Source organism: Bos indicus, chromosome 7 (assembly GCF_029378745.1).
Source record: "Bos indicus isolate NIAB-ARS_2022 breed Sahiwal x Tharparkar chromosome 7, NIAB-ARS_B.indTharparkar_mat_pri_1.0, whole genome shotgun sequence".
NCBI classification, from domain to species: Eukaryota; Metazoa; Chordata; class Mammalia; order Artiodactyla; family Bovidae; genus Bos; species Bos indicus.
The window spans coordinates 62194613-62264911 of NC_091766.1; the positions used below are offsets into that span (position 1 = coordinate 62194613).

The 70299-nt window shown below is 42.9% G+C and overlaps 2 protein-coding genes across 2 annotated transcripts; one reads left to right on the plus strand and one right to left on the minus strand.

The window, feature by feature from the left end:
* Positions 1-8845: 8845 nt before the first annotated feature.
* Positions 8846-22593, plus strand: GM2A (ganglioside GM2 activator). Its single transcript, XM_019965270.2, has 4 exons — positions 8846-9075; positions 14513-14665; positions 20499-20681; positions 21010-22593. Exons 1-4 carry the CDS (start codon positions 8986-8988, stop codon positions 21163-21165), a joined length of 582 nt encoding a protein of 193 aa, XP_019820829.2. The 5' UTR covers positions 8846-8985; the 3' UTR covers positions 21166-22593.
* A 10806-nt stretch (positions 22594-33399) lies between these two features.
* Positions 33400-57153, minus strand: SLC36A3 (solute carrier family 36 member 3). The gene is made up of 10 exons (XM_019965269.2): positions 56648-57153; positions 54609-54699; positions 51391-51479; positions 48761-48856; positions 44270-44354; positions 43133-43351; positions 41115-41213; positions 40614-40780; positions 36310-36479; positions 33400-35076 (listed from the first exon to the last, which is right to left on the minus strand). The coding sequence occupies exons 1-10, from the start codon at positions 56785-56787 to the stop codon at positions 34808-34810; spliced, it is 1425 nt and encodes a 474-aa protein (XP_019820828.1). The 5' UTR covers positions 56788-57153; the 3' UTR covers positions 33400-34807.
* Between the last annotated feature and the right edge of the window lie 13146 nt (positions 57154-70299).

Sequence of the window (70299 nt, forward strand, 5' to 3'; positions counted from 1 at the left end):
CAAGATTTAAAACCAGTTCAGCTCAGTTCAGTCGCTCAGTCGTGTCTGACTCTTTGAGACCCCGTGGACTGCAGCACGCCAGGTCTCCCTGTCCATCACCAACTCCAGGAGTTTACTCAAACTCATGTCCATTGAGTCGGTGATGCCATCCAACCGTCTTATCCTCTGTCGTCCCCTTCTCCTCCCACCTTCAATCTTTCCCAGCATCAGGTGGCCAAAGTATTGCAGTTTTGGCTTCAGCATCAGTCCTTCCAATGAATATTCAGAACTGATTTCCTTCAGGATAGACTGGTTGGATCTCCTTGCAGTCCAAGGGACTCTCAAGAGTCTTCTCCAACACCACAGTTCAAAAGCATCAATTCTTCAGTGCTCAGTTTCTTTATAGTCTGACTCTCACATCCATACATGACTACTGGAAAAACCACAGCTTTGACTAGATGGACCTTTGTTGGCAAAGTAATGTCTCTTCTTTTTAATATGCTTTCTAGGTTGGTCATAACTTTTCTTCCAAGGAGCAAGAATCTTTTAATTTCATGGCTGTAGTCAACCATCCGCAGTGAATTTGGAGCCCAAGAAAATAAAGTCTGACACTGTTTTCACTGTTTTCCCATCTATTTGCCATGAAGTGATGGGACCGGATGCCATGATCTTAGTTTTCTGAATGTTGAGCTTTAAGCCAACTTTTTACTCTCCTCTTTCACTTTCATCAAGAGGCTCTTGAGTTCTTCTTCACTTTCTGCCATAAGGGTGCTGTCATCTGCATATCTGAGGTTATTGATATTTCTCCCACCAATCTTGAGTCCAGCTTGTGCTTCATCCAGTCCAGCATTTCTCATGATATATTCTGCATATAAGTTAAACAAGCAGGATGACAATATACAGCCTGACATATTCCTTTCCTGATGTGGAACCAGTCAGTTGTTCCATGTCCAGTTCTAACTGGTTTCAAACCAGAGGTCCAGGCTAAATTTGGGGTTGAAACTCACAGAGACTGAAACCATTAGGGTGTCATTTCAGGGGCTCCAAAGAGCTCCAAGAGCTCCTTTATGTCCTAGAGCAGAAAAGAGGCCCATCGAGAGGCGCAATGATAAATAAGAAGTGACTCATTAGAATAGGACCGCTGGGAGGCTTTCAAGTGCGTGGTTGTGGGGGTGCCATGCCCCAAAAGCTTATTGGGCTACAGTTTTATAATCAAAGGAAAGGTGGGGAGGGGAGAAGAATTTTGTTTTTCTTGAGTAGATATCACATTTCCATCATCAGATCCTCCTCCAGATTGGGCGGGAGAGTTTTTTTGTCCCTACATGTCAAGCTAGGTCCACAAATTATTGTTATTTTATCTGTGCAGAGAGCATGTCCTAGGGATCATTAACTTGCTGAGTTCACCAGGAGGTATATGGGTCTCATGTCACCACTGATTTGTTGTTTGGGGGCATGTATCATGCATCTACTGTATGGCTTTGTTGCTAAGCAAGCCTGCTTGGTTTTGTGGTTAAGCAAATCTGCTTTCTTGAGTAATCATTAACTTCCAGGGGTCTCCCATATTTTTTCTACTTAAAATCCCCTAGTGCAAATAACTATTTAATCACCTACTTTGTCCCTTCACTCTGTCCCTGTCATAACCGGGTGGTAACAAAAGTGAGTCACATGGCCTGTAGGGGCTGTGGGGACTGCAGAACCCCATCAAGGACAACTCCGTTTCAGTGGACTATTACCCTGTGGGAATGCACAGGAGTGTTTTCAAATTCTGAGTCTTTCAGGAAAGCTGGAAATACATAATTTAATGAGAAACCACTGGCTTTTATTATACACTGGCAACCAAGTATACACATTACTATACCTAAAATAGGTAAATAACAAGGTCCTACTGTGTATATAGCACAGGGAACTCTATTCAGTATCTTGTAATAAATGATAAAAGAAAAGAATGGAAAATAATACAAACATGTATATGTATACACACATATGTGTGAGTGTGCATCTGAATCACTTTGCTACACACCAGAAACTAATACAACTGTTGTAGCCACGCGTTCCGGGAAACAAACTCACTCAAAAGGACAATGCAGAGAGTGGAGTGCACACTGGTAGGCCCAAGGCAGAGTCTCCTCTTAGCCAAGGACCCTGACCAGTTTTTGTGAAAACTTTATATACCCTAAGTGTACTTGCTCAAATCCACCTCCCCAAATTCCTTGAAACTAGTCTGGACAAGGTAAAAGAGAGATACGATCAAAGTTAACCCATGATTCATGTGTCTCAAGACCAGATAAGCAGTGGATATTTATCAATAGGCCTGTGGTCATATCCCGATAAACATAATGGAATTTACCACTTTGTTCTGTTACAGAGATAATTAGCATATTCTTTTAGGCAATGGAGAGTCCAAGTACAAGTCCTGAGGCTATTTTGTCCTGGGGGTCTGGTTTTCCATTGTTATGCCATTTCTATAGACACCTGGCACAAAGTTCAGAGTCCATTGGGAGAGTGACCATGCGTGTAGCCTAATGTTTGCAGCCTGGCCCAAGATGGAGTCCAGCTCTGTCCGTTTCCTCCTGAAGGAAGCGACCTCATGGACTGTAGCCTACCAGGCTCCTCCATCCATGGGATTTTCCAGGCAAGAGTAGTGGAGTAGGGTGCCATTGCCTTCTCCAAAACCAACTATACTTCAGTTAAAAAAAAAAAAGCAAAAATTCTAAGAAACACAACATAGACAAATGATGCTTGAGGCTTGTGTTGCTGTCTGTGACCTCTTCACACTACTATGAATTTGAGGAGGTAAGCATTCCTCACTCGGAGAACGCAATGGCAACCCACTCCAGTACTTTTGCCTGGAGAATCCCATGGGTGGAGGAGCCTGGTGGGCTGCAGTCCATGGGATCTCGAAGAGTCGGACACGACTGAGTGACTTCATTTTCACTTTTCACTTTCATGCATTGGAGAAGGAAATGGCAACCCACTCCAGTGTTCTTGCCTGGAGAATCCCAGGGACGGGGGAGCCTGGTGGGCTGCCGTCTATGGGGTCGCACAGAGTCGGACATGACTGCCTCGACTTAGCAGCAGCAGCAGCAGCATTCCTCGCTAAATCTGAAAATGAGCAGGACCCTCCTAGATATAAAAACCTTTCCATGTTTACCATTTCTTGTCTATAGCGAAACGTTGTTAGTGTTCTAGACCTTCCCTGAGTTCCAAAGGGCAGATTTAATCAGTTACTAATCAGGAAAGAGAGGGAATGCAACAACAAAGGAAAAACAAAGAAAAACAACAGTTCAATAAGGAAACAGAGTCCTAGCTCCGCAGGGTATGTGCACAGCAAGGTCATACATACCTTTATCAACTATAAATTGGTACTGGCCATCTACCTCAACAAGAATTAAATCATATGCCTCTGACCTTCAACACACTCTGAAAGGAGTTTAGAATGGAGATCAGGAATGAGGTGGGGTGGTGAGGGGAGGGAGAGACTGGGAGGACAGGTCGTCAGAGAGTTAAATATTTTCAGAAGCTGATTTTATGAGCCCAGTTCTTTGTTGCTGTTCAGTCACTAAGTCGTGTCTGACTCTTTGTGACCCCAATGGACTGCAGTATGCCAGGCCTCTCTGCCCCTCACTATCTCCTGGAGTGTGCCCAAATTCAAGTCCATTGAATCGGTGATGCCATCCAATCATCACATCCTCTGTCGCCCTCTTCTTCTGCCTTCAATCTTTCCCAGCATCAGAGTCTTTTCTAATGAGTCAGCTCTTTGCATCAGGTAGTCAAAGTACTGGAGCTTCAGCTTCAACATCAGTCCTTCCAATGAATATTCAGGGTTGATTTCCTTTAGTTTAACTGGTTTGATCTCCTTGCTATCCAAGGAACTCTCAAGAGTCTTCTACAGCAGCACAGTTACAAAGCATCAATTCTTCGGCTCTCTGCTTTCTTTATGGTCCAACTCTCACATCCATACATGACTACTGGAAAGACAATAATAGCTTTGACTAGACAGACCTTTGCTTTTTAATACACTGTCTAGGTTTGTCATAGCTTTCTTTCCAAGAAGCAAATGTCTTCTAATTTCATGGCTGCAGTCACCATCTGCCGTGATTTTAGAGCCCAAGAGGAGAAAATCTGTCACTGCTTCCACTTTTTCCCCTTCTATTAGCCATGACATGATGGGACCAAATGCCACAGTCTTTGTTTTTTTCAACACTGAGTTTTAAGCCAGCTTTTTCACACTCCTCTTCTTGTATCTCCTCACATCTAGAAAAGCACTAAAATCCTTCACGGCGACGACTGTTCCTTATGACTAGCAAAAAAAGCTTCAGGAGACTAGCAGAAATCTTCTGGAAAGATATGCGCATGACTGCATGTATTCCCTCTTCACCAAAATCTCATATATACTGACCTTCCCTGCTGCTTCTTTGGAGCAGTTTCTCAGAGCTGTCCTAGGTTCTGTAGCATGGGCTGCAGTCCTCATTTTGCCCCCAGTAAAGCTTCACTTGAAACGCTCACACTGTGCACATTTTCTTTTAAGTAAACACCTTGGAGTCGTTCTTCAGGAAGCAAGTTTTGCTTTGTTTCCAGTCACTGTCTCTAGCCTTCCACAATTGCATCCAAAGCCCTTCAGGTGGAGATGTCAGTTACTCTAATCCCCAAGGAATGTGCCTGTTTGTTCATTGAGAGGTTCTCCTAGGTGGCCAGGAGATTTGGCCTTTAATGGCCCAAGACCCCATTGACACCTAACAAACTGTGGAAAATTCTTAAAGAGATGGAAATACCAGACCATCTTACCTGCCTCCTGAGAAATCTGTATGCAGGTCAAGAAGCAACAGTTAGAACAGGAAATGAAATAACAGACTCGTTCCAAATTGGGAAAGGAGTAAGTCAAAGCTGTATATCATCACCCACTTATTTAACTTATATGTGGAGTACATCATGTGAAATGCTGAGCTGGATGAAGCACAAGCTGGAATCAAGATTGCCGGGAGAAATATCAATACCTTCAGATATGCAGGTGACACAACCCTTATGGCAGAAATCGAAGAGGAACTAAAGAGTCTCTTGAACAAAGTGAAAGAGAAGAGTGAAAAAGCTGGCTTAAAACTCAACATTCAAAAAGTTAAGATCATGGCATCTGGTCCCATCACTTCATGGCAAATAGATGGGGAAGCAATGGAAACAGTGACAGACTTTATTTCCTTGGGCTTCAAAATCACTGCAGATGGTGACTGCCGCCATGAAATTAAAAGACATTTGCACCGTGGAAGAAAAGCTATGACCAAACTAGACAGCATATTAAAAAGCAGAGACATTACTTTGCCAAAAGAGGTCTGTCTAGTCAAAGCTATGGTTTTTCCAGTAATCATGTGTGGATGTAGGAGTTGGTCTATAAAGAAAGCTAAGCGCCAAAGATTTGATGCTTTTGAACTGTGGTGGTGGAGAAGACTCTTGAGAGTCCCTTGAATTGCAAGGAGATCAAACCAGTTAATCCTAAAGGAAATCAGTCCTGAATATTCATTGGAAGGACTGATGCTGAAGCTGAAACTCCAGTACTTTGGCCACCCGATGTGAAGAACTGACTCATTGGAAAAGACCCTGATGCTGGGAAAGATTGAAGGTGGGAGAAGAAGGAGATGACAGAGGATGAGATGGTTGGATGGCATCCTGACTCGATGGACATGAGTTTGAGCAAGCTCCGGGAGTTGGTGATGAACAGGGAGGTCTGGCGTGCTGCAGTCCATGGGGTCGCAAAGAGTCAGACATGACTGACTGACTGAACAGAACTGATTGACATCTTGCGTGAAGGAGTGTGCCTGAGGCTGAGGGAATGGAGTCTTTAGGAGCTGGAAGGAAATGGTGTAGGGCTGCACTCTGCAGTCCTGCAATCTTTGCCATCACCTAGCTCTGATACTGAAGAAGGAACCCCGAAGGAGTCAGAGACACAGACATCAACTATTGGACAGGGAATCTTACAAATCAGAGGCAAAGGACCTGGAACGATCCCCCACAGAGTACCAATGGCAGAAGGCATGACACAGCTGCAATCTCCACTACACAGGGGAGGAGGAGGTTACTAGTTGCAGTGGGCATGACATCAAAAGGGCTCCTTGGATGCCAGGGGGACTTGTAACTCACTTCTCCCACAGCTCTTTTGGTACACAGTCCTTGCAGGCAGTCACTGTTTCCCATGAATGATTGAACATGCTGGAGTTGTTCTGGTTAGAGGGCTAAAAACATTATTATCTTGATCACACAGGCTTCCTAGGTGGCTCATTGGTAAAGAATCCGCCTGCCAATGCAGGAGAGGAAGGAGACATGGGTTTGAATCCACTCCAGTATCCTTGCCTGGAAAATCCCATGGACAGAGAAGCCTGGTGGGCTTCAGTCCATGGGGTTGCAAAGAGTCGGACACAACTGAGCATGAACATGCATACCAGCTGATCATGCAGGTAACTGTTGATTAAACTTTCACCTTATATACATATATATATATATATATAAGGGAATATTACTTAGCTATTAAAAAACAACCATTTGAGGCAACATAAATGAACCTAGAGATTGTCATACTGAGTGAAGTAAGTCAGACAGAAAAAGAGAAATATCTCATGATATCCATTATATGCAAAATCTAAAAAAAAAATGATACAAATGAACATATTTACCAAACAGAAACAGACTCATGACTTAGAGAAAGAACTTATTGTTACAGGGACTGGTGTGGATAGTTTGGAACTTACATGTACACATTGCTATATTTAAAATGGATAATCAACAAGGACCTACTGTACAGTACAGGGGAACTCTGCTTAATACTCTGTTATAATCTAAATGGGAAAAAAATTTGAAAAGGAGCGGATACAATATATGTAAAACTGAATTACTCTGCTTTACTCCTGAAGCTATCATAATATTGCTAATCAACTTTACTCCAAAATAAAATTTAAAACTTTTAAAATGAAATAATTTTCACTTTAGGAAGGGGAGATAATCATGCAGATAATATAAGGGTGAGGCAGGGCCAGATCGGGCAGGGGATATACAGAAGCAAGAGAGGAGCCATCGTATGGGGCCTGACCATACAAGTGGATAATAGGGTAGTGGGGCCTTGACAGGTGCAAAGAGGAAGCAGGAACGCTGCTGGAAGAGAGTTGTACAGCCCCCTTGTGGCTTCCCAGTGAGGCTCCAGGTCATCCACCACCTACACGTCCACCAAGGAGCACAGTCCCAAGGACACGTCTTATACCTCTTTGAGAACAGCTTCAGGAGAAGTGTGTTCTAGTTTTGTTCCTGCTATGTGACATTGGGAGCTTCCCCAGTGGCCCAGTGGTTAAGAATCTGCCTGCAATGCAGGAATTGCAGGAGACTCGGGTTTGATCCTTGGGTTGGGAAGATCCCCTGAAGGAGGCATGGCATGGCATGACATACCATACCTTGGCATGGCAACACACTCCAGTATTCTTGCCTGGAAAATCCCAGGGACAGAGGAGCCTGGCGGGCTACATACAGTCCACAGGGTCGCAAAAAGTCGGACGCAACTGAAGTGGCTTAGAATACATGCATGTGACATTAGACAAGGCCTCTCACTCAGGGGGCCTGAAATTGCACTTATGTATAATGAAGAGGTTGTGCTAGATGAGAGAGGGAAGGGGTTATCAGAATGGGAGGAAGATGTGCAATCACAAAAACATATTAAAAGATTAGGTGAAATCTGGAGCTTAGTTAATACATCAATGCGAGTTCTTAGTTTTTATAAAAAATACCCTTATATCTTAATGTTAACAATAGGGAAAACTAGGAGAGAGTTTTGTGGTTATTTTGGCAACTTTTCTGTAACATAAATTAATTCCAAAATAAAATATTTCTTTTAAAAGATGATTGCTGCTGCTGCTGCTAAGTCACTTCAGTCATGTCCGACTCTGTGTGACCCCACAGACAGCAGCCCACCAGGCTCCCCCATCCCTGGGATTCTCCAGGCAAGAACACTGGAGTGGGTTGCCATTTCCTTCTCCAAAAGATGATTAGGTTGTTTTAAATTCTATTCATGCGTTCATTTATTCAATAAAGATTGATTGCCTATTATGTGTCAGGCACTGGGTACACATTACTGGTGACCATAAGCCACGGTTTTACCCCCTGTGGGGTTTACAATCTAGTAGTAATTTGGCAGGAATAGTATACCCACTGCTTTTTAAAAATATCGAACCTGAACTACAAAGTGTACTAGCTTAAGGAAATCTTGGCTGATGAGACATATATAAGCAGAATCCTTGCTCTATCAGTTCTTAGTCATGTGAGCTTGGCAAAGCTAACTTACCATATCGTGTATGTTTCTTCAGTGGTAAAATGGAGCAAAAAAATAGAGTCCCTATTTTACAGTGCTTGGCATGCATTAAAGCACTTAATAAATTGTTAGTTATCATTATAATAATTATTAAAAAGACAGTGATTTGTAACGCGGCTATGGGGAAGCGTAGTATAGACAGGGAACAAGACATTTTTGTCAAGAAAGACTTGGATGTGAAAATATGATGGTGCTTCCAGCAGTGAGTGACGGTAACAGCGGTGAGTTCAGAAGCAAAAACCCCGCCCCTCCCTCGCACTCTGGCCCATCCCAGTCAAGTTTCGTCCCTCCCTCGAGTTCCCTCCCCGGTCGCGCACTCATTCCCCGCCCCCGCCCCGCCCCCGCCCCGCCCCCGCCCCTTCCCTTTCTTCTTCAGGCACCGCCTTCATCCTCCGAAGGCGAGGCCTGACGCCCACGCGTGAAGCGAGGGTCTAAACGAGGAACCTCTAGGGGGTGGGGCCGGGAGAGCTCTGTCCAATCCCCGGCCCCGAAATCGCAGATCCGGAGGGGGCGGGGCACAGTGGGAAGTGGCCTCATTCAGCTTTGCATAGCAATGCACAGCTTTGCATAGCAATGCACAGCTTTGCATAACAAACACGGGCAGGTATTTAACAGAGTCGTCGCCTCCACGAAACTGCAGTTAACCAGGCGAGGACCCACCCTTTACGATGAGCCCCCAGTTGCAGGCTCCCTTCCTGGTCTCCCTGGGCTTGCTTCTTGCCGGCCCAGCGCTTCCTGCACGCATTCTCCAGAACCGGGTGAGTGCTCTCTCCTTTAGGAGGCTGCTGCTAGCATCCCTGCCGAGCTCGGGCTGTGCGGCTTAGGGTGGGATAAGGAGGTAGCCTCTCCGGTCTCTAGAATTACTTTTTTGCAGTAGAACTTCCCAAAGTCACTAATCGTGGGACTCTGAGTGGGTTCTTTTCTCTCAGCGCGTTTCATTTGGATTTTGGTTTCCCTATCTGGACAGAAGGCGGGCTGTAAGGCCTTGCTCTGCTCCAAATTGTTTTGGAAGGATTAATCTCACTCTCTCCTGTACTCTCCTGTCCTCTTTCCAAATGTCTGAGTGAAGTTTTGTAGAATTGCAAGACCAGTTCTCTACTCCCAGGCCCAGAGACTTAGCCCCATTTACTTGTCCCCTCTTTTACCCCGTGAGAAGGTCTGGCACCCAACTGCTCCCCTCTGTACTTCTCTGAGGCGCTGCCTGTTCTGGTGGGTGGCTGGTTCTGAGAGGCTCTTCAGGCCAGAAGGTCCAGACTTGCTCCTCTGGCAACAAAGCTGCGGCCCCACTCCTGGGTGTGAGTCATGGAGAGGGTCCAACCTACAAATTTCCCCCTTGTCATCTCAGTCACTGTGCTCCAGATCCTTGGGAAAGGGAAGTTCTGTCATTCTGAGTAGAGAAGCCTAATTCCCTGGCCTCTGCTGCACAGCTAGGGGTCAGACACTTGCAGATCCTTGGGAAAGGGAAGTTCTGTCATTCTGAGTAGAGAAGCCTAATTCCATGGCCTCTGCTGCACAGCTAAGGGTCAGATACTTGATATCTTTGGCAGCAAAGAGAGAGTCCTACCCTAGGTACCCTCCCGCCAACCAGCTTGCAAATGTTTGTCAGAGCCAGGAATAGGGAGGTATAGGGGAAAGAGGAATAGGACTAGGAGACTTGGCTTCTGATCCCTCCTCTGTCTCTAATCCATGGGCGTGGCGTTTGGGCTCCTTAAGCCTTGGTCTCCTCATCTGTAAAATGGGCTTGATAACACCAGCCTGCCTTTATCAGTGGTTGTGGATGAAGGGAAATGCTTCCCTGGATGGAAAAGCTCTTAAATCTTAAACTTAGGAAGTGATAGAAGCCAGTATGCTCAGTCTCACCCTCCCTAAGGGCAAAGAGTCTATTTTGCCAATTGAATGGAGGAGCAAAGAGCTCTTGGCTTTATTGTCCCAGAGAATTCACAGTTAGTCCCTGAGTGTAGGTTGCGAATGTTTCTCTGGGCTCCAGATCTGACTACTATGGGGTGGAATCTAGCTAAGGCTGGAACTTTCCCTGTGTTCCTGCTCTCCTGCATATCTTGGGTGTGGATGCCATCCCAGACCAGAGTGTCTTAGGTTGGCAGTTTTGGAGAGGCCATGAGACATCAGGGAGTTAACCCACCTTACTCAGCCCCAGGGAGAATGGTGCTCATCTGAGATTCCACAGTAATGGGTACTTCTTTCCATACTTATCTTCTATTGTCTGGGTTTTCTCCGGGCTCATGTGATTTGGAACCCTGACCCTGAGACCCTGGGCCACAGGAAGGCTTGAGGTGACAGTGAGCAGTGAGCATGAGGAAACTAGACTGAGTTCCAGTTCCTCTTCTAGCATTAAGTGGGTCTCATGGCCCTAGGCTGTGGTGAGCCTTAGATAACAGGGGAGAATGTCTTGCCCCAGATTGGGCATACAATAGGTGCTTAATAGACACTCTGATACTGTTGATATCATTTACTGTGCACACACTATGTGCTGTGTGTTGAACCATGTGCTTTTTTTCCCTTGATAAGCTTACTTTAGGGGAATAATTATAGACATACAGAAAAGTTGCAAAGAAAGTATAGAATTCCCACATACCCCTCACTTGGTTTACCCTGTTAGCATCTTTTTACCACCATGGGGCTTCCCCAGTGGCTCAGTGGTAAAGAAACCACCTGTCAATGCAGGAGACTCAGGTTTGATCCCTGGGTCAGGAAGGTCCTCTGGAGGAGGGCACGGCAACCCACTCCAGTATTCTTGCCTGGAGAATCCCATGGACAGAGGAGCCCGGCAGGCTACAGTCCATGGGGTCGCAGAGTCGGACACAACTGAAGCGATTTAGCACGCACGTACACATCCATTGGAATTCCCTGGTGGCTCAGACGGTAAAGAGTCTGCCTACAGTGCAGGAGACCTGGGTTCAATCCCTGGGTCGGGAAGATCCCCTGGAGAAGGAAATGGCAACCCACTCCAGTATTTTTGCCTGGAAAACCCTATGGACGGAGAAGCCTGGTAGGCTACAGTCCATGGGGTCGAAAAGAGTCAGACACGACTGCGCGACTTCACTTTCACACAAGCATTACCATGGTACATTTGTCAAGACGAGAAACCAACAGAGGTACGTTCACACTAGCTCAACTTTCAGACTTCCATTTGGATTTTACCAGTTTTCCCACTGATGTCCTCTTCCGGTTCTGGGATCCAGTCTGGGGCACCACGTTGCATGCTGTCCTGTCGCTCCAGCCTCCTCTGGTCTGTGACAGTTTCTCAGTCGTGTGTTTTCACGGCTGTGACAGTGTTGAGGAGTTGGGACCTTGAGAATTTGTATTCTTTCTGTTTACAAATGTCTCACCGTAGTAGCCCTGTGAGAAGATGTAATTATGCCCACTTACTAGATGAAAAAATAGAGCCTCAAGAAGGGTCACCTGACCCCTGTTCTCAGCTAGTGTGGTTTTAATCCAGGTCTGTGACTTGCATCCATATTTCTGCATCCACAGCTGTACCTTTGCCCTCTTCCATATGCTGCTTCTTCCCATATGTTAGCCTGGGCTGGGATGACAGATATCTGGTGCCAGGTCTGTCCTTAGTGGGCACTGCTAAGACATCATACCTCCTTTTCCTGATGAGCCTGGACTTGGCTGCAGAATTTATTATGACAGAAGCCTCTAGTCAGTCATTGAGAAATCAGTTTGTTAAGTCTCTCCAGGGACTGGGCGAAGGAGAAGCAAGACACTTTAGACACTTCAACGTGGAATCAATCCTCACGGTGAGTCAGGCTGCCTTGGCATCTGTGAAAGCGGCTCTAGGAAATGGCCAGTCCGGCTACCCACCCTCCAGGCCAACTCTTAGTCCCAGGCACTCTTTCATTTGATATTGGCCTCCTAATTGGTCTCCCCTTACCAAACAGGACCCTCTGCAATCCATTCTCAACCATAAGCCAGAGCAGGGCACTCTCCTGCAATGGCATTCCATTACATTTATAGGAGATCCAGCCTCCTGATGATGACCTACGAGGTCTTGCATTTATTAAACGACCCTGCTACCACTCTACCCTTAACTAGGCGCCTCGTCCATTCTATCTAGCCCACTGGCCTTGTAGGGCCCAGAGCAGTTGAGTGTCTTCCCAATGCAGGGTGCATGTTCCTTTGCTCATGTTCCCTCTGCCTGAACCTTCTTTCAGTACATACATGGCTGGCTCCTCATCTTGCAGGATTATCTCTTCTCAGGACCCTATTTAAGTAAGTCCTTTGTTACTCTTAACATGACCCTCTGTTTGTTTCATTTATGGTACCCAGAGATCATAGTGGGTAATATTTATTTACATTAGACTGTAAGCTCCTCACTGCAGGGCAGGCACATCTCCAATTGTTTACCTCTATGAATAGCACTTGGCCCCAGGCCTGTGATCATTGCTCCATAAATACCTGTGGATTGAACACTGAAGGAAACATTTGTTGGTACCTAACCCAAGGGGCTGTGGGGAACACAGGGATGAATCAGGCCTTTCTTAGTCATGGTCTGATGCTTCATTCCAAGGAACTGAAGCCCATTCCAAGAAGCTCAGGTAAAGGGAAGTTTATTTCAGGTATACAAGGAATCGCATGGAACTAATGGCAGGAAGCAGGGGCTGGGGTGTCTAATGGCTATCATTTAGGGAGCCAGCTCATGCTTTGTGTCTGGCATTGGGTTATGAGCTTTATGTGTTACATGCTGTCACCCTCGCGGCACTGTCACAGGTCTGAGAGGAAAGCAGAAATGACTCCGCTTAAAAGATGAGGAAACTGCAGCTCCAAAGGGGAAACTGGCCTACAGAATCACATGATATGGTGGTCAAGCTAGGGTTTCAAGCCATGTCTACTGACGAAAGCCTTGATATACCCCATGTCTCACTCTAAAAACATGCTCTTGGCTACTCTGCTGCACTGCCTATTTAGATAGGGGGCAGGGGAAGGGGTGACTCTATCTGTTCTCTTTTCTACAGACCAGCAGAGCCCTTAGTTCTTGACCCTTTGACTTGGTCACGAGTCTGTGTTCTGGTTCCATCTTAAAGTTTATGACCCATGACCGCTCAAAGCCCAAAATCCTCTGAGTGAATTTGCCTCTGTCTCACTTCCCAAATTGGAGGCAGAGAGACTCTGTCAGCCTAGTCTGTGTTAGGTATTGTCTTCTGGTCCACCTACCTGTGGCTGTGTTGATGATGGAGGTTGACTTGGGGATGTGGGGATTGGCAGGTTTTCCTTCTAAGATGGGATGTGCCTGGGGGAATACTGAAAGTCTCTTGTAGATGGCCTTCAGATGGGATGTGCCTGGGGGAATACTGAAAGTCTCTCGTAGATGGCCTTCAGGGGGCTGGGAAAAGTGTGAGTGGGTGGGCAGAGCCTGCAGGGTGTGGGGAGTGTGGTCACAGACAAGGTTCCGTGGGAGTGGGGAGTCAGTGGTCATTTGTAGTTAGACATGATGGTGGAGTCAGGAATCAGGAGACCTCTTGGGAGATGTGGAGGAGGAGGAAGAGGATATGGCTCAGCAGAGGGGAGGGGGATGACTTGGGGTGTGGGACCAGGCAGGGCATGAGCAGTGGGATGAGAGTAAAAATGCACTGGTTAGGGTTGGGAAGTTTGTTCACTGGGGATTGTTCATTAACAAGTGGCCCCCTGGGGATCTTTTCATGTGTGTCCTAGTCCCTTCCTGACTTAACTGTCCCTCCTTGAGGGTGCAGTGTTCCATGCTGTTATGTTCCCCATTGTTTTGTGTTCCTTATTGTTCCTGGTCCTGGACTGGGCCCGAGGTGTGACGTGAATCAGGTTCTGGGCATGGGCTGTAAAGGTGAATCCTCCAAAAACTTCCCTCTGAGAAGATGCCAAGACTAGCAGAGGAGAGGTGGGTGGAACAGGGAGGTGAGGGATCACAGAAGGTGGATATGGCTAGTCACCTATTCTGAAGTTCAGGGTCTGTGATACTGTCCTCTATAGTTCATGGCACACACTTGGGAGACGGTCTTTTAAGTCTTTTAGTTGAGTCCTGCCTACAAAATGGGTAGGACCAGAGTTATCCCAGGTTTACAGATGTGGAGTTGCAGATGAAGCTCAGAGCCAGCAGGCACCTCATCCATAGGCACACGGTCAGTAACCGCTCTGTTAATTCTTCTAACCTTTTGTCAACTCTTTTCTTTCCTTGCTGCTATATGTCCTTGGCTCTCCCAGCTGGGTAGCTTTTCCTGGAATAACTGCGATGCAGGGAAGGACCCCGCGGTGATCAACAGCCTGACTGTGGAACCTGACCCCATTGCCATTCCGGGGAACTTGACCATCACTGCTGAGGCCAAGACCAGTGCTATCCTCAGTGATCCTCTGAAGGTGAGCCCAGGGTCAGGGAGGCACTGGAAGGAAGGTGCTGTGGGCCAAGGGCAGGGCCCTGAGGCATGTACACTCAGGAAACTTAATATTTTTGGAATCCTGGAATCCCAGAGCAGCAAAAACAACATAGATTTGTTTAAATGTCATTTCATAAGTTTGCCTTTGTATTTTTGTTTCAGAGTAACCAGTTCATTCCTGCCTGCTGCCTGTTTTGGGGGTGGATATTTGTTTTCATACAAAACAACAAAGGCTTTCTGTGTATCCATGGCAATTATATATATCATAGTCCTTTCCTCATTGCTACCTTTATACCATATGCTTATACGCCTTCAGCCTGTTCTGGTGCAGATCTATTCTGGCACCAGTTCCACTGGGCTCTTTAAAAAGTTTTCTGATTTGGAATCTGTGTCCCTGAAACTGCCCTTTGACTTGGTTAATCACAGCCCCTACCTCATATGTTTCTGAGCTATTATTGAATTAGTAACATGGAGAGTGCTTTGCACATGGCCTGACACGCATGACCAGCTCAGTACACATTCAGTCAGTTCAGTTTAGTCGTTCAGTCGTGTCTGACTCTGTGCAACTCCATGGACTGCAGCACCTGGACAGCACGTGGACAGGTCTCCCTGTCCATCACCAACTCCCAGAGTTTACTCAAACTCCTGTCCATTGAGTCAGTGATGCCATCCTACCATCTCATCCACTGTTGTCCTCTTCTCCTCCTGTCTTCAATCTTTCCCAGCATCAGGGTCTTTTCCAGTGAATCAGTACTTCACATCAGGTGGCCAAAGTATTAGAGCTTCAGTTTCAGCATCAGTCCTTCCAATGAGTATTTAGGACTGATTTCCTTTAGGATGGACTGGTTGGATCTCTTTGCAGTCCAAGGGACTCTCAAGAATCTTCTCCAACACCACAGTTCAAAAGCATCAATTCTTTGCCTTTCAGCTTTCTTTATAGTCCAACTCTCACATCCATACATGATTACTGGAAAAACCATAGACTTGACTAGACGGACCTTTGTTGGCAAAGTAATGTCTCTGCTTTTTAATATGCTTTCTAGGTTGGTCATAACTTTTCTTTCAAGGAGTAAGCGTCTTTTAATTTCATGGCTGCAATCAACCATCTGCAGTGATTTTGGAGCCCCCCAAAATAAAGTCTGCCACTGTTTCCACTGTTTCTCTGTCTATTTGCCATGAAGTAATGGGACCAGATGCCATAATCTTAGTTTTCTGAATGTTGAGCTTTAAGCCAACTTTTTCACTGTCCTCTTTCACTTTCATCAAGAGGCTCTTTAGTTCTTCTTCACTTTCTGCCATAAGGGTGGTGTCATCTGCATATCTGAGGTTATTGATATTTCTCCCAGCAATCTTCATTCCAGCTTGTGCTTCTTCCAGCCCAGCGTTTCTCATGATGTACTCTGCATATAAGTTAAATAAGCAGGGTGACAATATACAGCCTTGACATACTCCTTTTCCTATTTGGAACCAGTCAGTTGTTCCATGTCCAGTTCTACCTGTTGCTTCCTGACCTGCCTACAGATTTCTCAAGAGGCAGGTCAGGTGGTCTGGTATTCCCATCTCATTAAGAATTTTCCACAGTTTATTGTGATCCACACAGTCAAAGGCTTTGGCATAGTCAATAAAGCAGAAATAGATGTTTTTCTGAAACTCTCTTGCTTTTTTGAAGATCTGACGTGTGTTGGCAATTTGATCTCTGGTTCCTCTGGCTTTTCTAAATCCAGCTTGAACATCTGGAAGTTCATACTTCATGTACTGTTGAAGCCTGGCTTGGAGAATTTTGAGTATTACTTTGCTAGAGTGCGAGATGAATGCAATTGTGCGGTAGTTTGAACATTCTTTGGCATCGCCTTTCTTTGGGACTGGAATGAAAACTGACTTTTTCCAGTCCTGTGCCATCGTGGTTATCTGGGTCAATAAAATCTTTTTTGTATAGTTCTTCTTTGTATTCTTGCCACCTCTTCTGAATATCTTCTGGTTTTGTCAGGTCCATTCCATTTCTGTCGTTTATTGAGCCCATCTTTGCATGAAATGGTCCCTTGGTATCTCTGATTTTCTTGAAGAGATCTCTAGTCTTTCCCATTCTATTGTTTTCCTATTTCTTTGCATTGATCACTGAGGAGGCTTTCTTATCTCTCTTTGCTATTCTTTGGAACTCTGCAATCAGATGGATATATATTTCCTTTCTCCTTTGCCTTTCACTTCTCTTTTTTTCTGAACTACATGTAAGGCCTCCTCAGACAACCATTTTGCCTTTTTCATTTCCTTTTTTTGAGGATGGTTTTGATTACTGCCTCCTGTACAATGTTACTAACCTCCATCCATAGTTCTTCAGGCACTGTTAAGTCTAATCCCTTGAATCTATTTGTCACTTCCACTGTATAATCATAAGGGATTTGATGGGCCTAGTGATTTTCTCTATGTTCTTCAATTTAAGTCTGACTTTTGTAATAAGGAGTTCATGGTCTGAACCACAGTCAGCTCCTGGTCTTGTTTTTGCTGACTGTAATAGAGCAGTCCAGTGGTCATGTATGGATGTGAGAGTTGGACTGTGAAGAAAGCTGAGCGCCAAAGAATTGATGCTTTTGAACTTTGGTGTTGGAGAAGACTCTTGAGAGTCCCTTGGACTGCAAAGAGATCCAACCAGTCCATCCTCAAGAAATCAATCCTGAATATTCTTTGAAAGGACTGATGTTGAAGTTGAAACTCCAATACTTTGGCCACCTGATGCGAAGAACTGACTCACTAGAAAAGACCCTGATGCTGGGAAAGATTGAAGGCAGGAGGAGAAGGGGACGGCAGAGGATGAGATTGTTGGATGGCATCACCGACTTGATGGACATGAGTTTGAGTAAGCTCCAGGAGTTGGTGATGGACAGGGAAACCCAGCGCGCTGCAGTCCATGGGGTCGCAAAGAGTCGGACACAACTAAGCGACTGAACTGACTGCAATTTTTAGAAGTTGGATGCCCCAGGTTCTGTGAGCCATGGGCAAGACTGGAGTCTGTCCAGGAATGCCTTTTCTTTTGATGTGTTCCATAGGGTTTGGCATAATTTAGAACTCCCTTCTTTGAGCTCTCAAGTTCAAGTGTCCGAGACCTTGGTTTCCCCATCCTCAGGAGTGGTAAATTGCCACCATGTTTGGCATGTACTTATTTCAGGCTTTTAGACACATGGTGTTTAGGCCTGATGGGTTAGCTTTCTTCTCTCTCTCAAGTACTGTACCCACAGTGCCTCTGCCCGAGCCCTGTGTTTGAGGTATAAGTGCCTCTCCCTAGTCTCATCAAATGGCCCCCCTTCAAGTCAGTGCATCTCTACCTACAACTACTATCCCTGAGCTAGAAGAGACCAAGAGAAAAGTCATTGTTTTCAACTTGCAAGATACTGTACTCTTAGGATGTCATATCTGGTAGGTCTCTTCAAGATTATGACATCCAAATATTCCATGGTCAAAATGGAGGAGCAGAGGCCTGAGAGGGGAAGGGACTTGCCTAAGCACCCTGGTGGGTACGGAGATCCTGATTCCATTACCTGCCAGTGGCTCTGTCTGTCCTGTGTTGCCAGGTCCTGTGATACAGGGGTTTATTTAGGTTGAGCTGTGGAGGTGCTAAGGAAGTCCTGGACTAGAGGGATTGATGGTTCCCTTGTTACTCAGCCTTGCTTGCTCTTTTTTTTTTGGCTACGCTGGGTGTCTTGCAAGATCTTACTTCCCCAAGCAGGGACTGAACCTGGTGCATGGCTGGAAAGCACCAAGTCCTAACCACTGGACCATCAGGGAACTCTCCTTGCATTTTCTTCTGAGCCATATGAGCAGGTGGACTGAGAGCAAGACTGGAAAGTCAGTCATGGTTTGTAATCCCCCAGTAGCAGTAGCAGGCTTGGGCTATTGCTTAAGTTCCAGGCGCCCCTACCAAGTACCTCCTGTGCTATCTTGTCCTGGCTGGGGGACACCTAGCACCTGGTAGATGCAGCCCACAGGCTTCCACTCCTGTAGGAGCAGCCCAGGCAGGACTTGGTCTCTGGTGGTCCCCTTATCTGGGTGTTCTTGTTCAGGGCAGAACTGGCTTAACCATTTTCATTGGGATGTTGGCAAAACCAAGAGTGGTACTGGCTAAGAGGAGAGAAGTCCCATAGGAAGAATTTTTAGATTTCAGGCAGTGTGCTAGCTATTTGACAGGCCTTGTGTCACTCAGTGGGACCCTGCGAGAGTCTGACACTCTATAAAGATCTCATTTTGGAGATGAGGGAATGGAGACAGAAGAAATTCTCCAAGGGTACCATACTAGGGCTTCCCTGGTGGCTCAGATGGGAAAGAATCCACCTGCAATACGGAAGACCTGGGTTCGATCCCTGGGTTGGGAAGATCCCCTGGAGGAGGGCATGGCAACCCACCCCAGTATTCTTGCCTGGAGAATCCCATGGACAGAGAATCCCATGGACCGAGAATCCCATGGACCAAGGAGCCTGGTGGACTACAGTCCATAGGGTCGCATAGAGTCAGACACAACTGAGCGACTAAGCACACACCATACTAGGAAGTGGCTGAAGTAGCATTCACTTTCAAGCCCTCGGCTCTTCTAGGCAAAGGGTTCACTGAAGCAGGCTTGGTGGAGAGGAGAGAGTTGGGCTGAGAGGGGGCTATGTGTGACTGGGGGTGGGGGTAATATGTGGGGCAGCAGAGTGGGAGGAGGCACATTTGAGTCTGTCCACTCAGGATACACGGTGCGTGGACTGCTCTGTCCTGGACCTGGGCCCTGACGTGTGGGTAGTTAGAATGCTGAATCCAGAGCCTGCAGAGCCAGCCTGAGCCCTGCAGGCTCAAGGGGAATAAATGCCTGTCTAGGACTTGCCTCTTTGAAATGGAAATACTAGATCAAGTGAGCCTGGAGGCTGGGATTCATGGAATGCTGTGATGTTACAACTGCAAGTGATTTCTTACCATAACACCCACAGAGAATCAGACTTCTGCCCTTTGCCAACAGTTTGCTCTGATACCCCGGAGGGATGCGAGAATATGGTCCCTAAGGGACAACTCATTTGGTTCTTAGGCAGCTAATACTTCGTGAATGCTTAGCCCATGCCAGGCACAACTGGTTAGCCCCAGCCTCCAGAAGGGGAGCAGAATCATGGCTGTGTGGAGGTGTGTAGCACTCAGAGGTCTCCTCACCCAGCTTCTCTCTGGGTGCAGGAAGTCCTCCAGCTTCCTCAACTGGGTCTAGGACCCCATCTCTTCCTGAAGAAGTTCCATCCCTTGTGACCTCACTAAGATTGTTAAGATCTTCCTCATACCAACCCCCAAAGTGATCTCCCTGTAAATTCTTATTGTTTTCAGTTCTGTCTTTTATGGCTGCATGGAGGAAATAGGATCCAGGAATAACAAATAGGTTTCATCTTGGTAAGCAACTCTAGTCAGCTGGTGGTAGCTGCCTGAGGTCCTAGGAAGGAAAAGGTTCTGAAGCCAAGACTGGGCTCGGAAGGGAAGTCTAGAAGCAATGCCATAGTTAGCCAATTAGCAGTTACATGACAAGTGCATTTCACCTTCAACCAATGGATAGTAAATACCTAAAGAATGCTAAGACAGGGTGTTCAGTGCAGGGGGAAACAAAGTCACATTTGATTATTAATGGTCTGCTGTGGGCACAGGAAAGGCTAATATTGGGGCATGTACCACAATATTGTCATTTCTGGATCAGAGTATTGCCAAGGTCCCATCCAATTAAAAACGCTGTGTTAAAAGAAACTGCTGACCTTTGAAAGAGGCAGAGGAACTGGTTCATCTGCCTTGGAATTGTACTTTTTCTGCAACTCTCTCACCAGGTGGAATTAACTGTGGAGAAGCACATAGCCGGCTTCTGGGTCAAAATCCCATGTGTGGACAACATTGGTAGCTGTACCTATGACAACTTCTGTAATATACTTGAAATGTTAATTCCCATTGAGGAACCCTGCCCGGAACCACTGCACACCTATGGGCTTCCCTGTCACTGTCCCTTCAAAGAAGTAAGTACAGGGAGGGGAGAGCATTTCCCTGTGACTGGGGTAGAGATGTGACATTGGGAGACATTCTCTTGCAGACCTGGACATCTGTGGGTGTAAATGACCCGATCTATCTTGAATCACTTACCTTTTGGGGGCCTCGGTTTAGCCATCTGTAAAATGGGAAACTTGATGCTTGATCTGACCTCCAGTGCCCTTCTGCTATTACATTCCATGCTCTACATGACTCTTAGGAGAGTGGGAAGAGGGGCAGTTCGAAGCTGCAAACTTAGAGGTCACTCCAGGAGAGAGTCCCGTCTGTAGGCTCCCACTGACACTGGCTTTCCCACAGGGCGCCTACTCACTGCCCAAGTCCGACTTCATGCTGCCCGACCTGGAGTTGCCCAGCTGGCTCAGCACGGGGAACTACCGCCTGCAGACCATCCTGAGCAACAGTGCGAAGCGGCTGGCTTGTGTCAATATCTCCGCCTCCCTTAAAGGCAAATAAGGTGGCACCTGCCACTGCAGAATGAAGAGGGTGTGAGGAAGGCATCCTCTTCCTCTGTCTTACGTTGGCCAAGGCCAGATTCTACTCTCTGTCCTTTCTCAAGCCCTTTTCTACAATGATGATGTTCCCCTGCTGAAAGTCATCTTATGCCACTTACAGAGGTTATAACTGTGGGCCAGCAGCCCTGACCTAAGGGAGGATGAGCCTGGTGGTTTTTGACAGCCCAGGACACCTACTGGGGTGGCTGTTGCACTTGCAGCCTCACCTCCATGGCTTTCTCTCTAAAATCTTAACTCATTTTCTAAGGAGGCTAACATGTTTTATGACCCCCACTTTCAGAATGACCCAATCTTGGTCTCCTGAAGTACCTTTATGATTTTTCTCATTGATTTTTTTATGTGTGTCACTGACCTAAAAGCAGAGTGAAAGTACTAACAGTTTTCATTTACTCCCACTCCCTCTTACAAGGAAGGGTCTGAAGGAGTTGATCTAAATCTATTCCTCTATTAACTTCGATCATTTAGTGTTCTTTTTCTAGACTTGCCCAGTTAACAGTGGGGCGTAGCGTATCCTGGAGAGGCAGGGCATGTGGGAGAACAATGGAGAATGTGTATTTAAGGTAGTCTGCAAATTCAGGTGCTTTCAGGGCAAAGCACGGGGCATCCGTGAGTGATGAGGGCCACAAGAAGCATGTTGTTTCCAGGCGTATCTTGCCTTTGTACAACAGCACTGATCTAAGGCAGCTGCTGCCCCATCTCGAGCTGGGGCTCTAATCAGGGATGTGAAATCTGGGCTGAATTAGAATGGGTACTTGCAGTCTGTAGGGGCAGTTGCTGTCCAGCTATTGCCAGTGAGTTCCATAGGAGATTGTGGGCCCAGCATTATGAAATATTCTCAACATTTTTCCCCTCAAGAGGCCAGAAATCCAGACTTTTATATGAAATCCATTTTTAAATATTGAGAGTGAATTTTTTTTTTTTTTTAAACACTGCACAGGCAGAAGGGGCCAAACAGAGTTGTCAGTAGGGAAATCTGGCTCATGGGAGGCCAGTTCGTGGCCTTGGATGTAAGAACACGCATGCCTTGTCCTTTTAACCTTGGGACAACTCCAGCACTGTTTCTCCTTCTGTGGGGCCGAATCCATAGTGCCTGACCCCGTAGGCTCCTCTGATGCTGGGGGAGTGAGGTGGCCGCAGAGCTAAAAGCTCAGGGCCTCCTGCCCTGGCCCAGAGTGCTGTCAGGGTGAGGGAGGCAGCTGAAGAGGTGGCCCCACCAGCAGCCATTCTGTGGAGCAGGGATCCATGATGAGAGGTGGATTTTTATCAGGTGCCTGGGTTTATTCATCATCCTGTCCTCCTGTGACCAGCCTCAGGTTTGGGGCTCACGCGAAGCCTGGAAGGGTAATAAATCTTTTTGACTTTCTGAGAATTCCTCCTTTCTTGTGGCTGCATATTTTTTCCACTGATCACATCTCAGGGTTTCCAGAGCTCGTTTGCTGGGTTGTTCCTGCTGGAAGAGTTTATAGCAGCCGGACAAGAGCTGAAGCAATGCCAGGGACTGACTCTTCTGTTTCTGGCTTGTGTGCTGCTTAGCATCTCTGCTTCATTCTGTCCCAGCACCATCCAGCTTCTGTGTGTGTTTGTTTGTTTTTGACCTTCTCCCTCACAGTATGGCCTCTCCAGCCTTTATTTCCTCTCCTGGCTCTTTGGGCATTATTCTCACAGACGTATTTTAGTTCCCATCTTTGCAGGGAAGGACGTTCAGTAGTTTGGTTAGTCTTTGTGTATGCTGTGCTTTCGGCTCAGATGCTCCTCCAAGTCTTGTTGAGAGGTGGCGAATGGTGAGAATCTCAAATCCCAGAGCAAAGTGAACTTTTTAACAAATGGTGCTGGGCCAAATGGAAAGCCATTTGGAAAAAAGTTGAAATTGGATCCATACTTAATGCCATAGGAAAGAATAAACTTCAAATGAGTCCAGGGTCTAAGTATTAAACATGAAACCATACAAAAAAGAAACATGGGTGAAATGTCCAGAGAAGATAAACACTGATAAAGTTGACTGCATAAGAAATAATGTGCTTTGCCGAGGACCAGCCCCGGCTGATCCAGGGTATTCGAAGGGGAGACGGCATTGGCGACCTATTCAAATGGTAATTAGAGATATAAAGAGTAATAGAATGAGGATAGCTCAGTAGGAAAATTCAGTGGAGAAAAGAGGCTGAGTAGCTTGGTTTACGCGGAAAATCAATATAACCGGTGACACCAGGTTAGCTCTGACCACGGAGGCCGCAGGCGCCCTCTCGAATAGCGGAAGGTGCCCCACCTTAGACACCTTCTCGAGTGGGTCTTAGAAGCCCAGGCAAATAAGTGGTCGCAGAGGATGTCCACGCTCCAGATGGAGACTTCAGCCGGAAGTTAAAGGAAAGAATGACATGGGGAGACCAAGCATTGGTGAGCAAGGCCCGTAGCTTTATTTTTAACAGGGGTTTATATACCCTAAGTTACACATAGAGGATAATAGGGGATGCAAAGTCAGCAGTTTTTGATCCTTATCAAAAATCAGGGTTTCTTTCCTGCAAATTTATCGTATACAAATGGTTTAGGTGATTTACATCATCTTCTGGCCAGAAGGCCTACTAACATTTTATGACTCTTGACAAGGACTTATCAACAAAGACTTATTTTCTCTAAGAGTAATTATTTTAAGGTTTGGTGCCATCTTCCAAAGATAAAATTGCATTCCTATAGGGTGGATGTGTAATGGGTTTACAACAAAGGAAAGAATTTATTACCTTAAGGGTCTAAAGTTACTAACACCAAGGCCACTACTTATTTTTTCTACATACCAACTATATTAATTAATACACATTCAAGGATACAATTCAGGGGATGTGAAAACTTGGCAACAAACATTGACTCATCAATGAAATCCTTTACTAGTTTTATTCTGACAGTTTCTAATTCTCTGAGAGGCTCTAAGCTATTTGAATATCTTAAGCTTCCCGTGCCTCTTGAGGCTGGGAGACTAAACAATCGTATGCATAGCTGTAGGAGTCCGGGTAAACTTGTCAGGCGAGTTAGAGAGCCATCTGAGGGGTTTGGATTTAAACACTCCTAATTGCCCAGGAACTTTATTAATTGGAGCTGTAAGTTAACTCTTTGACAGAGAGAGCGAGATGGTGGTAGGGGACAGCCCCCAGTAAAGTCAGAGGTGAGAGCACAAAGCAATAAAGTAGGCAGACTCTGTTTTTTTTGGGGGAAAATGCTCGAGAATATCCGGGCAGACTCCTGAGGCTTGATCCCGCCTTTGCGTATGCCGAGCCTCCTTCCTCATGACCTTTGTCACGAGCGGAATGCCTCACCGGCTCCCGGCAGTGCTTGGCAAGAGACACAGTCAAAAGACTGGAAGAAAATATTTATAGCACATATCATAGACAAAAGGTTAATAATATTCCTACTGTAAAGAATGAAGTATCAAGGGATCAAAAACCTGATAGGAAAGTTGGAAAAATAAATGAACAGATAAACTCTCACATAAAGATATAAAAATGACTCAAACATAATAAGATATGGAAACTCACTTCAAAATCAGAAAAATGTAAATTGAAACAATATTAACATAACATTTGTCAATTTCTTGGGTTGGTAAGAAAATAAGCACACTACCACAAACCACTGGGCCAGGCTGTGTGGGAAAAGGTCCCCTCAAACATAGCGGGTAGGAATACAGACTGGTCCAGTCCTGCATGAGGGGAATTTGTCAGTGTTTCTGTTCATGGAGGTTTCCCTGGTGGCTCAGAAGGTAAAGAACCCGCCTGCAATGCAGGAAAACCAGGTTCAATCGCTGGTCAGGAAAATCCCCTGGAGAAGGCAATGGTAACCCACTCCAGTATCCTTGCCTGGAGAATCCCATGAACAGAGGAACTTGACGGGCTACAGTCCTAGGATTGCAAAGAGTTGGACATGGCTGAGTGGCTAAACACACACACACTGTTCATGTAAGAAAAATACACATGTGTCTGCTCATATGTACATAAGGAAAAATAAGCTGGAAACTAATGAACTGGTTATTCACAGAGAGTGGAAAGAAGAGGGAAATGATAACAGGGTATAAAGGATGAAGAGGATGGGATGCTTCTGAGTATATCTTGATATGTATCTGACTCTTAGAACCATAATAATGTTTCTGAGTCCCAAATCATAAATCAAGCAGGAGATAAGGGAAATTCAACATGGAATATAAACAGTAACAAAATATATTTCAATAAATAATACAACAACACTGAAGTGGGTGGGAAAACAAAGTTACAGTATTTTGATGGAGTACTGTAAAGCAACAGAAAAAAGGAGCTGCACACAAATGCTGTATATGCTATAGTTTGTTTTTTCACAGGAATAGCGTTAGCAATCTAAAAGTATTTCCTGTGTATATTAGGACTGAGAAAATAAATGTGGATAATGAGAGCGTGGGGGCCTACTGAAAGGACACAGGAACCAACTGGAGGGAGCTCTCAGTGGCCAAGTCTTGGACAACTTGAGCAAGAAAATAAACAATGACAGTAATAGGTTATAATCCTTTGAATGAAAACAAACATCCATGAGTCTGTACACAACAGAATCTCAACTAAATGTAAAAGGAATGGTATTAATAGGAAAAAAAATCATTAGGTAAATGCTACTGTCAGAACTGTTGCAGATAAAGAACATCTATGGATGCTAAAATTATTGGATAAACATATGATGAGAAACAGGATTTTGCACAGTCTCAAGATACCTCCTCACAGGATACAATTACAAAGGGGGAAATGTAATGGTGGAGAAAACTGGCAGACAACACTTCCAAGTGATCCAAGTTAACATCACCAGTAAGTAATAAGACAAACTGACATCATGCACCTCCCAGTACGGTGTACTGATAAAGGACACTGACACTTCTCTGCTTTGCTCAAAATGTGTAATCTCAACTTTATCACAAGAAAGATCACACAAACCTATATTGAGAAACACTACAAAAGAACTGGCCAGTCCTCTTCAAAAATGTCAGGGCCACGAACAGTAAGGAAAGACTGAGGAACAGACAGATCAGAAGAGAATAGGAATTGTGAGATCTCGGATTAGATGCTGGATTAAAAAAAAGAATCAGAAATAGGGTTTCACCAGGGTTAACTATTTAGGTTTAATAATTGTGTTATGTTTGGGTACGATGTTAACATTAGTGAAAGTTAGGTGATTTAAAGGCTTTCAAAATAAAAAAGCTATGACAAACCTAGACAGCATATTAAAAATCAGAGACATCACTTTGCTGACAAAGGTCCATATAGTCAAAGCTATGGTTTTTCTAGTAGTCATGTATGAATGTGAGAGTTGGATCATAAAGAAGTCTGAGGGCCGAAGAACTGATGCTTTCAAACTGTGATGCTGAAGAAGACTTTTGAGAGTCCCTGGAACAGGAAGGAGATCAAACCAGTCAATCCTATTAGAAATCAACCCTGAATATTTATTGGAAGGATTGACGCTGAAGCTGAAGCTCCAGTACTTCGGCCACCTGATGCAAAGAGCCGACTAATTGGAAAAGACCCTGATGCTGGGAAAGATTGAGGGCAAGAGAAGAGGGTGACAGAGGATGAGGTGGTGTGATGGCATCATTGACTCAGTGGACACGAGTTTGAGCAAACTCTGGGAGATAGTGAAGGACAGGGAAGCCTGGTGTGCTGCAGTTCATGGGGTCACAAAGAGACAAAACTTAGTGACTGAACAACAACAACAACAATAAGAAAAAAGGTTGTAAAAGTATATTGCAGAAGTTTCTCCATGACAACGGAGAAGTGTTACAAAATAGAAGCTTAGCAGGGCTTGCAGAGTCTGGGTCAGTGGGTGAAATCAGGGAGGGTTTTCCTGAGGAAGTGATAACGGATCTGACAAATGAGTAGGAGTTAAGCAGGTAGTTCAGTTCAGTTCAGTCGCTCAGTCGTGTCCGACTCTTTGCGACCCCATGAATCGCAGCACGCCAGGCCTCCCTGTCCATCACCAACTCCCGGAGTTCACTCAGACTCACGTCCATCAAGTCAGTGATGCCTTCCAGCCATCTCATCTTCTGTCGTCCCCTTCTGCTCCTGCCCCCAATCCCTCCCAGCATCAGAGTCTTTTCCAATGAGTCAACTCTTCGCATGAGGTGGCCAAAGTACTGGAGTTTCAGCTTTAGCATCATTCCTTCCAAAGAAATCCCAGGGCTGATCTCCTTCAGAATGGACTGGTTGGATCTCCTTGCAGTCCAAGGGACTCTCCAGAGTCTTCTCCAATACCACAGTTCAAAAGCATCAATTCTTCGGTGCTCAGCCTTCTTCACAGTCCAACCCTCACATCCATACATGACCACAGGAAAAACCAAAGCCTTGACTAGACGGACCTTTGTTGGCAAAGTAATGTCTCTGCCTTTGAGTATGCTATCTAGGTTGGACATAACTTTCCTTCCAAGGAGTAAGCATCTTTTAATTTCATGGCTGCAGTCACCATCTGCAGTGATCACCATAAGCAGGTAGAGATGGGAGGAAAGAGTTCCAAGTGGAGGAATCAGTATATGTGTAGGCTCTGCAGCAAGATGAAGCTGCTTTTTGGAAACTGGACAAAGGCAGGTGTGGCTGGAGGGGAAAGGTGCCAGAAGAAGTGAGAGAGGAAGGGGAAGAGCGGATCACAGGGCCTGTGGTTCACGTGTGAGTCTCCCTGACCAGCAAGTCCAACTTTCTAAGTTATGGTCCCCTTGAACATTTCTCCTTAAGAGGCTCATATCACTGTAATTTCACTTCCAAGAGGTGTCAGCATGCCAAGCAGAGGTTCTGCTCTCCCCACCGCCCCAGGTTTTTTTTAGCCTTTAATCTTAGATCAGGGAATTGCTTGAGGGGCTCCTGTGTGGGTTTGAGTTTGGCACTCTGTCTGGATGCTGTTTGCTAGTAACAAATCTCATGACTCCTTAGAGTGTTGCCTGTCAGTTTCATTCCCAGGGTCACAGTGGCTTATAAATCACTCATGTCACTTGCGTTGACTTGGGAGCCAACTCTTGATGCTCCAGTTTCTGATGGACAGCTTCCACTGCCACCCCCATGCAGGGCTCGTGTTGCTTAGCAATCTCAATCTGTGTTCTATAGCCATCTCAACCCTCTCATTCCTCTTTCTTTCAGTGGGCTTGTTGAAGATCCAAATTCAGCTTCTCCTTAAAATGGTTCTGTGTAACATTCCCCCCAAAGCCCCATCACAGTCCATCTCAGTCATGTTAAGATGAATCACATTCTTGGAGACAAGAAATGCAGTGGGAAATGATTCTGAAGGTTCTGGGGGTCAGGAATCCTCCTAGAGCCTCTGTATCCTCCCAGATATCTCTATTCCAATGACCAGGTCCCAGTTTTTGCCAAGGAAGCACATGGGAGCAGAAAATTCTCTACACATTGCTGAAATTGGAAAGGCCAATTTGGGTCCTAACAGTGATCTCAGAGTGCTGGCTGCAACCAGAAACTGTTCTGTACCAGTCATATGGTGGCCTGAGTCTCATTATCTGGTAACTTACTTCCCTAATCTGAGTTCGCATATCATTCTATTCTGCACTCAAACCTTAGTGCCAGGGTTGGCTACCCACCATCTGCAGACTGTTCAGTGCTACAAGGAGCAGAAATTCTTGCATTCATTTTTTCAGAGGTTCTTTTGCAACTTAGAGTCTATTAGTTTCATGGGGTTTGCGACGGCTCTTAAAGTTGCATGCAAAATTTAATATGTATATATGAGAGTTGTATGGAAGGGGGATCCATGGCTTTCATTAGCTTCAACAAGGTGTATGACCCCTCCAAAAGTTATAAACCACTGTCCTATTTGCATTTTATTGTTCTATATTCTATAGTAAGGCTTCTATATGTGCCATAAAGCCTCACCTGCTCTAGGCTTATGGTCTGGGTCCCCAAAGAGCAAAGATTTTATTATTGGCATATATTAATAGCTTTCTTACATCTTGATAGGATGGTCCTCCCTACCTCCTCTTCCCTCATGATGCCATAGCTACTTCACATCTCCAAGAGGTTGTTCCTTGACATCTGACCATTGCTAAATGAGTGAAGGCGCATTGCAGGGTGAGAACTCTGCCAACTCCAGCTGGGATTCCTGTTATTTAAGCCGTAGACCCAATCATCAAATGGAAGGCAAGGCTGAAAAGTGATGTTACCTAGAAATACTCATTATTCTGTAGATTTATGCTTTGCATACTTTTCCATATAATAATATAGTTCGCTGTAAAATGTTTTTAAGAAGTGGTGCTTCCATTAGAGTGAAACAGATCATTAAAAGTTTCCCTCACATGAAGTTTCTTTAGTTATAAAATCAACACATTATTATTAAAAATGTAACAACACAGGTAATAAAAAGGAAAAACATAGGACTCCCCTGGTGGTCCAGTGGTTAAGAATCCAACTTACAATGCAGGGAACATGGGTTCGATCCCTGGTCCAGGAACTGAGATCCCACGTGCCACAGGGCAACTAAGCCCGTGTGCCACAACTACTGAAGCCCATGTGCCCGTGCTCTGCAACGAGAAGCCACCACAGTGAGAAGCCTGCACACAGCAACTAGAGAGTGGCTCCCGCTCGCCACTAGAGAAAGCCCATGCACGCAGCAACAAAGTGCAGAGCAGCCAAAAATAAATACATAAAATTACACCCCCAGAACCCACCCAAAAGCAAAACCACCACCACCACCAACAAAAACGTATAAAACTTCACTCATAATTGAACCCATTTGGAGAAAATTCCTGTAATATTTTACTGGGTTGGCCACAAAGTTTGTTCAGGTTTTTCTATAACATCTTCAGAAAAATGGGAATGAATTATTTTGCAAACCCAATATGTTGCACATATCCTTCAAAACTATTTGACTATGTGCATACATGCTTTTTAAAAAAGAACCAAAATGGCATCAGGTTTCACATTCTAGTTTTAACAGATATATAATGAAACTTATATATTGTACAACTGAATAAAATTTGACATATATACACACCTGGGAAACCATCCTCACAGTCAAAATAGTAAGCATATTATCCATCACTTCTGCAAGTTTCCTCATGCCCATGCTCACCTCTCTCACCTTCAAGGAACCTGATTTTCTTTCTGTCGCTACAGGTTAGGTTGCTTTTTTTTTTTTTTTTTATGAATAGAATGATACAATTTGCCACCAGCCAATGCAGGGAATACAGGTTCAATCCCTGGTCCCATAAGATCCCACATACTGTGGACCAGCTAAGCCGTGCTCCACAACTACTGAAGCCCATGCACTCTAGAGCCTGTGCTACACAACAAGTCACAAAAATGAGAAGCCCAAGTGCACCACAAAAAAGAGCAGCCCCTGCTCACCACAGCTAGAGAAAGCCTGCGAAGTGTGTATGAAAAAAGATTCATCCATGTTATTGTGTGAATTGATAGTTTGTTCCTATTTATCACGGAATTGTACTCCACGGCTTGGATACCCCACAGTTTATCCATTCACTTGTTGATGGACATTTGGGTTGTTTCCTTTTTGCTACTGTACATACAGTTACCATAAACATGTGGGTACGAGTCTTCTTTTTTTTTTCTTGGCTGTGCCGTACAGCTTGCAGGATCCTACTCCTCAGCCAGGGATTGAACCTGTGCCTTTGGCAGTGAAAGCATGGAGTCCTAACCACTAGACTGCCATGAAATTCCTTTTATAGGTCTTTTTATAGGTAGAAAATCCCTTTCCTTTCAGGTAAATACCTTGAGGTAGAATAGTTGGATTATATGGTAGGTGTGTCGAACTTTTTAAGAAACTACCAAACTGTTTGCCAAAGTGGTTGCACCATGTCTGTCCACAATAGCGGTATATGGGAGTTCCAGTTCCTTTATATCCTTGATGAGCATGCTCAGTCTTAAAAATTTTAGTCATTCTAATGGGTATATAGTAGTACCATGTATGGTTTTAATTTGAATTTCCCTAATTATTAATGATATTGGGACATCTCTTCAATGCTTATTTACCATCCATGTATATTTTTTTGGTGAAGAATGCATTCATATTCTTTGCCCATTAAAAAAAAAGTTGTTTCCTAATTGTTCAGCTTTAAGAGTTCTTTATGTATTCTGAATGTGAGTATCTCATTAAACACAAGCTTCTCAAAGACCTTCTCCCAGATGGTGACTTTTCCTCCTATCCTCTTAACAGCACCTTTAAAGAAGAAAGATTTCAACTTTGATGGAGTTCACTTTAGTAATTTCTTCTTTTATGGATTGTGCTTTTGGTGTTATATCTAAGGAAGATCTTAGCCCAAGGATCATAACATTTTTCTCTCCTATATTTTCTTCTAACAATTTTTAGGTTTTACATTTACATTTAGACCTAAGGTACGTTTTAAGTTGATTTTTTTATATGTAATGTAAAGTATGGATCCAAGTTTGTTTTTTTTTTTTTTGGTGGAGGGGATCATAAAGATTTCCAATTCTTGCACACAACTTTCTTGAAAAGGTGATCCTTTTTCTACTACCTTGCCTTTTCTTCTGAACCTTTGTCAAAAATAAGTTGCCCACATATGTGTAGAGTTCTGAACTCTCTATTCTTTCCACTGAACTATTTGTCAATTTTGGTGCCAACACCATGCAGTTGTTTTTTTGGTTTGTTTTTGTCCACACTGCATGGCATATGGGAATCTCAGTTCCTTGACCAGGAATTGAACGTACGCCCCCTGCGCTGGAAGCACAGAGTCATAACCACTGGATCACCAGGGAGGTCCCAACACCATGCACTTTGGATTACAGTAGCTCTGCTATAATTTTTGAAATCAAACAGTGTTAGCTCTTCAACCTTGCTCTTTTTCAAGAAATATTTTGGCAATTCTAAATGTCTTTGCATTTCCATGTGAACTTCAGAATCAGCTGGCTAATTTATAAAAAATTAACATACCTTGCTGAATTTGATGAGAGTTGACATCTTAACTGTAACGTGTCTTCTGAGCTATGAATGAGGTGTATCTCTCCATTTTTTTGCTGTTCAGTCACTAAGTCATGTCTGACTCTTTGAGACCCCATGGAGCATGCCAAGATGCCCTGTCCTTCATCATCTCCCTGAGTTTGCTCAAACTCATCTGCATTGAGTCAATGGTGCCATCCAACCATCTCATCCTCTGTTGCCCTCTTGCCCTCAATCTTTCCCAGCATAGGGGTCTTTTGCAAGGAGTCAGCTCTTCTTGTCAGGTGGCTGAAGTACTGGAGCTTCAGCCTCAGCATCAGTCCTTCCAACAAATATTCAGGACTGATTTCCTTTAGGATTGACTGGTTGGATCTCCTTGCAGTCCAAGGGACCCTTCAAGAGTCTTCTCCAGCACCACAGTTTGAAAGCATCAATTCTTCAGCACTCAGCCTTCTTTATGGTCCAACTCTCACATCCACACATGACTACTGGAAAAACCATAGCTTTGACTATATGTATTTTTGTTGGCAAAGTGACATCTCTGCTTTTGAATATGCTGTCTAGGCTTTTCTTCCAAGGAGCAAGCGTCTTTTAATTTTGTGGCTGCAGTCACCATCTGCAATGATTTTGGAGCCCAAGAAAATAGTCTGTCACTGTTTCCACTTTTTTCCCATCTATTTGCCATGAAGTAATGGGACTGAATGGTCTTAATTTCTTTTAGAAGTATTTTATAGATTTTAGTGTACATGTGTTTCATATCTTTCATCGGAATTAACCCAGACTATTGCATGTTTTTGGTGCTTTTGTAAGTGCAGTTTCTAATTGTTCCCAGTCACAAATTTTCAAATAATAAACCAACCCTCTATTCCTGGGATAAACCCCACTTGGTCATGATGTATTATTCTTTTAATATATTGCTGAATTTGATTTGCTAAAATTTTGTTTAGCATTTTTACATCTATGTTCATGAAGAATTTTGTTCTGTAGCTTTATCTTCTTGCAATGTCTTTGCCTAGTTTTGGTTCACATAGTGTTTTAAACCAGCTTTTAAAAACTAATAAATCACAAATATATCATATGCATTTTAATGCTGTATTTTGCAATGTTTGGGGGGCATCACAGCATTTTATTTTGGATGAATCATAGTTTAACCTAATGTTGGATATTTGTTTCCAACTCTTTACTGTTATAAACAATGCATCCAGGGACTTCCCTGGTGGTCCAGTGGTTAAGAGTAAGCCTGCTAATGCAGGGGATATGGGTTCAATCCCTGGTTCAGGAAGATTCCACATGCCATGGGGCAACTAAAGCCATGTGCCACAAATACTGAGCCTGAACTCTGGAAAACGTGAGCTGCAGCTGAGTCTGCATGCCACAACTACAGGAGCCCACGTGTCTTCAGAGCCTGTGCTCTGCAACGAGAGAAGCCACTACGATGAGAAGCCTGCACACCACAACTAGAGAAAGCCCGTGTACAACAACAAAGACTCAGTGCAATTAAAAATAAAATAATAAAATAAATATAAAAATTTTTTTAATGCATACATTTTTGAAGACATAAAAGATTCTTAAGATAAAGCCCTGGAAGTGAAATTAGTGGGTCAGAGGGCTATGCATTTTAAGATATATACTGTAAAACTTCCCTCCAGAAAAGTCATAAAAATGTGTTCTGCCATCTTCAGAATACAAGATTGTCTGTTTTTCCAAACCCTTACCAAAAGTAAGTATTATTTTTAAAAGGTCAGTAGTCCTTGCACATGATGAAATCCTTTCCGTCACACAAACTGCTCAGTCTCTTTAGCCTAAATCAGCTCTAAGTGGTCTTAAGGTATCTGAGAAGGTAGGATGGGGGCGGGAGGGAGAGGGGTGCAGAGAGATAGAGGAAGAGGGAGAGAAAGAGCTGATATCCTTCTAAGTAGGAAAGTCATTTGTAATGAAAGATTGCTAAGAAATGTTTTTATCCCTTAAATTACTTCTGGGATCCCATATCTCCAGGGCAATAGGGTAACTTGCTGATGGAAAGCCCTTCAATTTTCACACATGTGCTTAAAGGATAAACCCATTTCTTTTCTTTTTTTTTTTTCTCTTTCAGAATGTCAGAGCTGGAAGAGCCCTTAATAGCCAATCAGTCCAATCCTTCATTTCAAAGAATGTGAAAATGAGATGGAGAGGGGGAGAAACTTGCTCAAGATCCCACAGGAAATCAGTGGCAGAGCCAATGGCTAGACAAAATTACTACTAAGTTCTATTTTTGTTCTGTGACTCTTCACTTAGAACCATATCTGAAACCATAGAAACTCATCTTCACCCAACATACTTTTCTAAACCTGATACTTCAAGGGCAGAATAGAGAGAATAACTGCTTTTGCATTTATATTTGTGCTTGGTCTGTTTCAAGGACATGGGCAAATGGCATCCTTTTCCCCATTAAATGAGGCAGATAATATGAGTGGTTGAATGTGGTTTTGGTTCACAGGTACAAAAGGCCTCCAGAGAAATCCACAAACCAGAAAAGACATAGCCTGAGAGGTACCAGTACTGACTAGTATCATCTACATTTCTCTTGGAAAGATAAAGAAGCCACTAATTAATATAGAGATGCTGGGGTTTGATGAATGTATATAACATCCACAACAGAAGTCAAACTGGGAATGGGAATATGGGAGAACTATCAGAATAAAAATAGATAATTATGCATAGACACCTGTGGAGTTGGCTACAGAATGGTTGATGGGTTGGGTCAACTCATAGAGGGCTTGGTATGTTCCAAATACACACCCCAAAAGGCCCAGAATGCTGATCATGATGTCCTTCACAATGGTGATACAGTTCATGTCTTCAGGGTAAAAGGTGATGAGCTCCAGGAAGGGAGGGATGATGAGGGCTAGGGCACTGCTGCTCACGGAGCCCACCAGGGAGATGACCAGGTCCAGGCGGGGGATGAGGATGGCTGAGACACCTGTGGGGGGAGAAGAGGCTTAGAATCATGGAATGTTCCTTCAGGAAGGGAGCCCAGAAACAAACCATTTGTTTGGAGCCTTATAATTCCCAGACGCCTGAGACACCATCTGGAGAGGTGGGAAAGCAGCTCATTGTGAACTTGAGCAGCAGATCAAGCACTGTGGCTCTGGACTTCCACATTTGTTTTAACACCAATTTACATGCTCTCCTTTCATGCTTTATCTATTGAGTTTTTCTGCATATAATATTTATTGATAAGGATTCTCTATCACCCATCCGTAATGATCTTCTCATTGCAGAGTTGGGGAAGTCTAGAACTCTAGAGGGAATGGGTCATGCCCAAGGTCACATAGAGCTGAGACGAGAATCCAATGAGACGGGATTCCCTCAACTGTAACAGAGTCCTGGAGACTTTAAGATGAAATTTACTCTCTCTCTTGCACAACAATCCTACAATTGTTTGAGATACAGATACAGAGTTTACCCAAGCCTTTGTTTCTCCAGGCAAAACCTCCCTAGTTCTTTCCTTCATTCCTCACAGGCCACCATTTTAAATTTTCTTAGAGAAAGCATTTCCCAGCCCTATTCACAATGTTTCCCAAACATCTACAATGGCACCTGATATCAAATGAACTAGGAAATGAATGAATAGAAGGAAGAAAGGGAGGGATGGGGGAAGGGAGGTGAAAATGACTTCCAAGAATTTAACAAAGCAGCCCTTTGAGGTTCTTCCTATAGTTAAACACCGCCTTAAGAGGACTTCACATTAATTTTTGATAGGAAGGAATACGGCACAGTGGAAAACACAGGCTTTGGCGCCACACAACCTGCATCAAATCTCAACTGTGTCACTTGGCAGCTACATGATGTGAGCATGTTACTTCATTTCCTGGGTCACAGTTCCTTCAGCTGGTAATATTACATAGTTAGGCTGTCCTGAGTATTGCATAATCTCAGTGTTGTGCCTGACATATAGGAGGCATATAGGAATGAATAAATGACACTTCTTTCTCCCACAAACCAGCCAATGTATTCTATGTGTAGATAGTAGAGATTACTGTAACATTTACTCTGTGACAGTTCTGTTAACCCATTTTTCAGCCGGAAACTTGAGGCTCAGGGAGGTAAAACATGTTGCTTGGCTGGTGGCCGAGCCAGCGATAGTGGGGTAGCTGTCAGTGTGGCTGCGAGCCACAGCACTGGGCAAAGAGAGCCCTTTCGTCCTACTCACAGGTCAGACAGACCAAGGCTGTGCGGACAGACAGGTCTGCAAACAGCGCCCAGCTCTCTGACACCTGGGAGATGATGACGGGGATGATGATCTCAGCTGGGACATGGAACTGGAGGGCATAGGTGAAGAAGATGCCGATGGAGTACATCAGCTTGACTGACTGGTACAACCTGTAGAGAGAGAGGGACAGCACATGAAATTTGATGTGGCTCCAGGGCAGGGCCATGCAGGATTTGCTCACTGCTTGGAAGCTGGGATTGTTAAGTTATATCACTACCTAACTTCCACTGACTCAGCCTGACGTCATTAGAGCCACTTGGGAAGTTTATTAAAAGTGCACATTCTTGGAGATTCTCATTTAATAGGCTTGTAGCTCAGGAATCTGTGCCTTCTTTTTCCTTCTGTTTGTTTTTTTTTTAAAGGTATATCTGCATAGAGTAAAGTTCACAGTACAAAGATTATATTCCCTCCCACCTTTGATTTCCAGTCTCCAGTGCCTCCTTCCACAAGCAACTCCTCTAACTTTTCTTGAAGGCCCTCCAGAAATACTGTAGACACAAATTTGTACAGACTGTAGGTACACATCTGGAAGCACCCTTTACGTACCACTGATTTTTGTTCATTAAATATTTCTTAGATATTGTTCCCCATCAGTACACATAGATCTGGCTCTTCTATTTAATAGCTGCTGATATTCCAATTGCATGGATATACTATGATTTGTTTAATTTTAAAGATATTTTTATTGGAGTGTAGTTGATTTACAATGTTGTTTTAGTTTCAGGTATATAGCAAAGTGGATCAGGTGTGTGTATATATATATATATATATACACACACACACACACACATCCCCTCTTTTTTTAAGATTCTTTTCCCATATAGGCCATTACAGAGTACTGAATTGCATTCTCTGTGCGATAAAGCAAGTTCTTGCTAGTTATCTATTTTTATAATCTTTAACTGCTCCCCAATTAATAGACATTTAGATTATTCCTAGTCTTCTGTCAGTAAACATGCAGCAAAGAATATGCTTGTACATATACCTATGCACATATAGTATACAACCCCAGATGTAAAAATGCTGAGTAAAAGTATATGTGATTTCACATTTTGATAACTCTCATTAAAGGGAACCCTCACACACTGTTGTAAATTGGTGCGGCTACTGTGGAAAACAGTATACCGGTTCCTCAAAAAACTAAAAACAGAACTACCATATGACTCAGTAATTCCACTCCTGGGTATGTAACTGAAAAAAATTAAAACTCTGATTCAAAAAGATACATGCACTCCCATGTTTGTGTGAAAGTTGCTCAGTTGTGTCCAACTCTCTGCAACCCCATGGACTATACGGGCCAGAATACTGGAGTGGGTAGCCTTTCCCTTCCCAAACCAGGGATCAAACCCAGGTCTCTTGCATTGCTGGAAGATTCTTTACCAGCTGAGCCACAAGGGAAACCCCTATGTTCATCACAGCATTATTTACAATTGCCAAGATATGGAAGCACCAGATGAAAAGATAAAGAAGACATGGTTTATGTATATAATGGAATGCTGTGCTGTGCTTAGCTGCTCAGTCGTGTCTGACTCTTTGTGACCCCATGGACTGCAGCCTGTCAGGCACCTCTGTACATGGGATTCTCCAGACAAGAATACTGGAGTGGGTTGCCATGCTCTCCTACAGTGGATCTTCCCAAACCAAGGATTGAATCCAGGTCTCTTGCACTGCAGGTGGATCTGAGGCACCAGGGAAGCCCAAAAATACTGGAGTGGGTATCCTATATGTTCTCCAGGGGATCTTCTGACCCAGGAATCCATCCAGGGCCTCCTGCATTGCAGGTGGATTCTTTACCAGCTGAGCTACCAGGGAAGCCCATAATGGAATGCTACTCAGCCATAAAGAAGAATGAAATTTTGCCATTTGCAACGGTGTGGATGGACTTGGAGGGTATTACGCTAAAGTGACGTAAGTTAGACAAAGACAAATACTGTATAGCATCACTTATATGTGGAATAAAAAAAAATAACTAGTGAATATAACAAAAAAGAAGCACATTCACAGATAGAGAGAACCAACTAGTGGTTACCAGTGAGGAGAGGGGTGGAGGGAAGGGAGAGATAGTTGTAGGGAACTAACAGGTACAAACTACTGTGTATAAAATAAGTGAGCTGCAGAATATATGGTACAACACAGGGAATATAGCCAATATTATATAATAACTATAAATGGAACATACCATTTATTAATAAAAATTGACTCACTGTGTTATACACTGGAAACCTATGTAACATTGTACATCAACTATACCTCAATAAAAAGAAATAAAAAATACAATTTTGATAGCTCTTGACATACTGCTCATTTGTTGTCCAAGTACAGTGGAGTGCTCCATCCTTGGAAAAACACAGTGTGTGAACACATGCTGGTTTGTGCCATTGTGTTTTGTAAAACTGACATTTCTATTATTAGGAGTGAGACAGAGCAATTTTTCAAATATATAAATTGTCATTTTTGTTTTAATTTGCCTGTGAACTATTTGTTCACACCCATTTCTTCTTGGTCTTTTGCTTATTCCTTCTTTAAGCTCTTCTGGAGTATTTCATCATCAGCCAGGCTCAGAGAATGTGTGAGGTCCTTATGGCACCTGATGCCCATTTTTTTTCCAGCTGATATACCAGAAGGAAAGTGCCCTGCCCAAGGTAGTGGCAACCCGAATTCCCCAGAATAAGAACAGCATATTAAGTTGATATCTTACTGGTATAAAATAAGTCACAATTTCAAGGAAATTCCACATTAATTATCTCATCCGGTCATTACCACAACACAGTGAAATGGGTAGGACTGGTGATATTTTTCTCATGTTATAGCTGTGGCTTCATGGGAAGTGAACACCCTCCTCCCCGACGTCCCCCACCCTCCCTCCCCTCCGACCCCCCCCCCACTCCCCACCGCCTCCCGCATTCTACTGACTTCCAAAAGACCAAGGCTGTGGGGGAGACTAACAATGATAATAGCTAATACTCAGTGAGCACTTACTGCATACCAGACACTTTTCTAAGCGTTTTATGTATTTGTAGCCAATTTGCCCTCACAGTCACTCCCTAAGAGACAGTGTGGCAGTCATTTGTGCTGCTCAGCTGCTCAGCAAATACCTCTGAGTCTTCCAGACAAGTGGCAGAATTTCACTTCCGTGTCCTCTGCAGTGAGGCATGGTCACTTGCTTTGATTGACGAAGTGTGAACAGAAGAGACAGGTTACTTCCTAGAGAAATTTTAGGGCCTTCATGATGAAGGATGTGATTCAATGTGCTTTTTGCCATGGCAACCAATCAAGTTTCAGGGAGTGGCTGGCTGATCAGTCTGGGTCTTGGAAGTTGGGATGGTGCAGAGCTGAGCCCCAGCCATCCCATAATGGACATGAAGCATGAGCATACAATTAAACATTTGTGTGTGTTCAGCCACTGAGATTCTGGAGTGGCTTATTTTGTTTATTACCAGAGCATAACCAATCATGACTGATACAAATAGGCAAGAGTATTATCCTTATTTTACTGAGGATGGAAATGAGGTCTGCAAGACTAGGTAGCTTGTCCAAGGTCACATGAGAACCAGGGTCAAATCCCATTGCTCAGATGTAGAATCTGTGCTCTTGGTTCTACTGGCAGCTTAGTCATTCTGCACGTACTACTGCCAGAATAAGGGCAATGGCTAATACTCGATGAACGCTATATGGCAGTGCCCCAGATGTTTCCTGGATGAATGAATGAATGAGTAAATGAATGAATGATTAATGCAAGGACTTGAGTCAAAGTTCCAGGTGGGGCACAGCGATGGCAGTCTAGGCCCATTTCTGGAACTGGGGACCTGAGTAGCTGTCCATACGCAGGACCCTCAGGCACTACTTCAGAGTTATACTTTTTGTTGTTGCTGTTTCTGTTCCCTAAGCTCTCCCAGATCATTGCTGTTTGAAAGCCTTTGAACCACAGAGTCAGACAGAATTCAGTTTCAACTTTTCATGAACAACACGAAATGGGAAAGTTACTTACAGCCTTTTCACATATCAACTTCCTCATCTAATTCAATGGAGTTGATAATAATGCTAACCCATAGGGCTGTTGAGAGAATTAAATGAGATGATACACAATGCCTGGATTATTAAATGTACTTGTTATTATAACACAGATACTAGCAGTCAATATTTTGTTGTTGATAATGAATCAAGGATGCCCCATTTTGCTGCTAAGGCTCAGACTCTGTGACTCCCCTCCTCTTCCCCCGAGTCCCAGATGGGCAGGGACATACCAGCAATTGGGCAAGTTGAGGGTGATGCTGGCCTGGGTGTTCGACCCAAACTTCATGTAGCCCAGTGTCCCCAGGCAGATGTAGAGGACGATGACAAGGGACATCCCCCAGTACAGAACAAAGGAAAACTGCTGTGGATGCTTCATCTGGTTTTTGAGAGGTAGAACCTGGAGGTGAAAGGAGGTTAAGAAAGAAAAGGTAGAAGGAGAGAAAGCAGGTTTCCTCTCAAGGTTGGACCTCCTTCTCCAGGTGGCCCAGAGTCAGGAAGGGTCCACATGCCCTTTCATCTCCTCCCACATTTTCTATAGCCAAGAGGGCCTCATCTTCAAGGCTTGGTGTGGTGTGCAGAGCAGGCGGCATCCTGCAAATGCGGACTGACTTTCCCTTCTTCCACGAGATCATATTCTGCACTTTTCATAAGTACTACTATTTAGATACCTGGAACAAAGACTGGCTTCCATAGAGAGAACTGAGGACTCTCAAACTCCACACCCATCTTACCATGCCGACGCCTTCAAATGTGAAGATGGCTGTACCGAAGAACAATAAGAAGGTCTTCCAGCTTGCCATCAAGGGTAGGTTCCTGGGATCTGGAATCTCCTAAAAGGAAGAAGAAGGGCATTGGTTTTTTCCAAGGCATATAAGTCACCCCAAATCTGGTAGAGAGGTAGGCTTGCCTGACGTCAGCAGGGACAGTATTAGAAGCACCCATTAGACATCTAAAGCTGAGTCAGCCTTCTCAACTTTTAAAAAAGTTACTTCTTTTACACATAGCATACGATTTACCATTTTAAACATCTTGAGTGTACAATTCAGTGGCATTAAGAACATTCACATTGTTGTACAATCATCACCAATTTCATCTCCAGAACATTATCATCATTCCCAGCTGAAGCTGTGCACCCAGTAAATAATAACTCCCTGTTACCCAGCCCCCCTGGAAATGCCTATTTGACTTTCTGTCTCTATAAATTTGATTGTTCTAGGTACCTCATATAAGTGAACTTATATAATACTTCTCTTTTTGTGGTTGACTTATTTCACTAAGCATAGTGTCCTCAAGGTTCATCCATGTTGTAACATGGATCAGAATTTTATTCCTTTCCAAGGAATACATTATATATGTTTAATTTTGATTTACCACATCTTTACATGGAAAAAGGAACCCAGGGAGGAGAAGGAATTGCCCAAGGCCACTCTACTAGTCAGTGGTACAGTCCAGATATGAATTCAGGTCTTGTGTTTTCCAGTTCTCTAATACCTCTTTCCCATCACTTCTCTCAGAGCTGTGAAGTATTGGCAAAGCAGCTACCACTGATCTAGAAGGAATGATTATTTTAATAAGATTCCTGTGGGCAGAATAATGTCCACATCATAATCCCTGGAACCTTGAGTATGTTACATTACTTGGCATGGGAGAATTAAGTTTCTAGACTGAATTAAGGTAGCTAATCAACTAAATTTAGTAGGAGATTACCCTGGATTATCTGGGTGGGTTTGGTGTAATCACAAGGGTCTTTTAAAGTGGAAGAGGGAATCAGGAGAGAGAACCAGAGAGATGGAAGCATGAGAAAGACACGGCCTGACACTGCTGGCTTTGAAGAGGGAAGTGGGCCATGAGCCAAGGCCTGAGGGCAGCTTCTAGAAGCTGGAAAGGGCAAAGAAACAGATTCTCCCCACAAGCTTCCAGAAAGAAATGCAGCCCTGCCCAGTGAGACCCCAAGAGTTCTGAGATAATTCTGTGTTAAGTTACTAGATTTGTGATCATTTGTCACAGCAGCAGCAGAGAACTAATACAACCCCAGAGACTTTCAAAGAAATGAAACTGTAATAGGGAATTTCAGGGCCTATAATGATAGCAAAGCATGAGGCAAAATGACTGCATTTAGGGGAAAAACTGTTTATCAGTTTCCTTGTCTGTGAACTGGGGATAAAGTAGCACTACTTCCATAACAACATCATTGTGAAGATTTAGTGAGTTAATCAACATAAAGAAATTGGCACAAAGTAAATTGAATTCCTTTATCATCCATATATCTCTTGTCAACCTATCACTATTACAATTTTCGTTGGTTACTTGGCTGAGGTTTATCTCCCCAAGTGATTGTAGCCTCCATGAGAGCAGACAGCTTGTCAGTTTTACTTATCACTGAATCCCCTGTCCCCTGTACATTGCTTGGATCACAGAAAGTGAAAGTGAAGTCACTCAGTCATGTTCAACTCTTTTCGACCCCATGGACTGCAACCTACCAGGCTCCTCTGTCCATGGGATTTTCCAGGCAATAGTACTGGAGTGGATCACAGAAGGTATAAATAACTATTTGTTAAAAGACCCATTGCTATCTAATGTGATGACGACAATGATGATGATGGTGAGTAGCTTTTATAGCCTGTGGGGCAAAAGAGTTCACAGACATCACTTGAGCAGGAGGTCACCTTTCTCGCTCTCATCTGCCCATAATGACAGTGTCTCAGAAGCCCTGGACCTTGACCCTTCTGCAGTGGTTTTGGGCACAGACCTGCATGATATACTGAAAGATCAGAGCCATGCTGCCCAGGGTGGTGATGTTGGCCAGCGTGGAGAAGATGGACAGCACCCTGAGGTTCTGGATAAACACCAGCAGGATCAGGAAGGGAAGGATCGTCAGCATGTAGAACCGAATGTCCACGTTGGGGGTCAGCACCAGGATCTTCCTGGGTTCGCAGGTTTTGGAGGTCACGTGGACTTCTTCCACCATCTGATGTGAAGCACAATGAAAGGCAGTATAATTACAGTTGCTACATTAACAAAGGAAACCCAGAGTAAGTTTCAATTTCAGATAATTAACAGATAACTTTTTAGTAAAAGTATGTCCCAAATATTATACAAAGATACACTTGTAGTAAAAACAAATTGCTGCTTATCTGAAATTGAAACTTAATTGGGTTTCCTATACTTTTATTTGTTACATTTGGTAATCCTAAATTGTAGTACCCATGATTGTGACAACCGGAAACCTTTAGAATCATCAAATCTCAAGGCTGAAGCATCATTCTGTCATCTAGCCCAACCTCTTCTTATGTACCAAATAGTTCTCTTTCATATATCCAGAGAACAGGAAATGATTACACAGGAGTACCTTCTTCAACTTTAGATAGTCCTAAAAGTTAGAAAGCTAGAATTTGAGCAAAATCTGTCTGCTTGAATATTCTATCCATAACGCTTGTCATAGTTTTGACTATTTGAATGCACAAAAACAAGTATACTACTTCTGTTTCATGAAGCCAAGAAAGAATGCTATGATTGACTTGTAATGCCTGTTAGGAATGCAATGAGGGCAAGATTGCAACTTGTTTGCTTTAGTTATCTTCTACATGACAACCTTGAGATACCTAAAGAAAATCTCATCAACAATTTCAGGCTAAAAATTCTCAATTATTTCTAATTGGACATGACTGTAAGCCATCCTGGCTGCATTCCTCAGATGTTGCTTTGGCTTCCCTATGATCTGTTTAAAGAGTGATTTCCAGGACAGAAAGAACTCCCAACCAAAGCCTGATTAGGGAGTAGAAATAAAGCCTCTCCTACCATGATCCAAAAGCTTTACTTTTGCTAATGCGACCCTAGCAGCAAGAGGTCTGCTTTCCCCAACTCTGCCCAGAAGAGACCTCTTTACCTGTTGTAAATTGTCTGCCATAAACATAAAATAAACACTGCAGAAGCCCAGTTGGGTGGTGATTAATAAGAAGCTGACAGTGTACCTGAGAAAGAAAAGAAGAGGCAGACAGAGGAGAAATGAATTATTTTTAATGCATTTATTTTTATTTTTGAGACAATTATTTCTTTTGTTATTATTTTTACTATTTCCCCATTTTTTAACTTTCAAGTTTAAATTTCAAGTCCACAGTAGAAGTTGAAAGACAAGTATAATTAGCATCATATATCCTTTCACTAGAAATACTAATTCTTAACTTTTAGGTCTAACTGCATTATGTATAGATGGAAGAATGTGTTCATCCATACACACATACACACACACACACGTGTGTGTGTGTGCATTTTTCAGAACTACTTTAAAATTAACTGCATATGTTATAACATGTCAACAAAGACTGTAATACCTTCTTTAGTACTATGATATCCAACTTCAATATCCTCAAATATATAGTCTATGTTTTACTTTATTATTATTTATTTTTACTTCTTTTTTTTTTTTGCTGTGCTGCTGGGCTTGTGGGATCTTAGTTCCCTGACTAGGGACTGAACCTGGGTCCTCAGGAGTGAAAGCTCTGAATCCTAACCACCAGACTGCCAGGGAATTCCCAAATATTTCTCTCCAAAGTATCTTTTATAGCTGTTTTTAAACTTTCTTTGATTCAGGATCTAATTACATTTCATATGTTGCATTTGCCTATGTTTCTCTAGTCTTTCTTTTCAGGTAGAGCAGCCCTATACATATCTACCCTTTTTGTTTCCCGTGACATTGGCTTTTTGGGAAGAGTCTAGGCCATCTGTCTCGTAGAATGTCCCACCGTGTGGACTTACATGACTGTTTCCTCGTGATTCAGAAAAGCAAGCCTACCACACAGGTGACACTTTGTACTTATATTTCATCATATTGGGAGGCATAGGATGTCCTGTGGTTCTACTGTGATGTGAATTCTAGGCCTCTCCATTATAAGTACACATTTCCTGCTTTGCAACCTGTAGGTAAAACAATGAGACGGCATGAAGAGCCTGTCTTCCTCAAGCCAAAGGTTTTAACATTCATTGATAATCTTTGCTGAATCAGTTATTTCATTGGTTGGTTGCAAGGTGTTCTGTCATTTTATCTAAGTTGATTAGCTAGCAACTAAGAAAAATGCATTCTCTTCCTCTTTTTTATCACAATAAATTCACATTAACTATTCTTTATTTATTATATTCTGCTATTGTCATTATTCTTCTGGATTCTTAAATTGTCCTGAATTTGGAGATGTATTTATTTACTTTTTTGTGAGAACATTTTGAGAGTTCTACATTTAAAAAACTTTTTAATTGGAGGATAATTGCTCAACAATGCTGTGTTGGTTTCCGATGTGTAACATCATAAATCAACTGTAAGTATACACATATCTCCTCCCTCTTAAGCCTCCCTCCCACCAACCTCTCTATCCCACCATTCATTTTTTTCAAAAGAAGAAAAATATGTTCCTCTACTTAGGTGCTAATGTTTAGATCCATGTTTTTCAAGACTGGGTTGTAGTAACCAATGCATCAGAATCATCTGAGGTTGGTGATTCCTGGCTCTCATATCAGCCTATTGAGTCAGAAGCTTGGCAGTGTCATGTGAGACTTCAGAAGGGAGATTTTTTTTTTTCTCTTTATAATGAAGATTTTTAAGCATACAAGAAAGCAATGATAATCATTCAATGACTCCTCATGAGCTCATCCCAGCCTCAACAATTAACTTTTAGGCAATCTTCTTCCATCTATTCCTTCACCCCCACTGCACACAAGCTTCTTCTGTTGGAGTATTTGAAGTTAAGGGAAAAAAATAAGCAAGGTGAGGGGAATATAGCAAATTAAAGTATTTGAAGTATTCCACCTGTAAATAATTCAGTACGCAGTTCTAATGGTCAAGAATTTAAATAAAATATAACCATCATGCCCTTAATCACCCCTTACAAAATTAACAATAATTTCTTTCTTTTTAAAAATATTTACTCATTTATTTGGCTGCACCTGGTCTTAGCTGCAGCATAAGGGATCTTCGATCTTAGTCGTGGCATGTGGGAACTAGATCCCACATCTGATCTAGGGATCGAACTGACCAGGGATGGAACCTGGATCCTCTGAATGGGGAGCGTGGAGCCTAAGCTACTGGACCACCAGTGAAGTCCCACAATAATTTCTTATATCATTTAATATTCCACCATAGTCAAATTTTTCCAGTTTTTTTCAAAAACATTTCAGAGTTGGTTTCTAAACAAGTCTCTATGTTGCATTGTGTTATTATGTCTCAAGTTTTTTAATCTGCTATATTCCCCTTGCCTTGTTTATTTTTTTCTCTTGGAATTTTAATTTTTTTGATTGGTGTTGAAGATGCCAGAAAATTTCCTTGTAGTATGTTTAACTTTCTAGATTCAGTGGATGAATTCATAATGTCATTTACCTTGTTCTTCTATCCCCTGTATTTCCTATAAGCTGATATTAGATCTAGTGGTTTGATAAGATTGAGGTTCTTCCTTTCTGTTTCGGGCAAGGGTATTTCAGAGGTGGCTCTCTGTACTCCCTGTTGAATCCTATTATAAGACACACTGTGTCTGGTTGTCCAGTGTCCAAACATGAGATGACTAGAAGGGGTCAGGTGATGCCTGTGTATTCTTTCTTTATCATTTTCCAATGATCTTTCACAATGAGGATAGTTGCTTACATGGAATAGATAATTTTTAATCAAACTCCCCAGGTATCTCTTAGCACACTAAAGATGACAAATTATTGATTTAAATAAAACAGTTTCCTAATTCTTTCTCAGTTACTGGCATTCTTTCTCATTGCCCCAGAGAAATGGCGTAGTGTAGTGGGTGAAAGCTGAATGTTCTAGATTTCAGTCTGTGCTCTGCCATTAGATTCCTGGGTAACTTAAACCAAACTTATGACTCTATCTGGTCTTAATTTTCTTCCATTTGAATAGATATAGATATACTGATCTTCAAGGAGCCTTCTTGCCTGAAGGTTTTATTCAGGGTGTCATCAGAAGCTGATAACTTGGTGAGAAAGGATGGACAGTTGTGAGATCTCTGTTATTACTGCCCCGTGCCTCTCTCGTCTGACAATCAGAGTGATTCCTGACATTCTCGAGAGAGGAGTTGCAGGAGGGATCTTGGCAGATGAGGGACTGACAGCTCCTTGAGGGCTCTGTTGGGAAAGGCTAACATGTTAGGTGCTTGCTTGAAACTCTGCTTCTCCACTATCTGTGTCTTTGATCCTAGACATGTTATTCTATCTCTGTGAGCCTTGGTCACTGTATTTCTTCCCAATAAAGATGCACCACCTACCTCACAAGGTCACTGAAATGATCAGAGGTGATCAGATACAGGAAAGCATTTTTTATACCATAGAGTTTTTATCCAATCAGTGAACAAGCTAAATTGTAATGTTCACTATTAGGAGGAGGATTAAATAAAACCACAGGATCCATCTATATGGATGGGGAACATTGTGAGACTTACAAAACAATGAAGTTAATTTGTATGTCCCAATGTGGAAAGAAATTAGAGACATAATGTTAGATGAAAGAACAAATTTCCAATAAATACTCCAATTAATATACAAGAAAATACAAAATATATATTTCCACTTACACACATATATCCTGTTCATGCAGAGAGAAAGTCTAGAGGAATATTTATTAACTATATATCAGTGACTTCATTTTATTTATTTATTTTTGGCCACACTGCACAGCTTATGGGATCTTACTTCCCTGACCAGGGATTGAACCTGGGCCCTTGGCAGTGAGAGCTCAGAGTCCTAACCACTGAACCTCCGGGGAAGTCCCAGAGATTACTTCTTGAATGAAGAGTAGGATAGGGGATGGAGCTATCAGAGGAGATTCTCTATATTGGTCAATAGTTTTCAATAAAAACATGTTCACTTAAAACTTTTGTTACTCAGGTGGTGTGGTGGTAAAGACTCCATCTGACAATGCAGGAGATGAAAGAGACATAGGTTTAATCCCTGGGTTGGGAAGATCCCCTGGAGAAGGGAATGGCAACACATTCCAGTATTCTTGCTGGGGAAATCCCATAGACAGAGGAGCCTGGTGGGCTACAGTCCATGGGGTCAAAAAGAAGCTGGACACAACTGAGCATGCCCATGCAATGTACTAGCAGTAAAGGAAGAACAGGTGAGCATTTTTATCGCTGCTGTTGTTATTATTACTATTACTCCTGTGATATCTGGGCTTCCCTTGTGGCTCAGCTGGTAAAGAATCCGCCTGCAATGCCAGAGACCTGGGTTCGATCCCTGGGTTGGGAAGATCCCCTGGAGGAGGGAAAGTTTACCCACTCTAGTATTCTGGCCTGGAGAATTCCATGGATTGTACAGTCTATGGGTTTGCAAAGAGTCAAACGACTGAGCGACTCGCATTCATTCATTCATTTGTGATGTCTAGGACTACTACCTTCCCCACACTGAGTGTGTCCTCAGCCAGGCATTTGGGCAGGTTTCGAGACTGTACATCATGGCTTCTCCATAGTTCACAAAAGTCTTCTGCAGCCTAAAGAACGGACAAACAATGCATACCTTAATTTTTTTTAAGTACAATTTATTCCCAAAGGGAGTAATTACTATATGTTCATGTATTAATATGGAACATTTTGGTAATTTTCCAGCAATGGTATCATTGAGTTATTTTATAATGGTACACTTTTAAAAGTTTTAGAATTCTGCCTCTTATTTTTTGTAGTCGTCTTTATTAACACTAATTTTTAAGTGGATAGTATTATTATGTAGGTGGACAGTAGCTTGGAATTGATTAGGTCAGCAAACAAGGACAGTGAGGACGTGGGAGCTGTGAGGTGTGCAGACCTAGTCAGGGGGAGGGGAGAGAGGGCAATGAGGTGTAAGTGTGGCCAAGAGAGTGGGTCTACCTTTTCTGAACTGACATTCCCTTCTTCACTTCTGAGGGTGCTGGAACATTTAAGATGCTTTCCCTGGACCAGATTCCATGCAAAGGTGATTTTTAGCCTCCTGCCCAGCACCCCTGTCAGATGTGACACCCCAGTTCTAGCCCATCCCTCTTCCCCCATCCCTCCTTCTCCAGGCAGCCTTTCCAAAGGGAGGCGGAGGCCCTCTGGAGCGCTGCTGACAAAGCAAGTGGAAGCAAGTTGCCTGCGTCCCTGGAGTTAATTGCATGACTGAGGGGAGTAACTTGGAGAGAGAAAGAGACCCGGACTTGTCAGGAAACCAGAGTTTAAGTATCAACATGTCCCTCTCAGATGGCCAGGAGACCTTGAGCAAGTCTTTTTATACTTTGGGGCTTCAGTTTTTTTTCTTCACATACAGTCTGGGTTTTGGGGAGAAGACAGTGAGAGATGGATATGGTGATGCACTGGGAACATGGCACGATGCTTCTGTTTTTATTATTATTCAATGTGTCTGGCATTTGAAATACAGATGAGGTTACATTGCATAGGACTGGCAAGTATATTAGTCTGAAGATTGCAAATTCAAAAGCAATGGGGACCAGAAAGCTATCAGTATTGTGGTGAGAATGACTGGGTGTAAGACAAAACAGGGAATCGTGGAGACAGAGTTCAAGGCTCTGGTACATGTCCTGTTCCAAAAGGGGTTGATCAGGATGTGGCTCTAGCTGAATGATGCAGGAATAAAGTCACAGAGGTAGCAGAATGTCTAACTGGCAAGAAGGTGTAGATTTTTTTTTTAATGTGAAATCTCCAGGTTTTTAAACGTTGGCTAAAAACAAAAAGCCAAAAAAACTGTAGAAGTCCTCCATAATATATCTAAAAACTACTATGAGTCTGTAACCCTATATTAGAAAAAGAAAAGAAAAAAACAAATCAACAAAAACAAAAGTCAGGGAAAGGCTATAATAAATGACATATATTAAAAGGCTGTATGGTGGTAAAATGGTCCCAGCAGGCTTGAGGGAAGAAAAAGATTTGCAGATAGGTTAAGGGGTAGAGTCAGACAGGTCTTGGAATACCAGCTCTGCCACTTCCTGGCTGTGTGACATTCAGCAAGGCATTTAACTCTCCCAAGCCTCAGTTTACTCATGTGTAAAATGGGAATAATGGTGCCTACCATAAAATTTTACTGTAAGGAATAAATAAAAGAAGGCTTGCAAAACTCTTGCTATGTACCTGGAACAATGTAAGTGTGCAATAAATTTAATTGCTAAATGCGTAAATGCTCTTAACAGTGTTTCATGAGCTGGAAAGTACTACACAAGTTAGGTGTGACTGATACATACTCCAAATGCACCAATTTGGGTTATGATGATTTGACTTTATGAGGAGCTTCATTTAACAACTCTGCTTTGACTCACAAGGCCTTTCTGCACAATGAGGAGGACATATTTAGATTTGCCTGCCTTGAGAGTAGCTGAGTCCTGTGGAGAGAAAATCTCCAGGCTGTGGCTGTAAGGAATTGCTAATTACTGTGAGTTGCTAGTTTATATATACACGAAATTCTCAGCATTGTTTGCCTTCCACTGCATTTGCCTTTTTTTCTGGAATTTTGTTTTACATTAAAAGTTTTAACTATACAAACACTGTGTTGTATATATGCTTTATTAGAGATTGAAATCACTGTGAATTATTCATCTCATTGCTAACTATGTTTTTTTTTTCACTATTACTAAATTGTCCCCAAAAGGACTTACTTGGAATAAATTTCCCTTCCAAGGTGTGTGTATTGGAGCTGGGGGAGGACCAGGAGATAAGAGGTGGAGAGATTAAGAGGAAGTATCTTGAATACACATAGGTGTGTATAGAGCAAATTTGCATTTCTTATTACTTCTGATCTTTCTAGGAATGGATACTTGGGCTCATAGGAGCTTGGCAAAGTGCTCCAACTAGTCAGCAGCAGAGCTGTGCCTGGAACTTGGAGTTTCCAGTAGGATTTTAATCACTCCCTTCACTGCCTCAGAGCAGCAGGGTGGTGGCCTGGAGAAGTGGCCAGCTAATTGGGAATTGGGTCAGTGATCCCGGGAAACTTAGCACACCCTCAGTTGGAACCTGGTGCCATTTGGTGAGAGAGATGATAGAGACAGAGAAGCAGAACTCTCACCTCTGACTTAGGTGATGAGCACAATTCAACAGGATGACCATGCAATGCACGGTGAGGATCCCGATGGCCAGCAGGCTGAAAGGACCGACCTGGAGGGGAATGGAGAGGTGGGCACAGTGAATTACAAATGGATGCTCCCACACCTGGCCCTCTCCCTGCTTAGGTGCTGGGGTCCCTCTTATAATAGAGATTTTTGGATGAGAACCCTAGGATGATAGCCCCTGCCTGAATGTCCTTGTACCCCTAGATGCTCTGGCTTGAATGCTTTTCTTAGCATCACTGCAAAGTGGCTGTCCAACCTGTGCTAGAATACTTCTGATAACAAAGAGCTCATTACCTCCCAGACAGCCCATGCCTTTCCTCATCTGCCTTTAGTTCCACTTGAGAACCCTCATTCCTTTTCATATCCCAGCCCTTACCTCCTCCAAGATGCTTGAAGACCAACGTTCTTCTAAAGGATTAGTTTTCTTCTTCTAGTACGGGGTTATCAAAAGAGGCACTATTGACATTTTGGGCCAGCTGATGTTTCTGTTGCAGGGCGCTGTCCTGTACATTGTGGGTTATTTAGCAACATCTCTGGCCTCTACTTACTGGATTTCAGAAGCATTCCCCCTCTCTCTATCCCAATTTGTGACAACCAAGAGTGGCGTTAGACATTGTAAATGTCTTAGGGTATATTAGTCACTCAGTTGTGTTGAGCTCTGTGCAACCTCATGAACTGTAGCTTGCCAGGGTCCTCTGTCCATGGGATTCTCCAGGCAAGAACACTAGAGTGGGTTGCCATTTCCTTCTCCAGGAGATCTTCCTGACCCAGGGATCGAACCTGTGTCTCTTGCATATTTTTAAAGTATTTATATTTATTTATTTCTTTGGCTGCTCCAGGTCCTAGTTGTGGCATACAAACTCTCAGCTGCTGCACGTGGGATCTGGTTTCCCAAACAGGACTGAACCTGGGCCCCTGCCTTGGGAGTGCAGAGTCTTAGCCAATGGACCACCAGGGAAGTCCTTCCGTTTTATTTTTTTTTTAACTAAAAATTGTATGTACTTAAAGTGAACAACATGATTTGATATATATGTATAGCTATACACACAGAAATGATTACTAGAATCAAGCTAATGAACAAGTCTTCTCCTCACATGGTCTCCATTTTTTAAATATGTGATGAAATTATAAAGTAGGGCTTCCCTGGTGGCCCAGACACACAAGATTAAAAAGTAGGGCTCATTATTATTACATTTTGGCCATGCTGCGTGTGGGATCTTAGTTCCCTGACCAGGGATCAAACCTGTGCCCCCTACAGTGTAGAAGCATAGAGTCTTAACCACTGGAGCACCAGGGGAGTCCAAGCAGGCCTCATTATTAATCCTTATCCCCCAAGTGTGACCACAGGGCAGAGAGCAAAGAGGGACTCTCTCACCCTCTTTGTGTTGGACACCTGTGACTTTATAGATGTGACCTATACTAACAGCATCATGAGGAAACAAATGAGAGATGAAGAGCACCGCTAGAGTTCACCGGAATGTAGCCTCCATATAGCAGAAGACTGTTTTTTGGTCTTGCATACATCTATATTGCCAGAGCTTAAGAATAACAGATGCTCAATATATATTTCTCAAATGAATCATGATTAGAGGTTCTGATGGGACTTGGAGGATAAATAAATCACCTAATAACTCTTAGGAAGCAAAAATCAAAGGATAAAGGAGTTGTCTTAAAATGCAAAGACTGCACCGGCAAAGAGAGCCTGGCTGAAGGCCATGTGCTAATAATGTTCTTCAAAAGTTCTAGAACCCTGAGAATTCTAAAGGGGGAAAGGTCCCATCTCTGTTGGAACTGATACAGATTGGAAGTCATGTCAGAAGCCAGGGTCTCAATGTGACTTTTTTAGACACGAGGGCCATTTACAGGCTTGGAGAGAAGGAGAAATTTGCTTCAACTAAATTGAAATCATCTATCTATTCAACTCTGTAGAACAAACTGGAACCTTCAGCGTGCCAGTATCTACAAGCAGGTACTGTGTAAAGGAGGGTGTAAAGATGAATCAGAGAGTTCCTGCCCTCAGAGATTTCAGGTAAGTGAGGAAGCTGGGAATGTAAAAAAATGAGCACGTTCCATCTTTGTAAGTGCTGTAAGAATTCCAGGTTATATAGCTATAAGTTCTAGAAAAACACAAGATGAAGGAATTTTAATAGGAGACAGAGGAAGGGGATTTCAGAGGACTTCAGAAAGGGAAACAAAGAATCAGCATTTTTAAAATTTTACAGAGGAGGGGGATTTCAAAAGACAGAAATAAGGGAGATGGGAACAGCATAAGATAGAGGATGGAGGAGGGAGGGCACAGGAGGTGGCATGGGATTGGTGGAGCCTTGTTCACCCTCATCTTCCAAAATTACCTTCTCACAGTCAAATGGATGGAAACAGGAGTTACACACTGACATGCCTGGAGGTGCCAGGCTACTGATATCAATGAACGAAATGGCAAGGATATAATCCTAGGAAGTTGGGAGAACTGTGGCAAAGTAGATTCTGAATTAGTATGTGAGTTATGGTGAGTCCTTAAGAACAGTGGTGGGGAGGGGGAACTGGATGAAGGTGGTCAAAAGTAACAAACTTCCAAATATGAGATAAATAGGTACTGGGGACTTAATGTACAACATGACAACTGCAGTAAACACTGTTATGTGGTATATTTGAAAGGTGCAAAGAGAGGAGATCCTAAAAGTTCTCATCACAAGGAAAAACAATACCTATTTCTATAATCATATGAGGAGATAGACATTAACGAAACTTATGATGGTAATCATTTTACAGTATACGCAGTACGTGTGGTAAGTCACTTTGGTTGTGTCAGACTCTGTGTGATCCTGTGGACAACCATAGAGCCAGCCAGGCTCCTCTGTCCATGGGATTTCCCAGGCAAGAATACTGTAGTGGCTTGCCATGCCCTCCTCCAGGATATGCAGTATACCTTAAATTAATATAGAGGTGGTTGTCAATTATATTTCAATAAGATTGGGGGAAATATGGCCTGTCCCCTCCAGGCACGTTCCATTTAGCTCCAGGTTGGCTCCAGAGGATTGATGCCAATAGGTTCATTTCCCATTGCAAAGAGTGCTCCCAAATTGCCAATTGATAAACAATGCTAAGGCTGTAGGAGCCTGCCAACCCTTTCCCTGAAATGGGGAGACGTGGTTCCCATTCCACAGGTCCATCTTACCAACAAGCCGGCATTTTTCATGGCCAGAGGAAGTCCCAGGAGCCCTGTGCCAATGTTGCATTTCAGTAAGTGAATCAAGGTTTGCATCATCCTGTAGGGGGAGCACAGGGCAACAAAAGGGTATGTTAGTGGAAGAAAATGTGACCCAGCGCTCTGGCTTCTTTCGTCTCTCCAGCACCCTCTGGTGGGAAGATGGACAAAATCAGATGAAATGGACTCTCCATTTTACTCTGTTCCCAGGATCTGTTCTGCAACCTCTGATCCAGAGCTGGTGCTAGTTCAGGTGACTCAACAAATATGTACCACACACTGTGCTGTGCTCTGCTTAGCTGCTCAGTTGTGTTCGACTCTTTGTGACTCCGTGGACTGCAGCCCGCCAGGCTCCTCTGTCCATGGGATTTCCCAGGCAAGAATACTGGAGTGGCTGCCATTCCCTTCTCCAGGGGATCTTCCCAACCCAGGGACTGAACCCAAGTCTCCCGCATTGCAGGTGGATTCTTTACCATATGAGCCACCAGGGAAGCCTACCACACACTAGGCTCTAAATAAAAAGTTAATAACCATTGCTATCATCCTGGATAACTCCCTGCTGCTGCTACTGCTGTGCTGTGCTCAGTTGTGTTTTACTCTTTGCGAAACCCCCTGGACTGTAGCCTGTCAGGCTCCTCTATGGAATTTCCCAGGCAAGAATACTGAGTGGGTATTTCCTCCTTCAAGGGATCTTCCTGACCCAGGAATTGAACTCAACATCTCTGGTGTCTCTTGCACTAACAGGCAGATTCTTTACCACTTGAGTCACCTGGGAAGCCTGGATAACTCTGGGCTTCTGAAAAACTGTAACCTGCCAGGCTCCTCTGTCCATGTAATTTTCCAGGCAAGAATACTGGAGTGGGTTGCCATTCCCTACTCCAGGGGATCTTCCTGACCCAAGGATTGAACCTGCGTCTCTTGGGTCTCCTGTATTGGCAGGTGTATTCTTTACCACTAGCGCCACCTGGAAGGCCCCTCCAAACCCTTATGTCATCATACTTTATTTAAATAATCACTCATTGTGTCTGAACTATCAATAATGTCACAGCCAGATCTGAAGTCAAGATCTGGCTTCAATAAAATTATCATGCATACCTGTGTTATTTCATTAGGAAAAATTCCTGGAATGGTATTATTGATCAAAGGACTTTTATTTATAGTTACTTAAAAAACCCTAAGTAACACAGTATGAAGTTTAAAAGGTAAAACAAACAAAAGAAGAACCAAAAAAACCTTATATACTGAACATAAACGTCTCTTCTATCTGCCTCTCAGTCTCCCAATTCTCTTAGCCAGAAGCAACCACTAAGGCCAGTTGTGTGTGTGTGTACTTAAAAAAAAGCATACGTCAAATACTTGTATGTTTTATATAAATATGTGTTAGGACTTGACATACATCACAGCATTGCCATCTAGAAAGCTACCAGTTTAATTCTTTCCAAAATAACATGAAAGTGGGCATTTCCTGACATCCTTATCCAACACTGGGTATTGTCATTTACAATCTCTTCATGCCATGGATATTATCTGATCTGATTACTAAATAATAGTTTAATTGGCAATAAAGCCTTAAGGAAAAGAACCATGTGTCTGAGTTTAGGGCAGTAAAAGTAGGGACATAGGGCTAGGAGGTGAACTTTTATTTTCCGGATGGGTTTGTATGAGGAAGGGAGGGGGCGGTGGGGAGAGAGAGAAGAAGGGAGAGAGAATATGAATACTAGCAGTTGTTGAAGGAGTGGAAAGCAGCCAGCCTGGGGTAGAAACTGCTGAAGAAAGAGCCGTCAGCCTGATATAGAAAATTGTTCCTGGAATCAACAAGTTCATGTAGGGGATGACTACCTGTTTTTTGCAAAACCTGTGAAAAAGTTTGACGTGGGTATAACTTTTCAGAGTCTAAAGGTTTCATCTTTAGTCCATGCGTGTCCTGTTCAGTGGGGTTAAATGCGGCCCAGCGCCGTGAAGGCAGCAGTGCCTGACCTCAGATGGGGAAGGGCAGTGTGGCCACTTACGACAATCCATTGGCTTCCTCTGCAGGATGGATCCTCTCTGAAGTGATACTACTACTACTCTCCGAGAGTGACTTGGACCCGTCATCCAAGGACTTGGGCTTGCTGGTGTTGTCCCTTGCAAGCAATGAGATCTTCAACATGGTGGGTGGGTGGTGACGGCTGAGGGTTAAGGCCTGTAACAGCCTTGAACCAGTCTCCCATGGGTTTTTCTCCAGAGAAACCAAGGCTGCAGGCCTGAGAAGCTGGCTCCCAATTCCTGAGCTGGTCCTGGCGCTGGTGACAGGGGGAAGCTGATGTTGACGACAGGCCTCGCCTGGCTTTGGGGACTTAAGAGAGTCTCATCTCAGGATGGTCCTCAGTGCCCCTTTCGACTGCCCGGCCACACAGGACCTGCCTGGACTTTCAGCTGCTTCCAGTTCAGCCCTCAGTGCTTTAGGGCAAAGTGAACCGTGTGGCTGGGAGGAAGAAGACACCATTGGACTGGAGGTCCTGGTGCCTGGATGTGGGGCCAGGCTCAGAACTTGTCTCTCTTTGGTAAGGGGGAAATCAGAGCTACCTCACAATGGAGGCTGCCCAGCCAACAAGGTGCTGCTTGATTGCAGGATGCAGGTGTGGCTCTACAGAGGGTCCCATCACCTTCCCAATGTGGGGATGGAGCGGCTTTGTGTTTAAATTGATGTATAGTTGATTTGCAATATTACATTAGTTTTAGGTGTACAACATAGTGATACAAAAGTTCTATAGATTATCCTCTAACTAAAGTTACTATAAAGTACTGGCTATATTCCCAGTGCTGTACAGTATGTCCTTGTGGCTTATTTATTTTCTACGTAGTAGTTTGTACCTCTTAGTCCCCTACCCCTATCTTGTCCTTCCTCCTCCCGCCATTGATATCCATTAGTTTGTTCTCTATATCTTTCTTTCCTCGGAGCTTGTTATATTCATTCCTTTGTTTCATCTTTTAGATTTCACATATAAGTGATAACATACAGTATTTGTCTTTCTTTGTCTGACATTGCACTTTATAAGCATAATAACCTACAGGTTCATCCATGCTGCTGCAAATTTTTATCCTTTTTTATAACTAATAATTCATTGTATGTATGTATATATATATATACACACACACACATTTTCTTTATCCATTCATCTGTTGATGTACACTTAAGTTGCTTCCATATCTTGGTAATTGTAAATAATGCTGCTGTGAATATTGGGGTGCATGTATCTTTTCAAATTAGTGTTTTGTTTTCTTTGGATATATACTCAGGATTGGAACTTCTGAATCATTTGGTAGTTTTTTTTAGTTTTCTGAGGAACCTCCACACTGTCTTCCATAGCGCCTGCAACAGTTTAACATTCCCATCAACAGTGTACAAGGCTTCCCTTTCCTCCACATTGTCCCAACATTTGTTATTGGCAGTCTCTTTGATGATAGCCATTCTGACAGGTGTGAGGTGATAGATCTCATTGTGGTTTTGATCTGCATTTGTCTGCTGATTAGTGATGTTGAACATATTTTCATGTGCCTGTTGGCCATCTGTATGTCTTCTTTGGAAAAGAAATGCATTTTTAATGGTTATTAATTTTTGCCTTTAAATATTTAATTTTTAACTCTGAATAGAATCCTGGCTTTGTCACTGACTAGCTGTGTAGCTTGGCCAAGTCACTTAATCTTTCTGTATCTTATTTTCCTCATCTATAAAATGAGTAGAATAGAACTACCAATGTCAGAGGATTTTTAGAAAGATTACATGAGTTAATACGTGTACAGCATTTAGAACAGTGCTTAATATTTGGTCAGCACCAAAAATTTATTACTGTTAATACATTTTCAGAATGACTAGCTAGTTTTTCCAACACCATATATTGAATAATCTTTTCCCTATGTAAAAGGTTTCTCTTATCATATTAATCAAATTTCTCTGTAGTCTGATCTGTTTTTGTATTTTCATTGGTTAGTCTTTTCTAATGCTAGTACCAAATTGTTTTAATTATGTAATATATTTAACACTTGATAGAAAGGGCCACTCATTTTACCTTTTTCGTATTTTAATTCTGCATTAATTCTTCTAGATAACTTTAAGAATCTTCTAACTCCCCACCCCAATGCTGAAATGCAGCTGGGCATTTTACTGAGATTAAGTTAGATTGATAGATTATATTGGGCAAAATGGTCATATTTACAATCTGAGTTTTCCAATCTAAAGCATGCATTATAACTGTTTATGCAAGTCTTAATTTATGCTTCTTAGCAGACTTTATTTTTCTTCACAGGTATAGCACATTTAAAAAGCTTGTTTCTAGGTGCTTTTGTTTCCTATTGCTGTATATAGGATTTCTAATAACCCCTTTTATTTATTATTATTATTTTTAGATTGAGGTGACATGATTTAAAACATTATATAAGCTTCATGTGTACAAGAGTATTTCTCCTTCTCTATGTACTACAGCACGCTCACCACCAAAAGTTACTTTTCTTCCTAACACAGTTGTAGCCGTTGATCCGTTTGGCCCTCCCCCACCCCCCACCCTGCGACTGGAAGCTACTAATCTTTTCCCTGTATCTATGCATTTGTATTTTTTGTCCATTTTGGCTTGTTCATTTGTTTTTGTTTATTAGTTTTTTATATTCCACATATTAAGTGAAATCATAGGGTATTTGTCTTTCTCTGTCTTATTTCATGTAGTATAGTATCCTCAAGGTCCATCTCACAAATAGCAAAATTTCATATTTTTTGGTGGGTTAGTAGTATTCCATTGTATATGCATATGTGTGTACTAAGTTGCTTCAGTTATGTCTGATTTTTGCGACCCTATGGACTGTAGCCTGCCAGGCTTCTCTATCTGGGGGATTCTTCAGGCAAGAATACTGGAGAGGGTAGCCATTCCCTTCTCCAGGGCATCTTCCTGACCAAGGGATGTAACCACATCTCTTATATCTCCTGCACAGGCAGGCAAGTTTCTTTACCACTCGCACCACCCGGGAAGCCCTCTACTGTGTATGCTGCTGCTGCTAAGTCGCTTCAGTCGTGTCCAACTCTGTGCGACCCCATGGACTGCAGCCTACTGACGATGTTGGGGGCCGGCGTGAGGCACTCCGCCCATGACAAAGGTCATGAGGAAGGAGGCTTGACATACGCAAAGGTGGGATCGAGCCTCAGGAGTCCCCCTGGAAATCCTTGAGCATCTACCCCCATAATCAGAGCCTGCCTACTTTACTACTTTGTGCTCTCCCCTACACCTCTGACTTTACGGGGGGCTGTCCCCCACCACCTCTTTCGGAGAAGGAGTTAACTTAGAGCTCCAGTTAATAATAATTCCTGGGCATGATAGGAGTGTTTCAACCTACAAACTCCTCTGAAGGTTCTCTAGCCTGCCTGACAGGCTTGTCCGGCCACATGTGATTGCTCACAGCCTCCCAACCATGAGAGGCATGAGATGCTTTAAACCTTCTAAAAACAGGTTCCTTAGAAAAGTTAGAAAACCATCAGTATAAGTATAGTGGGCTGATTAGAAATTGTATTGGTGAAGGGTTTTTCATTTGTTGAGCCAATGTTTGTTGCTAAGACTCCACATCCCCTGCCCTTACACACATTAATGAATATATAGAAGAAATAAGTATTAACCTTTGATATTAATCACATTAGACCTTAGGCTAAGTAAATTCTTTCCTTAACTAAAACCCACTACACCCTCACCCTATAGGAATGTAACTTTATTTGGGTGGCGTCTGTTTTAAGAGTAATCACCCTTGGAGAAAAAAGTGTTCTGGTTGACTGACCACTGTCACAAGGAGAGGGTCATAAATTGTCAGCAGGCCCCCCTGGCCAGAAGATGATGTAACACCCCTAGGACCTCTGTATACATTTGTATGAAGCACCTGACTTTAATAAAAGTCAGGACAGCTGTCCCCATGTGACTTTTGTATAACATCTCAGTGTATAAAAACAGACTCCGAAAAATAAAGAATTGGGATCAGTTCCTCGAAATACTGGTCTCCCCATGTCGCTCTCTCTCTCTCTCTGGCTGAGTCTCCATCTGGAGCGCGGAACCCGCCATGCTTACTTATTATGCCTGGGCTTCTAAGATCCGACCGGGGAGGCCTCAGTGTCTCCTCTCCTTCAGGAGAACGGAAGGACGCCTGCGGCCTACGTAAGTGGTGCAAACTTCTTGTCTTGAAGTTTTATTGGTCTCCCACGTAAACCAAGCTACTCAGCTTCTTTTCTCCACTGAATTTTCCTACTGAGCTATCCTCATTCTATTACTCTTTATATTTTTGATGAATATTTAAATAGTTGCCGAAGCCGTCTCCCCTTCAAATACCCTGGATCAGCCGGGGCTGGACCCCAGCATACCAGGCTTCTCCATCCATGGGATTCTCCAGGCAAGAACACTGAGGTGGGTTGCCATTTCCTTCTCCAATGCATGAAAGTGGAAAGTGAAAGTGAAATCGCTCAGTCGTGACTGACTCTTAGTGACCCCATGGACTGCAGCCTACCAGGCTCCTCCATCCATGGGATTTTCCGGGCAACAGTACTGGAGTGGGGTGCCATTGCCTTCTACCCAGAAGACTCTGCTGCTACTGCTGCTAAGTCGTTTCAGTCATGTCCGACTCTGTGTGACCCCATAGACGGCAGCCCACCAGGCTCCCCCGTCCCTGGGATTCTCCAGGCAAGAACACTGGAGTGGGTTGCCATTTCCTTCTCCTCTACTGTGTATATATACCACTTATTCTTCATCCCAAAGGGGCTGTACCAATTTAATTCCCACCAATAGTGTACAAAGATTTCCTTTGTTCTACTTCCTTGCCAACAAGTGTTATTTCTTGTTTTTTTTTTTTTTTTTAAATAATATTCTTTTTTAAAAATCATTTTTATTTATTCATTTATTTTTGGCTATGTTGGATCTTCGTTGCTGCATGGGCTTTATTCTAGTTGCAGAGAGTGGGGGCTACTCTTGGTTGCAGTGTGGGGGCCTCTCATTGTGGTGGCTTCTCCTGCTGCAGAACATAGGCTCTAGGGCACGTGGGCTCAGTAGTTGTGGTTCTTGGACCCTAGAACATTGGCTCAGTAGTTGTGGCCCACAGGCTTAGCTGCTCCGGGGCATGTGGGATCTTCCTGGACCAGGGATTGAACCCATGTCCCCTGCTTTGGCAGGCAGACTCTTTACCACTTAGCTACCAGAGAAACCCCTATAATAGTCATTCTGACCAGTGTGGGGATATCTCATTGTGGTTTTGATTTGCACTTTCCTAATAATTAGTGATGATGAGCATCTTTTCTTGTACCTATTGGTCACCTGTATATCTTTTTTGGAAAATATCTATCTAGCTCTTTTGGGTTGTTTGTGTTTTGTTGTTGTAGTTTCAGTCGTATGAGTTCTTTATATATTTTGGATATTAACCTCTATTGGATATATCATTTGCAAATATTTTCTCCCATTCAACTGGTTGTCTTTTCTTTTTGCTGACAGTTTCCTTTGTTAGGCACAAGTTTTTTAATATTTGCCGTACCAATTATTTTTGCTTTTGTTTTCCTTGCCTGAAGTGACATATATAGAAAGATGTTGCTAAGACTGATGTCAAGAAATGTACTGCCTATGTTTTATTTTAGGAATTTTGTGGTTTCAGGTCTTATATTCAAGTCTTTAATCCACTTTGAGTTGATTTTTGTGTAAGACAAAGGTCTAGTTTTATTTCTTTGCACACAACTGTTTATGGAACACTATTGAATGGACTATCTTTTCTCTATTGTATGTTTTTTGTTCTTTGCTATAAGTTAATTGCCTATGTATGTGTGCCGGGAGCCAGCATGGGAGTCCCCACCCATGACAAGGTCATGCGGGAGAGGTCTGATGGGCAAGGCGAGTCAGAGCTCGAGGGGCACCCCTCCCCCAGACCTGCCTGAGTGTCTACCCCTAAACCAGAATCTGTCTGTTTTACTATTTTATGACTTTCACCAACTCCTTTGACATTCACGGGGGGCTACCCCCGACCACTTTTCTCTGTAAGAAAATCAACTTAGAGCTCTAGTTAATAAGTCTTCAGGGTATAAGAAGGTGTGTTCCAATTCAAATCCCTCAGAAAGCTTTCTAACCCTCTTGGCAGGTTTCCAGACTCTTACAGCTACACATGTGATACAGGAGGCTTAAGATATTCTAACAATGCAGAGCCTCTCGGGGAATTAGAAATTGTTAAAATAGAACTAATAGAGGAATTCTTTGTTGAGCTAATGCTTGCTGCCAAGTTTCCATATGCCTTACACACTGTGTCCCTGGGAGTGTATTGATTAATATAGTTGGTATATAGAAATATAAGTAGAAACCTTAATGTTAACAATAACCCTAGACCCTTGAGCTAATAAATTCTTTCCTTGATTATCCCCACTGCACCTTTGCCCTATAGGAATGCAACTCTATCTAGTGCTTTCAGGGAGTGGCACCAAACTTTAAGAAAAATCACCTCTGGAGAAAATAAGTTTTTCTGGTTGACTAACCCTTATCAGAAGAAAAATGTTAGCAGGTCTCCTGACCAGAAGATGATGTAAATCACCTAAAGCCTTTGTACCTGATAAGTTTGCAGGAAAAAAAAGCCTGGTTTCAATAAGGGTCAAGGACTGCTGACCTTGCATGACTTTGCACCCCCTATTACCTTCTATGTACAACTTAGGGTATAAAACCTCCCTTTGAAAATAAAGCTACGGGCCTTGCTCACCAAAGCTTGGTCTCCCTGTGTCCTTCTTTCTCTTTCCTTTTCCTTTTCAGGCTGATTCCCTGGAGCACAGGGGCCTTCTGCATTCACTTTCCTGCCTGGGCTTCTAAGACCCACTCAAGAAGGTGCTTAAGGTGGAGCACCTTCAGCGATTCGAGAGGGCGCCTGCAGCCTACATGAACAGAGCAAGTCCCATGCTAGGGCTTTATTGGCTTTCTGCGTAAACCAAGGAATATCAGCCTCTTTTCTCTCCTCTATTTTCTTAACTGCAAAATTCTTTCCTTATCTCTTTCTCTCTCTCTCTCAGTCGCCAACGCCGTGCTCCCGAGGGAATCCCTGGATCCAACCGGGGCTGGACCCCAGTATATGTGTGAGTTTACTTCTGGACTCTCAATTCTGTTTCATCACTATATGTATCTGCTTTTCTGCCAATACCATACTGTTTAAATCACTATAAGTTTGACACAACATGTGAAATCAGGGAGTGTAGTATCTCTAGCTTTATTCTTTTTTTCTCAGGATCGTTTTGGCTATTCAGTGTTTTCTGGTTCCATATAAATTTTAGAATTTTTTTTTTCTGTGAAAAATGTTGAAAATTTGATAGAGATTACATTGAATCTGTAGATTGCTTTAGGTAATATGGATATTTTAACAATGTTAATTCTTCCAATCCATGAGTATGGGATATTTTTCCACTTATTTGTGTTTTCAATTTAATAATGTATGATAGTTTTCAATGCACAGGTCTTTCACCTCCTTGTTTAAATTTATCCCCAGGCATTTTTTTTTTCATTTTTGTTGAGATTGTAAATGGGATTGTTTTCTTAATTTTTCTGTTAGCTTTTTTTTTAGTGTATAGAAATGCAACAGGCTTTTGTATATTGGTTTTGTATCCTTCAACTTTATTGTATTTGTTATTTCTAATAGTTTCTGGTGGAGCCTTTAGGGTTTTGTCATCTGCAAATATTGACAATTTTACTTCTTCCTTTTCAATTTGGTTGCTTTTTTTTTTTTCAATTTGATTGCTTTTTTTCTTGCCTAATTGCTCTGGCTAGGACTTCTAATTCTCTGCTGAATAAGAATGGTGCATCTAGGAATCCTTGTTTTGTTCCTGGTCTTAGAGGGGTGGTTTTCAGGTTTTTAATCATTGCATTTTGTGTTAGCTGTGGGCTTGTCATTTATGGCTTTTGCTATATCTAGGTACATCCCTTCTCACTTTATTAAGAGTTTTTTTTTTTTTTCTGCATCCATTGAGATGATCATATGGTTTTTAATCCTCCATTTTGTTAATGTGATGTAGCATGCTGATTGATTTGCAGGCAATGAATCTTCCTTGCATTCCTGGAATAAATCCCACTTGATTATGGTGTATAATCCTTTTGATATATTGTTATTATGTGTCTTGGAAAAGGTCTTTTTGCATTAAAGTAAGTAGGTTTTCTCTTTACCTCATGGACTTATATATCCACCTCCTTCCCCACGTTTGGCATTGGCATTTTTTGGCATTGCCTTGCCAAAGAATGCTCAAACTACCACACAATTGCACTCATCTCACATGCTAGCAAAGTAATGTTCAAAATTCTCCAGGCTAGGCTTCAACAATACATGAACTGTGAACTACCAGATGTTCAAGCTGGTTTTAGAAAAGGCAGAGGAACCAGAAATCAAGTCGCCAACATCTGCTGGATCATCAGAAAAGCAACAGAGTTCCAGAAAAATATCTATTTCTGCTTTATTGACTATGCCAAAGCCTTTGACTGTGTGGATCACAATAAACTGTGGAAAGAGTTGGGAATACCAGACCACCTGACCTGCCTCTTGAGAAATCTGTATGCAGGTCAGCAAGCAACAGTTAAAACTGGACATGGAACAACAGACTGGTTCCAAATAGGAAAAGGAGTACGTCAAGGCTGAATATCGTCACCATGCTTATTTAACTTATATGCAGAGTACATCATGAGAAACACTGGACTGGATGAAGAATAAGCTGGAATCAAGATTGCAGGGAGAAATATCAATAACCTCAGATATGCAGATGACACCAGCCTTATGGCAGAAAGTGAAGAAGAACTAAAGAGCCTCTTGATGAAAGTGAAAGAAGAGAGTGAAAAAGTTGGCTTAAAGCTCAGCATTCAGAAAATTAAGATCATGGCATTTGGCCCCATCACTTCATGGCAAGTAGATGGGGGAACAGTGGAAACAGTGTCAGACAAAATCACTGCAGATGGTGACTGCAGCCATGAAATTAAAAGACGCTTACTCCTTGGAAGAAAAAGCTGTGATCAACCTAGACAGCATATTAAAAAGCAGAGGCGTTACTTTGCCAACAAAGATCCATCTAGTCAAGGCTATGGTTTTTCCAGTAGTCATGTATCGATGTGAGAGTTGGACTATAAAGAAATCTGAGTGCAGAAGAATTGATGCTTTTGAACTGTGGTGTTGGAGAAGACTCTTGAAAGTCTCTTGGACTGCAAGGAGATCCAACTAGTCCATCCTAAAGGAAATTAGCCCTGAATATTCATTGGAAGGACTGATGTTGAAGCTGAAACTCCAATACTTTGGGCACCTGATGCGAAGAACTAACTTATTTGAAAATACCCTGATGCTGGGAAAGATTGAAGGTGGGAGGAGAAGGGGACGACAGAGGTTGAGATGGTTGGATGGCATCACTGACTCATTGGACATGAATTTGAGTAAGCTCTGGGAGTTGGTGATGGACAGGGAGGCCTGGCATGCTGCAGTCCATGGGGTCGCGAAGAGTCAGACATGACTGAGCAACTGAACTGAACTCCCCACATTTGGGAAGTTCTCAGCTATCATTTGCTTAATAAACTCTGCTCCCTTCTCCTCCCTGGATATCTATTATCCTAATATCAACCTTCCTGAAAAGCACTGGAGAGTTCTTATAGAATTGTGACTGAATTGAACTTAACTGAAATATCTTATTTCCTTTTCATCTTCTACAGATATCATTTCTAGATTTCTATCTTCAAGCTAACTTTCTCTTCTATAAGATCTGCTCTATTACCAGTGCTTTTTAACGCATTTTTCATTTCATTTACTATGTTCTTCAGCTCCAGAATTTCTATGTGGTTCTTTTTTAGAGTTCCAATCTCTTTGGTAAAGTACTCCTTCTAAGTTCATTAAACTACCTTTTATGTGTTTTCTTGTAGCCTGTTTCTTCATGACAGCTATTTATCAACTAGATTGCAATATCCCATCACTTGTCCATGGAGAAATATCTTTCTCTTTTTTTGGTGGTATAATATTATTTTGGTTCTTCATGGTTCTTGATGAACTGTCTCTCTACCTGCACACTGAAGCTAACGTTAGAAGTTAACAGTCCTTTCTTTTGTTTTCAGGTAGGTGGCACCATAACGCAAGGTTTTGGTCTCTCTTAACTTGAGCTGCCCCTGGTTATATTTGAGAGTTGGTACTTTCCAGTCTTTGCTAAGAGGTGTGGCCCTCTGACTTTGTTATTATTCTTGTGGCTCTGGAGTCCTTACTGCCTTGCTTCTGTCAGAGCCACTGTTGTCACTAGGATGGTGGGCATCTTCCCTAGCATCTGTGATCCCGAGTTGCAGGTTTTGCTGCCATGGTGGCGGGCGTGGAGGAGAGCACAGTGAGCTGGGGTCTTGCAGGTGCCTCTACTGTATCTGGTGTTGTAAGGTTTGAGGGCTCCACCATTGCAGACGAAGTGGAGGGCAGGCCTCCTGACCACAGCTGTACCAGCAGCCATAGGTAACTGGGTAACAGTTACAATGGGGCCTGGGACCCTATCCCTCAAGCTACTGAGGCATGCATGACTCCAGCTCATCGCCTTCATCTGCAGATACACCTTCCCTTCTGCTACTGGGTTCTCTGAAGATGTGGACTTAGCTGCCATGGTCAAAAGACTGGGATTACAGGCACCAACTCTGCTGTTCCCTTGGTTCTGCCTCTTCTTTGTGTTTCTGTCTACCCACCTTTAGGTATAAAGGTGTAGAATGTGTAGAATGTGCAGATGTGTAGAATTCTCCCTTGTCTTGTGTGTTGGGCAGAGGCACCTTTATTAAGTTGTGGGTGTTTGGTTGTTGAGAGGGTAGCTCCCCACTCATCCATGTTGCTGGTATCACTCTACTCATTTCATTTTTTGATGACAATCAGTATTCAGGAAAGGTAATGATTTTGCAGATTTTGTTTCATTACTTCTATTTTACTGATTCCTTTTGTGTCTAGCAGCATTCTGTTAATTTTTCTGAGTGTTCCAGTTAATTGTACTGCAAATATTTCTTTCTTACCAAAACTTATACCTTATATTACTTTTTTTGTGTTAATAACATAATGACATCAAACATCCTTTTCTAATTTCACTTTGCTGAAACTGCTTTTAGTGCTTCACTGGTAATTATGATGCTGCCTCAGAAATCACCTTCTTCCTCCTTCTCAGATCATGTTGTTTCTTATCTTTTTATAATATTGAGTTTTCTTTGAAAGTCAGAATTACATCATGAAATTCTATTATTTTTTCTTCCCTTATCTCTAGAGCTACCTACTGTAACAGATTTATTAATGTCAAATCATTTTTGCATTCATAGGAAAAGCTCTATGGTATACTGTTCTTTTAATATGCTGCTAGATCCTATCTGCTATTTTTAAAAGATGCTTGTATTTATGTTTACATTTGGTCATGTTTTTTTATGTGTGTTTTTTCAGATTTTGATATCAGAATCAGGGTATTTTTGTATAAAAAGCAGAGAAGACTTTCTTCTCTCTCTAGGCCTGAAAAGAGTTTAAATAGCATCAGGAAGGATTGAAGGGTGGCTGGGAAACCCTGCTTTGCTCCTGATTCACCATACAGTCTCCAGAAACCCCTCCTTAGTTCATAGCTGATTTATTACTTATAAGGAGAAGCTGTGGGGTTTCTAATTTTTCAAAATGTATAATCCACTGGACACATTTTTTCAATTTTTACTTTAACCACCATCATTCAAAGGTCTCTCCTGGGGTCTACAAAGCAGTGAGGAATGTGGTGGTGCAAAGGTTTCAGGCCTGACCCATTTGTTACTACATGTTTGATCATCAGCAAGTTACTCAGTATTTCAAAATCTATTTTCATAACTAGGAAATAAGAACAATGACACTACACATCTTAGAGTTTCACTGTGAGGATTACATGAGATAATCACATGCAAAACACTTAAGACATGTTCACTGAGGGATGGAAGAATTTTCTCTGATCCTTGATTCAAAAGCAAGCTCCAAAAATTAAAGAATCAGTAGGGTGATAGGACGGAGAAGGCAATGGCACCCCACTCCAGTACTCTTGCCTGGAAAATCCCATGGATGGAGGAGCCTGGTGGGCTGCAGTCCATGAGGTCGCTAAGAGTTGGACACGACTGAGCGACTTCACTTTCACTTTTCACTTTCATGCATTGGAGAAGAAAATGGCAACCCACTCCAGTGTTCTTGCCTGGAGAATCCCAGGGGCGGGGGAGCCTGGTGGGCTGCTGTCTATGGGGTCGCACAGAGTCGGACACGACTGATGTGACTTAGCATAGCATAGGGTGGTAGGGAGGCGGAAGGCTGTGTGTATTGAACAATTTAAAACATTTAATACCTTCAACACTCACACAATTCTAATAGTTGGTATCATCAGTGTTGCTGACAACTACTAAGTTTCCCCAGATTGCTTTTATTGCTTATATCAGTGTCTCTAAATTTATTTTTTCTTTCCAAGATTTAATTTTAGCCAGATTTTTCTATGACAAGATTAACCTGATTCTCTTATACAGTAGGGGCTTGTCCTTGGAGAATAGGAATGACCATTTTTTAACAACAGAGAAAATAATCTTTAACCTAGCAAGGTTGGGTAGGGTAATAGTTGAGCAGAGTGGAAGAGACAAGTTCAGAGAGAAGACCACTTTGCAAAGGCTTTGAACCAATCAGTGGCAGTACTCTGGGTCTTCTACATTTCTGATGTAGATACGACACCCAGCTCTCTGGCCAGGTGGTCTGTGGACCACTGCATAGACTATGAGTGTCCATCTCCCAGCAGGTACTCTGCAGACTGTGGGATCTGGATGGGATCTTGTGTTCACGAAGCATTTTTCTGGAATTTAGCAGGTAGAAAGTAACACACAAAAAGAGGAGACCAGGACTTGGGAACTGGGGTAGACACTCCCCTCAGCCCTCCATACCTTCCCTAGACTGCAAAGGTAGGATGATGGATAAAAATAAATAGGAAAGGGCTTTTGAAAATGTTCTCTTAAATCCGAGGCTGAAATAAGCATGGGCCACTTTCCCAAACCACAGAGACTGTAATGGGAAACATTCTTACTCCTCACTGAATTACAAATCTGCCTACAACATGTCATTTATCTAGATGCCTTTCCTCAATTTTAGATTTTAGGGGGAGGGAGGGAGCAGTCACCAACAGGAAGGTTGAAGTGATGTGTTGGGTTGATGGGCCCTTGGTTGCCAGCCAATGTCAGACATGAGAAAAGGCACGGGTATGTTGAGGCAGCAGGACTGAGTGGAGGAAGGGTCAGATTCAGTGCTGGGAGACCCAAGTTCTACTCAAAATCCAGCTCTAATGGTATCATTGATGGAAAGTTATGCTCAGTACTCCAGAGCAGTTAGTGTCCCCCTGCCCTTATAAGGACCTATATAGTACTAACTCACTTGATGATCTGTCATTATTCCCCAGTGTAGCGAACACTAGCTTGAGGATGCAGATTCTTCTCATTTATTAGTGTCTCCCCTTTAGAGTAATGTATCAGTTAGCTTTAGCTCATAAAACCTTCCACATCTTATGGCTTAAAACTAAAAACATTTATTATTTCTCATAATTCTGTGGCTCATCTGAGTAATACTTATGGTCTGGGCCAATGTGATTGGGGCTAGATATAGTCTAGGATACTTCACTCGTGTCTAGGATGTTGGCGGTCTGGCTGTTCTG

Coding starts and splice junctions, on each gene's coding strand:
- GM2A (XM_019965270.2), top strand. CDS start 8,986: ATGAGCCCCCAGTTGCAGGCTCCCTTCCTGGTCTCCCTGGGCTTGCTT. Junction 9,076..14,512: donor CACGCATTCTCCAGAACCGG/GTGAGTGCTCTC, acceptor TGGCTCTCCCAG/CTGGGTAGCTTTTCCTGGAA. Junction 14,666..20,498: donor TCCTCAGTGATCCTCTGAAG/GTGAGCCCAGGG, acceptor CTCTCTCACCAG/GTGGAATTAACTGTGGAGAA.
- SLC36A3 (XM_019965269.2), bottom strand. CDS start 56,787: ATGTTGAAGATCTCATTGCTTGCAAGGGACAACACCAGCAAGCCCAAG. Junction 41,214..43,132: donor TCTTTCAGTATATCATGCAG/GTCTGTGCCCAA, acceptor TCTTCCTTTTAG/GAGATTCCAGATCCCAGGAA. Junction 36,480..40,613: donor CTCAACTTGCCCAATTGCTG/GTATGTCCCTGC, acceptor CTCTCTCTACAG/GTTGTACCAGTCAGTCAAGC.